The 72089-nt window shown below is 40.1% G+C and overlaps 1 protein-coding gene and 1 long non-coding RNA gene across 3 annotated transcripts; one reads left to right on the top strand and one right to left on the bottom strand.

The window, feature by feature from the left end:
- Positions 1 to 23097: 23097 nt before the first annotated feature.
- LOC138425320 (uncharacterized) lies at positions 23098 to 28044 on the bottom strand. The gene is made up of 2 exons (XR_011251171.1): positions 27959 to 28044; positions 23098 to 23714 (listed from the first exon to the last, which is right to left on the bottom strand). It is a non-coding gene; the product is annotated as an uncharacterized lncRNA (long non-coding RNA).
- A 6606-nt stretch (positions 28045 to 34650) lies between these two features.
- Positions 34651 to 70419, top strand: TMEM170B (transmembrane protein 170B). Of its 2 annotated transcripts, XM_069563065.1 has the most exons (3): positions 34651 to 35326; positions 53281 to 53451; positions 66804 to 70419. In XM_069563065.1, exons 1-3 carry the CDS (start codon positions 35230 to 35232, stop codon positions 66932 to 66934), a joined length of 399 nt encoding a protein of 132 aa, XP_069419166.1. In that variant the 5' UTR covers positions 34651 to 35229; the 3' UTR covers positions 66935 to 70419. The 2 variants fall into 2 exon arrangements, with proteins under 2 accessions (XP_069419166.1, XP_069419165.1); XM_069563064.1 differs by lacking the exon at positions 34651 to 35326 and having other exon boundaries at positions 53085 to 53451.
- Positions 70420 to 72089: the final 1670 nt, after the last annotated feature.

Here is a 72089-nt window from a genome sequence, read left to right as displayed (position 1 = left end):
CTGCATTGTCAGGAGGATTCTTGACCACTGCGCCACCTTGGTTGAGCACTGCAGGGGGACAAATCATCTCCTAATGCAGTAACTTAAAAACATCAATCGTTTATTATCTCGTACGGTTTCTGTGAGCCAGGAATTCCCGAGCAGCTCTCCTGGCTGGTTCTGGCTGAAGGACCCTCATGAGACAGCAGTCAGATGCTGACTGGGGCATCTCTCAGATTTGTTTGCTCACCTGTCAGGAGGCTGAGCTGTAAGACTGGAAGAGCTGGAGCTGGAACATGCAGCATCACTCCGTGTCTCTCCATGAGGTCATAAACAGCAACACAGCTTCCCCCTGGCTCTCTTCCTTGGGACCCAACCTGAAAGAAGTCTCCCCTCCAGGGAGTCAACGGAGGGTCTACAGAGAGACAGAGCTCTGTAAAGTTAACATCCACTCACAGAAGATCTATATATTGCAATTTATTCCTGCTCAGTAGAAAAAAAGAAATCCTACAGACTGACTTTACAGGGCACTGATCAGTTTCAATCTAATGCGTAATCTCATTTCAGCATTCCTTTCACCTGCTGACTAGATATACTAGATCTTCCTCTCCTTCTTTATACTATCATTATCATCATGCCAGTTCCTACTTTACTGTGTTAAATAAATCTCTGCCAGTTGTGTGTGCACACACACAGATACGCACATCAGCACCTTGGTAGAAAGCACAGACGGAGTTCTTTCCAAAGGGCAGGTGTGGTCATCAAGGAGAGGTGCTACTTGGGTCTTCCTTCAAGAAAGAGCAGATGAGCAGCGAGAGAACAGCTGGCTGACAGCCTTGACTGAAGTGCCTCTGCTGGGATCCATCACCGCGACTGAGCTGAGGTCATGCTTTTTCTAGGCAGTCTGGAGCCAGTGAATGAACCCAGCGGAGGCTATACTGAATGTAATTATTCGTATGGGTGGATTTAAAGCTACAATCTTGCTACTGTTTTGTATCTATTCTGTTCGGTCTGTCTTGCTTCTCATTCCCATGTTTCTTTCTGTTTTTGTGTTAATAGAGTATTTTTGAGATTTTGTGATTTCACTTTAAATCCTGTTTCTTATTTTTTATGTCTCTTCTATAATTTTCTTTGGTTTGTATAATATATATTATATATTGTTAATATATTATCAATTATATTATTATATATTTATATATGTGTATATAAATATATTTATAAATATATTTATATTATATTATATAGTAATATAAATACAATATGATTATATTATGTTATTGTATATTATTGATGTAATATATGTATTCATATATTATGTTATAAATATATACACATATTTATATATAATAGTATATTATATATTATATAGTACATATTATTAATATTGTATTATATTATATATCAGTTATATATAATCATAAACCATAAAAATATAAAATTATATAAATATATAATTATAAATATAGAATTATTATATATTATTAATATTATATATTATATATATGTATCTTTAGGCTTCCCTGGTAGCTCAGTGGTAGAGAATCCATCTGCAATGCACAAACCTCAGGAGACAGGGCTTCAGTCCATGGGTCATAAAGATCCCCCGGAGGAAGGGACAGCAGCCCACTCTTGTATTCTTGCCTGGAGAATCCCATGGACGGAGGAGCCTGGCGGGCTACAGTTCATAGAGTTGCAAAGAGTGGGATGCCACTGAAGCGACTCAGTAAGCACTCATGCACGCATATGTATATATCTTTAATTATTCACGGCCTACCTCAAATAATAGAGCACTCCGCATGTAGTTTAAGGATCTCACAACCTACATCTACATACTCCCAAGTTCTCCTTCCCACCTTTTGTACTATAGTTTTCATAAATTTTAATTTATATAGTCTATAAACATGTACTAAAAGATTACTATTTTTATAGCAATTATTGAATAAATAATGTCTTTTATATTTACTTTCTATATTTCCTCTAGGGAAACAGAACTGTTAAAACATCTACATTTATTTATCTCCATAGAAAACAGAACCATTAGATATCTATATCTATACATCTCCATATCTGTATCTATCTGTGTCTATAAAGAAAGCTGAACGCCGAAGAATTGATGCTTTTGAACTGTAGTGTTGGAGAAGACTCTTGAGAGTCCCTTGGACTGCAAGGGGATCCAACCAGGCCATCCTAAAGGAGATCAGTCCTGAATATTCTTTTGAAGGACTGATGCTGAAGGTGAAACTCCAGTACTTTGGCCACCTGATGTGAAGAACTGACTCATTGGAAAAGACCCTGATGCTGGGCAAGACTGAAGATAGGAAGAGAAGGGGATGACAGAGGATGAGATGGTTGGATGGCATCACCGACGCGATGGACATGAGTTTGAGTAAGCTCTGGGAGTTGGTGATGGACAGGGAAGCCTGGCATGCTGCAGTCCATGGGGTCACAAAGAGTTGGACATGACTGAGCAACTCAACTGACTGATGTCTCTATACCTAGAGAGAGAGATTCTGAGGATCTGTGTCACATGATTATAGAGGTTGAAAACTTGCACAGTCTGCTGTCTGCAAGCTGATTGTGGAAGGCACTAGTGCAATTCCAGTTTGAGTCTGAAGGCCAGAGAACTGGGGGAGTCGGTGGTATGAATCCCAGATCAAGGGCAGAAGACTGACGCGCCAGCTCAAGCATGCAGGCAGAAAGCAAAAGGGGCAAACTCTCTTCCTCAGATTTTTATTTCAGGCCCTCAGTGATTTAATGATGATCAGACACACCAAGAAGGGCAATGTCAGGGATCACTGAGTTCACCCACTCAAATGCTACTGTCACCCAGAAGCACCCTCACAGGCAGACCAGAAACAATCTAACACCACTTGGCTCAGTCTAGTTACACAAACAATTAACCACCACACCCTACTCTTTAGCGTTTCTATGATTTTCATTTCTTGTGTACAGGTAAGTTTCTAGTATTGTAGTCCTTCCACTAAAGTACTTTAAATTTTCTTTTTAGCTGTTGGGTAATGAATTCTCTCAGCTTTTGTTTGTACAAATCAACATTTGACCTAATTTCTGAAAGGTGTGGAATCCTGAGCTGGTAGGTTTTTCTTTTTTCTCTCAGTTATTTTAAAGATGGCACTCCATTATCTTCTGGGATGAGAAATCTGCTGTCATTTTATTTGGACTGTCTATAAGATTTTCTCTTTGTCTTTGGTTTCCAGCAGTTTAACTGTCATTTGTCTAGGTGGATGGATGTCTTTTTCCTCACATTTCCTGTGCTTCCTGGATATGCATTTTGAAGCCTTTCCTTATGTTAGTTTTGTTAGCTCTTCAAATATTATCAGTCCCATTCTTTCTCTTTTATTTCACTTATATGGCATCTAACTTCTCTCACTCTCGTGCTTTGACCCATGTGTGACAGTGCCTACATCCTCAGCAGGGCCTGTCTTCTTTAAATTTCAGACTTCTTGGCCATCTTGAAAACTTAGTCCTCTGATGGGTTCAAAGAGAGCTATACTTTTACAGTTTATCTTGTATTTTCTTGTTTTCATGGTGGAAGTGATGTTTTCTTTATAAAATGTAGTTTTTTATATCCTTAAGAGAAACCATAATTTTTAATTTTTCTATAACTTAACATTTAAACAAATGTTATAAGAATAGTGAGAGAAATTCCTGCTGCTGCTGCTGATAAGTCAGTTCAGTCATGTCCGACTCTGTGTGACCCCAGAGATGGCAGCCCACCAGGCTCCCCCACCCCTGGGATTCTCCAGGCAAGAACACTGGAGTGGGTTGCCATTTCCTTCTCCAATGCATGAAAGTGAAAAGTGAAAGTGAAGTCACTCAGTCATGCCCGACTCCTAGCAATCCCATGGACTGCAGCCCACCAGTCTCCTCCATCCATGGGATTTTCCAGGGAAGAGTACTGGAGTGGGTTGCCATTGCCTTCTCCAAAAAGAAATTCCTAAATAAACTTCATTCAGATTCATCAATTATTTTTATGTGCCTCATTTGCTTTACCATTCTCTCTGCCTTTCTCTTTATATATATTTCTCTATCTATATATGTATATTCATATTTTATGAATTATTTGAGAACTGGTTGGAGTTATTATACCTTTTATCCTAACTAATGGATTATCTTTATGAGAAAATTTTCTTATAAACAAGAGTATATTTATCACAATCAATATGCTTAACAATAAACACATATTTCATATTTATTTCATATATATAAATAAAGCCTATAATACACAGATGGACTTTTCAGAATTGCCAACCCATATCCCTGCAAAAAGCACTCCTATTAACTGGAGCTGAATAACTTGCTAGTTTTTTCAGATAAAATTTACATACATTTAAATGCAAAAATCATAAGGGTTCAATTTACTGAGCTATAACATTTTGCATACTCCTAATATCACACTGAAATGTCATCTCTTCCTTTGAAGACTGCCTGGGTTGCCTCCCCTTGCAGCTCGAACATTTCTCTATTATAAAACTTACTACAATTATTTCTCTGATGTCCACTAGACTATAAACGCATGAAAAAAAAAAAGGGACAATGCTTCTTGGGGCCCCCAGTTCCAAACAGTATCTGGTATATAACAAGGTATCAGTGAAAGTTTGCTAAAGAAGCAAAATGACATTGGAACAGATAGCCTGCAGCTTTAAATAAGGGAGCTGTATAATTTTAAAGTTAAGATCTGCTCACTGTGTCTACTAAATCACCAGTAAGGAATGTATGATAAGAATTGTCAAGACACAAAAGGGAGAAAAGGCAGCAGTTGGAACACAAATAAACCATTAGGTTCCTAACACTCCTCACAAAGACGTGAAACTCTTTTTAATCATTCATGGAGCCTCTAAAACTGGTGGGTGGTACAAATTGCCACCACAAGATTTATATAGTAAAACCTTCAGCTTTTATAACATGTTTAAAAGCAAATGAATGTTACCTGTCCAAAACCTAATGGAGAACATTTTTGTAGTTCCTGTTTGATATGCTGACACCTGAGATTTTCTATTTTCAACCGTCTAAAAGCAGTGCATAATCAAATGTGTAGACACACAGATATTTCTTCGGTATCACTTACTATTTTGACCAAGGGATAGGTTACATGAATTGAAATCTGATTACGTGGTTGCTTCTGAGTCATATCAGGAGTTGCTCTTCTTTTTCTTAATTAAAAAACTCAAAAGAAAATATATACTCTTTTGAATATAACTAAGTAAATGTTTTTTAATTCCTGTGAGGAATTACTACAGAGGAGTTCTATGATATATTCAACTCACAATGGGTTTATTGGGACATAACCTCATTGTAAGTGGAGAAAGGTAAATAAATCCAAAGTATATAGAATGAAGGAAATAGTAAAGAAAAGGAACCAATGAAACAGAAAACATAAATGACAGAGAAAATTAACACAAAACATTTTTTTTCCTTTTGAAAGAATAACAAATTTGAAAACCCCCACATGGGTTTCCCTGATGGTTCGGATGGTAAAGAATCTGCCTGCAGTTCAGGAAAGCCAGGTTTGATTCCTGGGTCAGGAAGATCCCCTGGAGAAGAAAAGGGCAACCAGCTCCAGTATTCTTGCCTGGGAAATCCCATGGAAAGGGGCGCCTGGAGGCTACAGTTCATGCGGTCACAAAGAGACAAGATTGAACAACTGATACTTAAGCCCTACATAGGCTAATCAAGAAAAAAATAAGAAAAACCACTAACACCAGGAATAAATGTGTGAATATACTACAGATGCTACATATATTATTAACAATTTGATGTTAATAAATTCAACAGCTAGATGAAATTCCTAAACAATGCAACTTACCAAAACAGACACAACAAGAAATAGGAAATATTGCTGAAAATGCATTTATTAAGTAAACTGAATTTGTGATTGAACTCTTTCCTTAAATACATCAGGGTCAGATGGTATCACTGGTGAACTCTTTTAAACATTAAGGTAAGAAAAGGTATCAAACTTACATAAATGTTTTCCAAAACAGAAGATGAGGAAACGCTTTGCAATGTGTTCTATGAGGTCAGCTAGACCCTGGTACTAAATCTGACACAGTCATTTAAAAAAAAAAAGAAAGAAAATAAAAACACCGGTCGTTTCCAACTGGCCACCTAGTCTGGTTTCCTTTTCCCTCCCCCAACAGGCACACACACTGCGGGGAGGGAAGGGAAGAACAGGTTAGCTGGTGGGCGACATCATCAGACTGTCCCCAACTGAACAAGGAAGTTGATGCAGCCCCATGTGACTTTCTTCAGGTTCCTGCAAGATCTAGACAGAAGCCAGAATTCGGCAAAGAAATGTAAGATACACGACTTAGAAGATAAACCACTTGATCTGCTAAGCAAACATTATTGCCAAATGCCTTAAGTAACTGATGGCTTGTAAAACGAGTACTTATGAGAGAGTTCTTTGAGATTATGCTATGCCAGCAGTCATTGATGTCACCAGTCATACGAACAACCCACATGGGGACACTGAAGATGAATAAAATAATGGAGTGATCATGAAATCAGAAATACAAACAGAAAAAGGAAATGGTAAAATTCTGAACTGGAACAAACACAAAGGAAGGAAACCTATAGCAATCCTCGGAACGCTGATGCAGAAGAAGAAGGCAAAGAATAAGATTTTTTTATCCTTAAATTATGCAGAGAATAAGGTCGAAGAGTGCCTAAAATCTTTATCGGAAGTTCCATTTTTATAAAGCACATGTCTGGGTTAATGAAGCTGACAAATATCTCAAAAGGTCTCTTTTCTCCTTCTGGCGTGCAGAGGATTTTCTGGCCAGGCAGTTCTGAGAAAATGCTTTGAGACAACGGCAACTGACACATTCATCTTTTTGAAAACACAGCAAAAATAGGTGCTGGAGATGGCGAGAGTGTCACCGGAAAGAAATAGGAAAGTGAGAGACTCACCTCTTCCATTATCACTGATAATAAGATGGGCATAGCGGGGGAAGAGCAATCACCAGTATTGCTGAGGTTCATCAGGGAATCAAGGTCACAGTGAGGAATACGGACTCTCTTCCTTCAGAAGCTGATGCAGACATTTTAGCTGTGAAATTTCACTCCGTGCTAATGGAAGAGCAGGGGACAAACATGCACTGATGCGGTATGGCTTAGATTATGTCTAGTGGACTTTCCCCCGAATGCAAGTCATGCTGACTAGACTTTTAGGGAATAACCCCATGGTATGTACACAGTCTATTTTTCCTCTGCCTTAAATATGCGGTTGTCAGAAGCAGTGTCTGTTGTGGGAATTATCTGTTGCTTTGTGAACAATTAAAGATGTTTGTTCTTTTTTCTGTTGATCACAACTGCTTTAGAGCTCAACAATGTAATATCTGTTCTCTTTTAGAACAGTGAGGGATAAAAGGCAAATGAACCAAAGCAAATTTGCCATTCTCCATGAATATCGGGTATAATGCTTTTGGAATTTTTGTAGAACTCCTGCAAATCCTTGCTTTATGTTTAGATGGCATAAATAATGATACAAATGTTAGCTAGAATAACTTTATAGCTGGTTGAGCTTTTGTTCTCCGTAGTGCACTGACAGATTTTTCATTTTAATTATCATTGTTGTTCATCAAAATGTCCTATTTTTTTAAAATAGCCTTTGGGAAAATTCCCAGGGCCACACTTCCGATATTTCTTTGCTGCCAGCACCTTTACTGCTGAATTGCATTATATGAAGGGATGGAAAATATCTATATTTATTGTAAATTTTGATTTGAAAAAACCGTGATGCAGCACCAGACTTGATTTTAAGTCGAATTTCCTAGAACTTCCTTGGGGCTCAGCAAGATAATCTCCACTAACCCTTGAGAATTACTGTAAACAAATACTTGCTGTCCCAACAATGAGGCACATTACTCAGGACCTTACAGATATTTTCTTAGAATAGCACCTCACCATTCTTAAATGCTTATCTCTTACAGCCTCAGTCACAGAACAGCTCACAGTCAACACCATGCCAACATGTAGCAAAGTGACTAATCCACTCTCAACACACTCTCTGCCAACCTTTGCTGTTGGTGCTGCGTGCTAAGTTGCTTCAGTCATGTCTGACTCTTTGCAACCCTATGGATTGTAGCCCACCAGGCTCCTCTGTCCATGGGATTCTCTAGGCAAGAATATTGGAGTGGGCTGCCATGCCCTCCTCCAGGGGCTCTTCCCTGGATCGAACCCAAGGATCGAATTCAGGCCTCTTAGGTCTCCTGCATTGGCAGTTGGGTTCTTTACCACTAGCGCCACCTGGGAAGCAGGATCAAACAAAACACGGAGGGAAAGACATAGAGCATCCATTAACCATGTACAAAGCCCCCTACCTGTCTCACTTCAATTTTTTTCTTATTATTTATATATGGCTGAAGGATTTCTCTGCAGCTCAAATTGTAAAGAATCTGCCTGCAATGCAAGAGATCAGAGTTCAATTCCTGGGTCAGGAAGATCCTCTGGAGAAAGGAATGGCAACCCACGCCAGTATTCTTGCCTGGAGAATTCCACGGACAGAGAAGCCTGGCGGGCTACAGTTCACGGGGTCACAAAGAGTCGGACATAACTGAGCAACTAATACATACACACATGCATGGCTGAAGATCCCATATATTCTTCCTTGATGAAGTCTGAGAATGAGAGCAGTGAAATTAGATGACAGCATCTTAAGCATAATTAAGAAATATTTCAACAGACCAGAGGTCAAATAACTTTAACATAATCCCTGATATAAAATATAATCTTAATTTAATGGTAGAAACACATATCAAACAATACAGTTAAGCCAGAGTTTCCTCCAAGCATTTTTCAAAAACCACTGAAAATATCTAGAAGTTTTAAAAATTGGTTTTATCCTTACAGTTGATATTTGGAAGAAAAGCTCTAAGGTGCATATAGGCCATTTAATCACTGAATATTTGCTTCTGGACCTTCCACTGAATGCATTAAATGTTGATAAACTACCTGATAAGAGGCCACTTTTTGAACTTTTAGTCTCCAAAGACCTCTCATTTCAGAAGACAGCACTGAAAGACCGTTTCATTTCTCTGTGACTTCTCTTGGTGATACTCTGGGGACATTTTAGTTGAGTCATTTAAAATAGACCATTACTACTGCCACAAATCAAATGTTGAGGTATTAGTTTCCAATTCTTTGAGGAAGTAAATGTTGGCGAGGCATGGGGAGAAGGAATATATTTCATAAAATACTGCAATAAAGCTCAGGACTGACCACTGACTAGTAGGTGTTTCAGTATGTGATTAAAAAATCTGTAATGGGCAGTTAAGAAAATTACCAATAAGAAGAAACTCTGAGCTCACCAAACAGGACAGACTGCAGTGTAGATTTTGTCTCCATTAAGTGAGCGTAAAGAAAAAAAAAAACAACTGAAGATCAAATAGAAAACAATCTACTGTGGTTCTACTTCTGGATATTATTTATTAATACTATCATTCATTGAATTTATTCTTTAACTGAGGCATAGTCTTTCTAGCAAGTGTACATTGAACACTTTTATTTCATGGTCAAGATAGAGTCTGTAGCCTAAGTTACTGACCATCTATTAGTTTTCTTTCCATGACCATACCTACTACATTGTCTTGGTTTATAAAAGTTACCTGGGAAAAATAGAGGTCTTTTTTCTTTTAGAGGAATAATACAGAAATTGTTGCTGCTATTTTGATGAGAAAAATTTTGTACAATGTGTTTTAATCTTTCTAAATGTAAATTTTATTTTCTTAAAGCAAATTACACAAAAAACCCCTCTATAACCATAGATGCAAACCCCTTAATGAGATATTCACAAGTAGAATCCAGCAATATATTAAAAGAATGATATACCATGACAAAGCAGAGTTTATCCCAGGGATGCAAGGTTGGTTTCATTCATATTCAAAAGTCAATCAGTATTACTCATCATAGTGACAGACTAGAGGAACAAAACCATAGGGTCTTCTCAATAGATGTGTAAAAAGCACTCGACAGATTTTAAAAACTCTCATAGCATTAAAATGAATTCTAAGTAAACCAGAAATAGAAGGGAACTTCCTCCACCTGATGAAGGATATCTATGAAAATCTTACAGTTAATATAATGCTCACTAGTGAGAGAATAAGTGGTTTTCCTCTCAGACTGGACATAGGGTAAAGATATATCCTTTTAATGTTGTAATGGAGGCCCCAGCCAGTGGTCTAGGGCAAGAAAATGAAATAAAGAGCATAATGTGTTTGCATGAGAATTCTAGGGAACTTAAAAGCAACTTAACTTGGCTTGAAACTCAACATTCAGAAAACTAAGATCATGGCATCTGGTCCCATCACTTCATGGCAAATAGATGGGAAAACAATGCAAACAGTGAGAGACTATTTTGGGGGGCTCCAAAATCATTGCAGATGGTGACTGCAGCCATGAAATTAAAAGATGCCTGCACCTTGGAAGAAAAACTATGACTAACCTAGACAGCATATTAAAAAGCAGAGACATTACTTTGCCAAGAAAGGTCCATCTAGTCAAAGCTATGTTTTTTCCAGTAGTCATGTATGGATGTGAGAGTTGGACTATAAAGAAAGCTGAGTGCCAAAGAATCGATGCTTTTGAACTGTGGTGTTGGAGAAGACTCTTGAGAGTCCCTTGGACTGCAAGGAGATCCAACCAGTCCATCCTAAAGGACATCAGTCCTGAATATTCATTGGAAGGACTAGTGCTGAAGCTGAAATTCCAATACTTTGGCCACCTGATGCAAAGAACTTATTTGAAAAAACCCTGATGCTGGGAAAGATTAAAGGAGTGAGGAGAAGGGGACGACAGAAGATGAGACGGTTGGATGGCATCACCGACTCGATGGACATGAGTTTGAGTAATCCCTGGGAGTTGGTGATGGACAGGGAAGACTGGCGTGCTTCAGTCCATGGAGTCACAAAGAGTTGGACACGACTGAGCGACTGAACTGAACTATAAGCAATTACTAGAACTAATTAGCAAATTTTTAAATGCTGCAGGGTACACTGTCAATATTCTAAAATCAATTGTTCTTTTATATTTTACTGATTTGATAGTTTTAAAATTTTTCATTTACAAAAGCAACATACAATATTTAGAAATAAACTAAAACATGCAAGATCTCTCTGCTAAAATATGCAAAACATTCAGTTCAGTTCAGTTCAGTCGCTCAGTCGTGTCTGACTCTTTGCGACTCCATGAATCGCAGCACGCCAGGCGTCCCTGTCCATCACCAACTCCCGGAGTTCACTCAAACTCATGTCCATCGAGTCAGTAATGCCATCCAGCCATCTCATTCTCTGTCGTCCCCTTCTCCTCCTACCCCCAATCCTTCCCAGCATCAGTCTTTTCCAGTGAGTCAACTCTTCGCATGAGGTGGCCAAAGTATTGGAGTTTCAGCTTTAGCATCAGTCCATTACTGAGGGAAATTAAGGAAAGTCTAAATAAATGGCTATGTGTATCAACACCATGTTCATGGATTAGAAGACTTAAATGAACCTCAAAAAGAAGAACAAGTTGGAGGATTTACACTGTTTCAACAAGATCCTCTGGAGAAGGGAATGGCAACCTACTCTAGTATTCTTGTCTGGAGAATCCTATGAACAGAGAAGCCTGGCGGGCTATATAGTACATGAGGTAGCTAAGAGCTGAACTTGGCTGAGTGACTAACACACACAAGGCTACATAAAATCAAGACAGTGTGATACTGGCATAAGCACTGAGAAATATAAACGGAACAGGACAGTGAGCCCAGAAATGGACTCACACTGAATCAATTAGTTTTCAACAAAGGTACCAGAGTAATACATTGGGGCAAGCAAAATCTTCTCAATGAATGCTCAGTCTTGTCCAACTCTTTGCGAACCCGTGAACCATATCCCACCAGGCTCCTCTGTCCATGGGATTATCCCGGTAGGAATAATAGAGTGAAAAGTACTGGAATAAACAGATATTCAACCGGGAAGTGCTTATTCAAAAGGCACCTGGATGTTCTTCAGCTTTGCCCTTGTTCAATACACTAATCTGATGTTTTCCTTTTCTATTTACACATCAGTAATGTAGCATCAGGCTTCCCTGTGGCTCAGCTGCTAAAGAAGCAAAGCACCATTTCCACTATTAAAATAATGTTTCCACTGACAATTTTTCCATTTAGAAAATAACTTTTTTAAGTTACAAAGGCTAGTTTTTCATTTATGACAACTCATATGTTAAAGCATAAAGTCAACAAAAATTACTCATGATTACACAACCCAGAAATCATCCAAATTGACCTTTGGGGTTGGTCTTTTTGTATCTAGTGTTATAAAAATTGTATGATGTATTTTTAACCTAATATTATTTTGCATGTAATTTTATTTTTTCAAGACTCTGAGATTTTATTATTATTATTGTTTGCCTATAATATGACAATATTAGCTTTCAACATATTTTTATGACACTTGTAATCGCATTTCCTAAAGACATAAATTTTCATTGTAAGCTACATTCAGATTGCACTTCCAACAGACATCTATTTCTGGCGTATCTGCCAACCTCCCCTAAAATGTAACTGTACTACTGAACAAGCATGACTCAGAGAAGCAATCATGGAACATTTTATTTTAAACTCTTACTTTAAACTTATTTTGTGTGTTTAGTTGTTCTCTTACCCCTGATGAAATTCACGGCAGGTCACAAAACTGAGCATTTCAAAATTATTTTAAAATATCCTGTTACAAGGAAAACCACAGAAGCCATCTCTGGGCAGCCAAATTTATAGTAGAAAATCTGTTCCAAGGCCATGAGTGATTGTCCAAGTTCTGACAATCTGAACAAAATGGGCCGATAACGCTGTCACTCAGGAATTTCAAAATTAAGTTTGGGGGAAAGTTTGCCTACAACTAGAGACTGAAGACTGGAGAAATGGAGTCTTCAAAGAGAAAGAAGAAGGAAGTAAATGCAGAAAAAGGAGAAGCAGATATGAACCAAGAGCTTTTCCTGGATTCTGCCAGCTGCTAATTGCTGATTTTACTTCCTTTCACAACTCCAGGTGCATTCCTGCCTCTGGGTTCTGTGAAACCCCTCAATCATTGTCATAGCCAACTTCTCACTCTTTTCTTGTCAAATCAAGTTTTTGTTAAAAGAAGCCCAAATAACACAGAAACGAAATGGACTCTGGGAAGTTTTATCCCATAAACAACCAACCTTGTTCATAAACCCTGTTCCTGTTCCGAGTATTCTTTGGCTTCGCCCATGGACGGAAGTCCTTCTCTCATCTATTCCCTCCCTCTGAGGGTCTATGTTAGCTGTCAACTTGCAGTGTCCCCGCTCACTCACTAGGGTGCTGACTGTATTGTTACCTAGATCATTTCTGCTCTTTTGAAATATCAGTGTCAAACTTTTATGTGTACTTTCTTGATCTGAGAGAGCACATTGTCAGAAAATGCATAGGATTTGATATTCAGTGACTCCTTCAGGTGAGTTTTTAACTCTAATCCCTTTGTGTTGTTCTTAGAAAGGAAATCAAGTTTTATTTGTCTTACTAAGGAACGATGCTAAAGCTGAAACTCCAGTACTTTGGCCACCTCACGTGAAGAGCTGACTCATTGGAAAAGACTCTGATGCTGGGAGGGATTGGACGCAGGAGGAAAAGGGGACGACAGAGGATGAGATGGCTGGATGGCATCACCGACTCGATGGACGTGAGTTTGAGTGAACTCCGGGAGATGGTGATGGACAGGGAGGCTTGGTGAGCTGTGATTCATGGGGTCGCAAAGAGTCAGACACGACTGAGCGACTGATCTGATCTGATCATTCCCAAGGTAGTCACTAATTTTAATACTGTGAGAATAATGCACTTCAGTTTTTGGGACTCTGAATGTCGATGAGTTCTGTTTTCAAAAATTTGCCTTGAGTGAGTCATAAATTTACACAACATATTTTTAGTGACTAAAGGCAAAATTCACTCACATTGCTAAATTAAACAATTCCGGCATTACCAATGTAATTTGTATTGGTTAGTGTAGTTCAAAGGATATGTCTAGAAAACCAAAGACAGAGAAGTAACACAACCCTAAAATGTCCTAATATTATTTTTTTATCACATGACTTAGAAACTATCTTTACTATTCATATTGCAGACTCTGTTCTACCTTGGGTGAAATATTTTTAGTTTATAAAACCAATTTGTAGAACATACTAGGTTTAGAAACTTGGCTTCTTCACATTCTCAAACTATGGTGAAACTTTATTAAATTAGGTGAATCAAACAAAACATATTCAATAAATAGTCGACATTGGCTAGGTGATGTAGATGTGATAAAAACAAAAGATGCCCTCCTTTACCTGGTAAAGTAGTTAGGAAGAGACACAGAACAACGGTAATAACTCCAGACACTGTGCAAGGATGTTCACGCTGATTTTTAGAAGTCCTGAGATGCAGCGGTAAGAAATGGAAAAAAAAAAAAAAAAAGCAAACAAAGAAGCCAAGACCAGAGGAAACAAAGAAAGAGCATGCGTCTTGCATTTCTGACAACTTTTTCGTCATTCCCTTCTTGGGGCTCCATTGAAATGAACTGAAATTGAAACAGGCAGAGAGAACTTCCTAGAGAGTTGGATTAGATTTGGGACTTGAAGGAAGAGACAGGATTTGAAAGGATAAATGTTCAAGTAGACAACATAAGCCAAAGTATGGAGATGAGATTACATTTAGTTTTGAAGAGGCGCAGTGAACCTTACTAGCGTTGGAAGTCATAGGAAAGAGAACTGGGAGAACGTGATGGAAAAAAAGAGAAGAATTTTAAACATGAAGAACATAGGGAAATGCTGAGAAGAGGGCTAACAGGATAAAAATTGCTTTGGGGGGATTAGCTGAGCATGGAGAAGGCAATGGCAACCCACTCCAGTACTCTTGCCTGGACAATCCTATGGACGGAGGAGCCTGGTAGGCTGCAGTCCATGGGGTCGCTAAGAGTCGGACACAACTGAGAATCTTCACTTTTTCACTTTTCAATTTCACGCATTGGAGAAGGAAATGGCAACTCACTCTAGTGTTCCTGCCTGGAGAACCCCAGGGACGGGGGAGCCTGGTGGGCTGCCGTCTATGGGGTCGCATAGAGTCAGTGCGACCGAAGCGACTGAAGTGACGTAGCAGCAGCAGCAGCAGCAGCTGAGCAAGGTCATGAAAGATGCTTGGGAAGGGTGAAGACTGGAGTCTGTCATGGTAACTAGGGCGTTGCCATAGTGATCCTTCCACGAGGCGATGATGGCAGTGTTAAGGAGGACCAATGAGCGCTTTCCAAGAAAGAAAACTATCTGGTCTTGAGCAACCTGAGTCAGAGGTGATAGTAGAAATTCTTGGTGAAAGGAGTTGAGAGATATGAGGCTGGAGCTTAGGGAAGCAGACAGCTTGGAGAAGACTGACACAGATTTAGTAGTCAGTGACACAGAGGCGACAGCTGAAGTCAAGAGAACGAGGGAGGCTTCATCAAAGAAGGGATGTGAAGGAGAGAGCAGAGAAACGCAAGTTGGCAGGCACCCACACGGAGGGCACAGGACAAGTAAAATAAGCCAATGAAGAGGAAACACGTGATCTGAGATGGAGGTGAGACTAAAAAATGGTATTATCAGAGAACTGAAGCAGCAGGGTGCTTAAGGAGGAGGACTCTGTCACTGGTGCTGCCAGGGGGGTGAAGGAGCGAGAAGATGAGGACCTTAGGAGAAGAGTTAATAACCAATAGCCATCTGGGACTGGAGACCAGATCACGTAGACAAGGGAGGGAAGGAGCTGAGACAGTGAGCCAGAGGACACGGGCGGAATTATAAAGCAGCTGGGAGGACAGGCTCTGGGAGCAACTCCACCTGAATCCTGGCTCCACCCAGACCAGGCAACTTAACACACAGACGCTGCCCTAAGTCTCCATGCATGGGATAGAACGGCGTCCCGCCAAATTCACATCCCTCCCAGAACCTCCGAATGTGACCTTATTTAGAGACAAGGTTCTCACAGATATAAACTAGTAAAGATGAGGTTATTCTACAGCAGGTGGGCCCTTAATCCAATATGACTGCTGGCCTCATAAGAAGAGGAAAGGACAGACAGAGATGCACACACAGGGAAGACAACCACTTGAGGATGAAGGCAGAGACTGGAGTTAACCTGTAGCTGCAAGCCAAGGGAAGCTGAGGACGGCGGGCAACCCTGGAAGTTAGGAGAACGGCCCAGGACAGATTCTCTCCCAGGAACCTGAGAGGACACAGTCCTGCTGACTCCTTGATTTTGAACTTCTAGCCTCCTGAACTGTGAGAAAATACATTTCTGTTGCTTTAAGCCACCCGTTTTGTGGTATTTTGTTATGGCAGCTCCAGTAAACCAATATTCTTGGTAACCGGAAGGTTGGAAATATAATATTAAAAATGCTTAGCTCAGTGTCTGTCCCCTTCCAACAGCTCAGTTACATGTTGTCATATATTTTTCTTTGAACAATTTGGTGTGGAAGAAAGGAAAAAGTGGTCCTAGATAAGTCATACATGTGGTAAAGTAAATGTTGTTATTGTTTCTTTTTAAACAGCACTTAGGCTTGCATATTGAAACAGAAAATAAAGAAAGTCTCCAGAGAGAGGGATAGACTAAAGAATCTGGAGATAATATAATCTTTGTCAAAGACCAAATCCAGCGCAAATGAGAGATTTCAAGAGATGAGACTATAAAGTAATAGACAACATACTTTAACGACTTACTACCACTTACAGTCCCAGGACGATATTATCCTTCAGAGACGATGTTCTGGAGGGTAGACTGCTCTTCTGATGGCATTGCCATTACCACAAATACCTTTTAACTTTCTTCCAAACCACATAGTTTCAAACCAAACAGACAAAGTTTTCACCAATTATGACACACCTCATTCTTTATCAAAATACATATCTTCCCAGGCTGTTTATTCAACTGACGTGACACCAAGCAACTTCTATTTCCAAGTGCCAAGTCCACCCTGGAATTATAAACATTAGCACCATTGAGGGTTGAGGGCATTTTAAAAAAGTGTACCAAATATTTATCAAAGTAGTCTTAAATACCAAAATTTGGAAGAAAACATTATGATTTCAAATAGAATATCAAACTTGTTGGCATCAAACGCTGATGACTTCAAACTAGACACGTGTTTTGACAAAAGTTTTTTAAAACAAATATATATCAATTTTCCTCCAGATATGTTAACACTTAAGGCCTAACTGGCTACTCATGGAAGCAATGATGGAATTTTTACTGGTGAATTTCCAACTGAAATCCACTCAGCTATTTCTAAGTAAGCCATTTAAGTACATGGCTTTATTTTTTTCCTCCTTATATCTCATACCTCAGGCTACACAAGAAAGAAACGGCTTTGTTTTCCAAAGGCTTACAAAGAACAGGAAGGAATAAACAATGATTTTAAAATGCTTACTAAACTATTCACATCATGTTCAGATTTTCAGAGAGGAAGGACAAGCAAAGGGGGAAAGGGTCATCTTTAATTTGTTCCCATTTTAACTTTCCTGGAGTTTCCATCCAAACAAAAAAAAATAGACCATTAACAAAAAAGTCACTTTGCTTAAAATGAGATCTTTTAAAATGGGCTTTTTACTACATAAGAATCATGAATTTTTTTGCTGTTTAACCTTCACCATGGAGTAAATCAAATTCTTTATCCATCCTTCTATTGCATTCTGTACACCATATTTCACAGTGAAACACTAACCTGCACTTTATTTGAGCTTGGAAATCCAGGATAAATAGAAGGAGGTTGCAATAAAAGAGGAGGCTCCCCCAGAGCCCAGATTCTGAGAAGCAAAAAATGTGCCCTGCCTGGCTGCAGAACGGAAGTTGCATTTGGTTGTGCAACTCATTGGTTACACAGAACTCTTGGCCTGATTCTGAGAGATGACATCTGTTCAACCATTGCCCAACTCACTCCTTTCTCAATCAGGATGTGTTAGCTTGATTTGAAGACACAGTCTCCCATTCCTTTGATCATCAGGAGAGATGGGGGAACTGAGAGAGGAAGTGGAGTGCCCTACATAATACGACCTTCTCTCAAACTTGCAACTGGGTCACATGGCTGTGATTCATCCTGTCCTATTCTTATAAAACCATCAGCATTTATGGAATATATATATGTATGGCGTGTATATATATATATATGTCTGTAACTGAGTACACACTTGCATTGTATGCATATATAAAAGGGCATAATATATGTAATATATTTCCTAAGTACACTAAAATATGCAACATATAAAATATATATAATATACTATTCTTATAATACATAAGACATATATTATATACATGTTACACAGAATACATACTAAAATTGTACATTATATACATTGTACATTATATACATGTATAACAGATAGTGTGTATTATATTATGTATCATATTATATACGCTTACATAATACACTCACATATATCCGTTCAGTTCACTCATTCAGTCACGTCTGACTATTTGTGACCCCGTGGACTGCAGCACGCCAGGCGTCCCTGTCCATCACCAACCCCCAGAGCTTACTCAAACTCACGTCCATTGCATCAGTGATGCCACCAAACCATCTCATCCTCTGTCATCCCCTTCTCCTCCTGCCTTCAATCTTTCCCAGCATCAGGGTCTTTTCCAGTGAGTCAGTTCTTCACATCAGGTGGCCAAAGTACTGGAGTTTCAGCTTCAGCACCAGTCCTTCCAATGAACACCCAGGACTGATCTTTGGGATGGACTGGTTGGATCTCCTTGCAGTCCAAGGGACTCTCAAGAGTCTTCTTCAACACCACAGTTCAAAAGCATCAATTCTTCGGTGCTCAGCTTTCTTTGTAGTTCAACTCTCACATCCATACATGACCACTGGAAAAACCATAGCCTTGACTAGATGGACCTTTGTTGGCAAAGTAATGTCTCTGCTTTTTAATATGCTGTCTAGGTTGGTCATAGCTTTTCTTCCAAGGAGAAAGTATCTTTTAATTTCATGGCTACAGTCACCGTCTACAGTGATTTTGGAGCCCACCCCCCCAAAATAAAGTCTCTTACTGTTTCCATTGTTTCCCCATTGATTTGCCATGAAATGATGGGACCGGATGCCATGATCTTAGTTTTCTGAATGTTGCCTTTAAGCCAACTTTTTCACTCTCCTCTTTCACTTTCATCAAGAGGCTCTTTAGTTCTTCTTCGCTTTCTGCCATAAGGGTGGTGTCATCTGCATATCTGAGGTGATTGATATTTCTCCTGGCAATCTTGATTTCAGTTTGTGTTTCATCCAGCCTGGCATTTTGCAAGATGTACTCTGCATATAAGTTAAATAAGCAGGGTGACAATATACAGCCTTGACGTACTCCTTTCCTGATTTGAAACCAGCCTGCTGTCCGTGTCCGGTTCTAACTGCTGCTGCCTGACCTGCATTCGGGTTTCTCACGTCTGTGTACATAACTATGTAATGCTCGTGTATACTCAGTCACGGGTTGTTACCTGTCTTCTTACTGTTTCTAATGTGTGTTTTATTCTCTTAAACCAGTGCTAAAGTCTTCAATGGTAGGGACACTATTGAGATATCATGGAAGATCTATACTGCGGGTTGGCATTGGGTAGATTTCTTTAAGAGCAGTTTAGTGAGGAGCAAGCTGTGCAGACCTCTGGGGTGGGGTGTTTCAGGCAGAGAAGTCAGTGACTACAAGGACCTTGAGATGGAGTGTGTTCGAGAGTGGAAGGAAGAGCAAGGAAGGTCAGGGTTGCTAAAATGCAGCAGACAAAGAGCGGAAGGCAAAGAGTTCAGAGAGAAAGAAAAAGGGTGACTAGCTGACATATGGTCTTCCAGGCCTTAGTAATGCTGAAGTGGACTCTAAAAAGCTGATGAAACATAGAGCTTGAAGTTGAGAATTAAGAGATTGGAGAATATCTGTCAATACAACAGAACGAGAGGACATAAGAACTGGCAGACCTTGGAAAGAAGAGAAATCCAGAGTGAGGGTACAACAGAAGTGGCCTGAAACATAACAGACCCTTCTGCAGACACAGTGAAGGGCAGAATAATGTCCTTTAATTAATTAGTGAGCACAATGAGAGTGAAATGAACAGTCCAAAAGGACCAAAAAAGAAATGACAGCTAAGGAAGACAGACAAATAAGATCTCTTCTAAGAAGAGACCAAAACAAATGGAAGAAGAGAAATATTCAAAAAAGATCATTTGAAACTGCACTTCAGAGGAATAAGCAAAGACTTAAACCTATAATATGTCTTAGGAAAACACTGATTCAAAATGATTAACTCTGAGATTGCTGTTGTTCAGTCACTAAGTGGTGTCTGACTCTGTGACCCTACAAACTGCAGCACTCCAGGCTTCCCTCACTCATATCCATGAGTCAGTGATGCCATTCAACCATCTCATCCTCTGTCACCCCCTTCTCCTCCTGCCTTCAATCTTTCCCAGCATCAGAGTCTTTTCCAATGAGTCAGCTTAGCATCAAGTGGCCAATGTATTGGAACTTCAGTTTCAACATCAGCCCTTCCAATGAATATTTAGGGTTGATTTCCTTTAGGATTGACTGGTTTGATCGCCTCACTGTCCAAGGGACTCTCAAGAGTCTTCTCCAGTACCACAATTCAAAAGAATCAGTTCTTCAGTGTTCAGCCTTCTTTATGGTCCAACTCTCACATTTGTACATGACTTCTGGAAAACTGTAGCTTTGACTGTACAGGCCTTTGTCAGCAAAGTGATGTCTCTGCTTTTGAATACACTGTTTGTCATAGCTTTTCTTCCAAGGAGCAAGCATCTTAATGTCATGGTTGAAGTCACTATTCAAAGTGATTTTGGAGCCCCCCAAAATAAAATGTGTCACTGTTTCCACTTTTCCCCCATCTATTTGCCATGAAGTGATGGGGCTGGATGCTATGATCTTAGTTTTTTGAATGTTGAGTTTTAAGCCAGCCTTTTCACTCTCCTCTTTCACTCTCATCAAGAGACTCTTTAGTTGCCCTTCACTTTCTGCCATTAAAGTGTTACCATCTGTGTCTCTGAGGTTGTTGACATTTCTCCTGGCAATCTTAATTCTAGCTTGTGAGTTATCCAGCCCAGCGTTTTGCATGATGCGCTCTGTATATGTTAAATAAGCAGGGTGACAGTATATGTACTCCTTTGACAACTGACGTACTCCTTTCCCAATTTTGAACCAGCCTGTTGTTCCAAGCCTGGTTCTAACTGTTGCTTCTTGTCTTAGACGTCTGGGATGCTTCCTGGTAAAATTACTGGACTTCCCAGATAAGAAAATAATTCTGTGGGCACTCAAGCAAAAATATCAGGTACCTATGAAAACAACAAAGTTAGCTTCTCTTAGCCACAGTCCATTCCAGGACAATAGATAAAAAACTGAAACTCCTCAGTGAAGAAAATGTGGCTCACTGATTTTGTAAAAAAATTGTATTTTAAGATGCACTCAAATTGAACTTTTTGATACATTTTATGCATTTTAATGCATTTTATGCATTAATTCATGTGAGCACCACCACAATGAAAATACAGAATAATTCTATCACCTCCCCAAATTCCCTGTGTTATCCCCTTTTAGTCAAAGCCATCCTTCACCCCAATTGCTGAGAATAAATCAGTTTTCCGTCACTATAGTTTGGTCTTCAGTTTCCTGGGGCTCCCCTTTTTGGGCTTCTGACCAAAACATGGAGCTCTGGAACCAGACAATATGCAATCTTTTGAGACTGGCTTTTTCCCCCCACTCACATAATGCCTTTAAGCTTCATTCAAGTTGTGTGAGTGTACCAGTAGTTTTGTTATTACTTTGTATTACTGAGTAGTATTTGATTGTATAGTTTGCACATATTTTGTGGTACAACTCACTCATCCATTCACCTATTGAAGGACATTTGTATGAGGTTGTTGATATTTCTCCTGGCGATCTTGTGTGCTTATGGATAGATATGCTGTAAACTTTCTGCTATTGAACCCATCCAATAAGTTCTTAATTTTGGTTATTATATTTTTTGGATAGGTATTTTTGGAACTTTTATTTTGTATTGGAGTATAGCCTATTAATAAATAATGTTGTGATAGTTTCCAGTGAACAGCAAAGGGACTCAGCTACACATACACATGTATTCATTCTCCCTCAAATACCCCCCCCCTTCCAATCTGCCACATAACACTGAACAGAATTCTATGTGCTATACTCTAGGTCTCTGTTGGTTATCCATTTTAAATATAGCAGTGTATACATGTCCATCCCAAGCTCCCTAACTATCTTTTCTCCCCATCCTTCCCCTGGCCACAATATGTTCAGTTCTCTAAGTATGTGGGTCTCTTTCTGTTTTGTAAGTTCATTTGTATCATTTCTTTTTAGATTCCACATATAAGGGACGTCATATGATATTTCTCCTTCTCTGACTTCGCTCAGTATGACGATAGGTCCATCCACGTTGCTCCAAATGGAATTATTTCATTCTTTTTAAAGAATGGCTGAGTAACGTTGCATCATATATATATATATATATATATATATACGCACCATATCTTCTTTATCCATTCCTCTGTCGACGGACATTTAGGTTGCGTCTATGCTTTGGCTACCATAAGCAGTGCTGCCGTGAACACTGGGGTGTATGTATCCTTTCAGATCATGTTTTTCTCTGAGGATATGTATTTTCAATAGATTTTATCTTTTTGGAGCAGTTTTAAGTTCATGGCAAAATTAAGCACTGAGTATGGAGTTCCTATATGTTTCTTTCCCCCCAACACCATAGATTTCCCCACTATCAACATCTCATACCAGAATGGAATCTTTGTTGCAACCAATGAATGTTATTGTGTTTTTCAGTTTAGAAATTTCCACTTAACTCTTTTTTATAGTTTCCATTTCTTTGTTGAGATTGTCTTTAATTCCTTACTTAAGCATTTTTGTAAGAGTTGCTTTAAAACCTTTGTCAGATAATTACAACATATGTGTCATTTTGGAGTTGACAGCTGTTGGTTGTCTTTTTTCCCATGAAAACTGAAATTTTCCTGGCTTTTCATATGTCCAGGAATATCAGATTATTTCCTGGGCATTTAAAATATTGTAAAACTGCATTTTGTTTAAAATTTTATGGATAATAATGACTTTTTTTTAATTTTTACTTTTACTTTATTTTACTTTACAATACTGTATTAGTTTTGCCATACATTGACATGAATCCACCATGGGTGTACATGAGTTCCCAAACATGAACCCCCTTCCCACCTTCCACCCCATATCATCTCTCTGGATCATCCCCGTGCACCAGCCCCAAGCATCCTGTATCCTGCATCAAACACAGACTGGTGATTAGTTTCTTACATGATAGTATACATGTTTCAATGCCATTCTCCCAAATCATCCCACCCTCTCCCTCTCCCTCAGAGTCCAAAGTCTGCGTGAGCAATCCCTGTGGTCTAGTTCAGGGCACAAAGTTCAGACCATTCTTCTGAGGGTTGTAGTTCAAGTCCTTCATAGTGGTTCTTGGAGCTTTCCAACACGCACACCACCTAGGTGTCACTCTGGCATCTGGATGGCAGTCAACTTTAGTTAGCAAGGGCTGCTATGATAAGTGTCATAGATTGGGTAACTTAAACAACAATGTTTCTTGGTGTTTTGGAGACTATGAAGTCCAAGTTCAAGGTGGCAGCAAGATTCCATGTTTGCTGAAGGGCTTCTTCATGGTTTGTAGATGGCCACCTTCCAGTCATATCCTCACACACCTGAAGGAAATCATTTGCCTTGTGCCTCTTCTTATAAGGGCACTAATTCCATTCATGCAGTCTCCACCCTCACAACCTAATTACCTCCCAAAGGCCCAATCTCTAGATACCATCCCATTGGGGTTTAGAGGATAAAGAGTAGAAAACATATCATAACCTGATAGAGAAGAAGAGGAAGAATTTGATGGAAAAGAGGAGATGGGAGAAAGTCAAGGTGTATAATATTAGGGTTGCTTCGAGTGGGTCAATAGATATATTGTAAACAGATGAAGTGTTTAGCAATGTTGGTGATAGAGATTACCATGAAAAATAAAAACAGAACCAACTGTTTCAAATTATATGGGACACATAAAAAAAGCAAAGGAAACAAACCATGCCAATTACTATTTTAAAAGAAGCAACAAAAATATAAATAATAATACAACTTTGATACAACTGCTACCATATACCTATTAAATCAACAAACAGAAATTGTCTAAATTCTCCTATTAAAATAAGAATCTCAAATTGGATCAAATAGTTAAATTCAGCAAGAGAATCCCTAAAACAAAATGATTCATAAAGGTTGAAAAGAAAGAACCAAGATATACTTAAAGGGGCTTCCCAGGTGACACAGTGGTAAAGAATCCACCTGCCAAGACAGAAGACACAGGAGACTTGGGTTTGATCCCTGGGTCGGGAAGATTCCCTGGAGGAGGAAATGGCAGCCCACTCTAGTATTCTTGCCTGGAAAATCCCATGGACAGAGGAGCCTGGTGGGCTATATAGCCCACGGGGTCACAAAGTAGGACACGACTCAGCATGCACGCAAGATATACTTGGCAAATACAAACAACAAAGAAGTTAACATTTCTACTAAAGTCATGACCTTTACATTCAGCTCAGTTCAGTTCAGTCACTCAGCTGTGTCCGACTCTTTGCAATCCCATGGACTGCAGCATGCCAGGCTTCCCTGTCCATCACTTAATAATACATATTAAGACATTTTAAATTAAAAAGTAGAATCATAATTAAAATCCAACACACTTCAAGATCTATTCATCAAAAATATAGAATCAAAGTTCATAAAGCCCAAACTGAAAAAAAAAGGAGAGAAATAGGCACAAATATATCGCTAGTAGGAGACAGATCTCACTCCACCTGTGCTAAACTGTGTTATGTGTTCAAATCATCTGTTGCCTCCACCCACCTCTCCTTTGTCATTCTTTTCTTTCGGCAGAATACCTCTTATCCTGTTCACTTTCATTTTGACCACACAACCCCCTCTGTCCAAAAGAGTGTGAGTATATGTGATATGGGCTTCCCTTGTCGCTTAGACAGTAAAGAATCTGCCTGCAATGCGGTAGACCCAGGTTTGATCCCTGGGTTGGGAAGACCCCCTGGAGAATGGCAACCCACTCCAGTATTCTTGCCTGGAGAATGCCATGGACAGAGGAGCCTGGCAAGCTACAGTCTATGGGGTTGCAAAGAGTCAGACACAACTGAGCGACTAACACACACACACACACACACACACACACACACACCTGTGACAGGGACCATCTGAGCATAAACTTTAAGTGCACTTGCACGGTTTGACCCTGCAACTCTTGTTCTACCAGGACCAGGGGGAGAGTGGGGTGAAGCACGATCATGCAAGTGCAGAGTCATATTCTGTTTTTATTAAAAAATTTTTATATTTGTTCATCATGGATTTTTGTATTAATTTTAATTTTTTAAAACATTGCATTAGAAAATTCATTTATCCTGATTACTGAGGGTTTTTTTTTTTTTAAGTCCTCTTAAATTTTGCACACAAGGCAAGTTTCCCGCTGGTGGCCCTGCTTCCTGCCCTGAACCATGATGACAGTATGAACCCAGAGAGTAGTTACTCGTTCAGCCCTGTATCTGGAGTGAGAAGACTGTGGAGCTGGGCCGGGCTGAACCAGGCAGATCCCAGGGGAACCACAGTAGGGATGCAGTGCTCATGCAGTACCAGCAAGGAAGAAGATTCGTTTTTTAAACCAACGAGATTTGAAGTTTCTTTGTTATGCAGCATGGTCTAGTGAACCCTAATGTATAGCCAATGGCTGATCTAGTTCCACAGGACTGGAAAAAGTCAGCTTTCATTCCAATCCCAAAGAAAGGCAATGCCAAAGAATGCTCAAACTACCACAGAATTGCATTCATCTCACACATTAGCAAAGTTATGCTCAAAATTCTCCATGGCAGGCTTCAACAATATGTGAACCATGAACTTCCAGATGTTCAAGCTGGATTTAGAAAAGGCAGAGGAACCAAAGATCAAATTGCCAACATCCACTGGATCATCGAAAAAGCAAGCTGCTGCTGCTGCTAAGTTGCTTCAGTTGTGTCCAACTCTGTGCGACCTCAGAGATGGCAGCCCATCAGGCTCCCCTGTCCCTGGGATTCTCCAGGCAAGAATACTGGAGTGGGTTGTCATTTCCTTCTCCAATGTTCCAGAAAAACATCTACATTTGTTTTATTGACTATGTCAAAGCTTTTGACTGTGTGGATCACAACATACTGTGAAAAATTCTTCAAGAGATGGGACTACAAGACCACCTGACCTGTCTCCTGAGAAATCTGTATGCAGGTCAGGAAGCAACAGTTAAAACTGGACATGGAAAAACAGACTAGTTCCAAATTGGAAAAGGAGTACGTAAAGGCTTTGTATTGTTACCCTGCTTATTTAACTTATATGCAGAGTACATCATGCGAAATGCCAGGCTGGATGAAGCACAAGCTGGGATCAAGATTGCTGGGAGAAACATCAATAATCTCAGATATGCAGATGACACCAGTCTTATGGCAGAAAGTGAAGAAGAACTAAAGAGCCTCTTAACGAAAATGAAAGAGGAGAGTAAAAAACTGGGCTTAAAACTCAATATTCAGAAATCTAAGATCATGGCATCTGGTCCTATCACTTTATGGCAAATCGATGGGGAAAGAATGAAACAGTGAGAGACTTTACTTTTGGGGGGCTCCAAAAATCACTGCAGATGGTGACCGCAGCCATGAAATTAAAAGACACTTGCTCCTTGGAACGAAAACTATGACCAACATAGACAGCATGCTAGAAAACAGAGACATTACTTTGCCAACAAAGGTCTATCTAGTCAAAGCTATGGTTTTTCCAGTGGTCACGTATGGATGTGAGAGTTGGACTATAAAGAAAGCTGAGTGCTGAAGAATTGATGCTTTTGAACTGTGGCATTGGAGAAAACTCTTGAGAGTCCCTTGGACTGCAAGGAGATACAACCAGTCTATCCTAAAGGAGATCTGTCCTGAATATTCATTGGAAGGACTCATGCTGAAGCTGAAACTCCAATACTTTGGCTACTTGGTGTGAAGAACTGACTCGTTTGAAAAGACCCTGATTCTGGGAAAGAGTGAAGGCAGGAGGAGAAGGGGACGACAGAGGATGAGATGGTTGGATGGCATCACCGACTCGATGGACATGGGTTTGTGTAAGCTTCAGGAGTTGGTGATGCACAGGGAAGCCTAGCATGCTGCAGTCCATGGGGTCACAAATAGACATGACTGAGTGACTGGACTGAACTGAACTGATCTAGTGGACAAAAATGTCAGATTATAGATGACCTTTAGTAATGTAATAAATATGTTAGATCTTACTCATGCAGACCACACTATTCCCTAAAAACAGAGAAAAGTGAAAAAAGTAAAAGTGTTAGTCCTTCAGTTGTGTCGGACTCTTTGTGATTCCATGGACTGCAACCTGCCAGGCTCCTCTGTCCACGGAATTCTTAAGGTAAGAATACTGGAGTGGATAGCTAATCCCTTCTTCAGGGGATCTTCCCTATCCAGGGATCAAATCCAGTTCTTCTGCATTGCAGACTCTTTACTGCCTGAGCCACCAGGGAAGCCCCAAAACAGAGAATACATCTTCTTGTACTGCGTACTAACTTACCAAAATTAACCATACACTAGGCTACAAAGAAAACATCAGTATATCTTTCAAAGTGGAAATGGTATAGATAACAGTCTTTGACTACACTGTAATTAAACTATGAAATGTTAACAAATATAGAACTGCTTCCCTTTGAAAGTTGAAAGTTATAAAAAGAATCTCTCTTTTACATGACTTCAAAATAGAAATCAAAGGTAAACTGGCAGAATTTCTAGAAGATAACAATAGAAAATGTTAATAGAACATTATGCATCAAAAGCTACAGGGTACAACCTAAGCAGTGCTCACGGCAAATTCAGAGTTACATACTTACATTAAGAAACAAGAAGAGGGTTTCCTAGGTGCCTCAGTGGTAAAGAAGCCGCCTGTCAATGCAGAAGAAGCAAGAAGAAATACAAGTGAATGAACCAAGGAGCTAGCATAAAATTTACAGAAAATAACAAAACAACTCAAGGAAAGGCAGAATAACGGATAATGATAAAAGAAAAAAGTGAATTAATATAAAGAAACACAGAGGACGGATAAATACATCGAATAGCTTGTTAATTGGGAAAAATAAAGAATGATTAGCAAATACAATTAAGATAAGACAAGTGAATTCACAAAATAAGCAATGTGTTAGAGAAGTGAAAAGATTTACAAAAGAGGTATTGATTAACACTGCAAATTATTTTTTAAGATTGTATCAGATGAAAACAAGCCAAGTAAAAGAATTACAGAAAGAAATCAGGGAGAGAAAAAAATGTCTAAATGGACCAATTGCCATTGAAAAAAACACACTGCATAGAAGAAAATGGACAAAGAGCTGCTTTCCTAAAGCACTGACAGCAGCTTTACAGTTGAATTTCACCAAAAAGCTGAAGGAAAAGAAAAATCCAAATAAGACAGCTCCTAAATATTTTTATAAAGCCAACACAACATTAATTAGCAAAAAAAATAAATAAATAAAACCCACAAAACTAAGTTAAGCACAGCTCTAAAGGGAAAAGCACAGATCAATTTCACTCACAATATTGATGACATAATTCTAGTAAAAGATTAAGACATGTAATTAAGTAGCATATTAAAAAAATGAGAGATCATAACTAAGTGCCATTAACTCCAGAAAGTCAAAGAAAATGTTAGGAAATATTTGAATATAATCCTCATGTATTCAGAATCAAAGGAATCACATGCATATCCATAGATGCTAAAAAAGACATATTACACATCTTTTCAAAATCAAATTTCTTAGTAAAAGAAAACATTAAGATCTCTCAATATCCCCTAAATTTGTTTATAAATGTAACATTATTTAAATAAAACCAGAACCAGTAATACTTTTAGAACTAGGAAGCTGATTTTAAAGTTCTTCTGGAATAACACACATTCAGGATTAATCAGGAAAAAAAACTGAAAATGAGTAAATAACAAAGACCTATCTTAGCAGAACCTGAAGCATACTGTAGAGTTAAGGAAAATAAAAATAGTGTGGTGCTGACACATGAACAGATAGATGGAACAAAAATGAAAGTCTAGAAATAAATCCAAGTATATATAGAAATTTTGTACATGATAAAGCTAGTATTTTAGGTCAGTGGGAAAAGGATGGATTTTTCAATAAATGTTTTGGGACAACTCAGTTGCCATCTGGAAAAACAAAATTAGATCTGTACTAACACAATTCCAAGTGAGCCAAAGGTGTAAACAAAGACACCCATAAAGTTTTTAGAAAAGATATGAGACTTAAAAAATAAAATAAAATCTGAGACAGGGAAAGGACATTTTAAAGCAGAAAACTCAGATACCATAAAAGAAAAAGCTGACAACATAGTATATCAGAAATTTCTACAAGACCAAAGAGTTAAAGCTAAAAGGTTACTTACAAATGGAAACAGATTCATACAATACATATCACATATCCTACTCAAGGTGTAGCAAGATGAGATTAGGTTGCCTCTGTAATGTGACTCTATGATGTGGTACCTTACAATAGGAAAGAAAGATAATAAAGGGGAGAAAAAGATGTCCTCAGTAGTTAATGTTTTTCTCAAAGGATCAATATAATTTTATATTCTAATTGATTTTAAAAGCTTTCTTCTGGGCCCTCTCCAGACAATTAATAACATGCTAAGACTTATGGGTGTTCCCTTACTGGTGGGTAAGAAACAAACCAGGAACTCTTTGTGAATTGCTATCTATTTCACATTCAAGGCCACAGGGCTAAAGGAGACCTCCAGGATTTACTTGGGGGTGTTCCCTGATTTCTGGCAGGAATGTAACTGAGCCATTCCTTGACTGGTACATTAATTCAATATCAAAAATCTGCAAGAAATCATACAACTTCCACCTGCATTAATTCAGTTTGGGTTTCATAACCCTAGCCATTGGAAAATTGTCAATTCACTTAAAAATACAGGCTTTCAATATAGTGAGTACCATTAGCTTTATCAAGGCAAACACAAGTTAAATGCAAGGTATTAACCTAGAGAACTGTGACCTTATGATCTTCAAAACTTACAGATAACTCTTAGCATAGAATGTTATTTCAGATAAGAGATGCCAAAGAAATGCTGATTGAATTGAACTGAAAAGCAGGGGAAAAGTTGTCTGGCTATCAAAGTACATTAACGCCTTGGGCCTTCCTTGCTGTGTCTTACTTTCTCATTTCCAGAAATCAACACTTAGGTTCCATTTTTAAAAACTACAAGAAACAAGAAAAATGCTAACTTTTCTATGAAGCTTATCCAGTTGTTCATTCAACAAATATTTGATGAATACTTTTTGTTAGACACTGTCCCAGGTTCTGAATATTTTAAATGCATGCTACCATGTTTTAAACAATAGTGTGTAATGATAAGAACCTCAGTGATTCCATGAAAGCTAAACATTCCTGATGTGAGTTTGAAGAGCTGCTGTTTAGAAAGTTTACCATTAACCTGACATTGAAGGTAGTCACATTCTCCAATATCACTAATTATATAATGTCAACTCTCTTATTGGTAACCATTAGGTAACTTGCATCTTCTCACCCAGAACCTTAACAGAATGCAGTCGACAGTGAGTTAAGGAATTCAAAAACTGGACTGCAAAGTGGTGTCACCTCGGTCAAGTCAACTCTGCAAAATAAGCTTCCCCTATCTGCAAAATAAAGTGAATTTTAAAAAATGGTAAAGCCTCTTTCATCTGATATTTTAAAATCTTAAACTAAGATCTAATTAATTCTAAGTCCTCAGAAGAAAATCACTCCACATTATGAGTTTTGGCTCAGTTCCTATTCAGTTCAGTCGCTCAGTAGTGTCCGACTCTTTGCGACCCCATGAATCCCAGTACGCCAGGCCTCCCTGTCCATCACCAACTCCCAGAGTTCACTCAGACTCACGTCCATCGTGTCGGTGATGCCATCCAGCCATCTCATCCTCGGTCGTCCCCTTCTCCTCCTGCCCCAAATCCCTCCCAGCATCAGAGTCTTTTCCAATGAGTCAACTCTTCACATGAGGTGGCCAAAGTACTGGAGTTTCAGCTTTAACATCATTCCTTCCAAAGAACACCCAGGGCTGATCTCCTTTGGAATGGACTGGTTGGATCTCCTTGCAGTCCAAGGAACTCTCAAGAGTCTTCTCCAACACCACAGTTCAAAAGCATCAATTCTTCGGTGCTCAGCCTGCTTCACAGTCCAACTCTCACATCCATGCATGACCACTGGAAAAACCATAGCCTTGACAAGACGGACCTTTGTTGGCAAAGTAATGTCGCTGCTTTTGAATATGCTATCTAGGTTGGCCATAACTTTTCTTCCAAGAGGTAAGCGTCTTTGAATTTCATGGCTGCAATCACCATCTGCAGTGATTTTGGAGTCCAAAAAATAAAGTCTGACACTGTTTCCACTATTTCCCCATCCATTTCCCATGAAGTGATGGGACCAGATGCCATGATCTTCATTTTCTGAATGTTGAGCTTTAGGCCAACTTTTTCACTCTCCACTTTCACTTTCACCAAGAGGCTTTTTAGTTCCTCTTCACTTTCTGCCATAAGGGTGGTGTCATCTGCATATCTGAGGTTATTGATATTTCTCCTGGCAATCTTGATTCCAGCTTGTGCTTCTTCCAGCCCAGCATTCTCATGATGTACTCTGCATATAAGTTAAATGAGCAGGGTGACAATACACAGCCTTGACGCACTCCTTTTCCTATTTGGAACCAGTCTGTTGTTCCATGTCCAGTCCTTTTTTTTTTTTTAAGGTGGTTTTTTTTTTTGTTGTTGTTTTTTTTTTGTTTTTTGTTTTTTTTTGATGTGGACCATTTTTAAAAGTCTTTATTGAATCTGTTACAAGATTGCTTCTGTTTTGTGTTTTAGTTTTTTGGCCCTGAGGCATGTAGGGTCTTAACTCCCTGCCAGGGGTCGAACCCTCACCCCCTGCCTTGGAAGGTAAAGTCTTAACCACTGGACTGCCAGAGAAGTCCCCCATGTCCAGTTCTAACTGTTGCTTCCTGACCTGCATATAGGTTTCTCAAGAGGCAGGTCAGGTGGTCTGGTATTCCCATCTCTTTCAGAATTTTCCATAGTTTATTGTGATCCACACAGTCAAAGCCTTTGGCATAGTCAATAAAGCAGATGTTTCTCTGGAACTCTCGCTTTTTCCATGATCCAGCAGATGTTGGCAATTGGATCTCTGGTTCCTCTGCCTTTTCTAAAACCAGCTTGAACATCTGGAAGTTCATGGTTCACGTATTGCTGAAGCCTGCTTTGGAGAATTTTGAGCATTATTTTACGAGCATGTGAGATGAGTGTAACTGTGCAGTAGTTTGAGCATTCTTTGGCATTGCCTTTCTTTGGGATTGAAATGAAAACTGATCTTTTCCAGTCCTGTGGCCACTGCTGAGTTTTCCAAATTTGCTGGCATATTGAGTGAAGCACTTTCACAGCATCATCTTTCAGGATTTGAAACAGCTCCACTGGAATTCCATCACCTCCACTAGCTTTGTTCGTAGTGATGCTTTCTAAGGCCGACTTGATTTCACATTCCAGGATGTCTGGCTCTAGGTGAGTGATCACACCATGGTGATTATCTGGGTCGTGAAGATCCTTTTTGTACAGTTCTTCTGTGTATTCTTGCCACCTCTTCTTAATATCTTCTGCTTCTGTTAGGTCCATACCATTTCTGTCCTTTTTTGTGCCCATCTTTGCATGAAATGTTCCCTTGGTATCTCTAATTTTCTTGAAGAGATCTCTAGTCTTTCCCATTCTGTTGTTTTCCTCTATTTCTTTGCATTGATTGCTGAGGAAGGCTTTCTTATCTGTCCTTGCTATTCTTTGGAACTCTGCATTCAGATGCTTATATCTTTCCTTTTGTCCTTTGCTTTTCACTCCTCTTCTTTTCACAGCTATTTGTAAAGCCTCCCCAGACAGCCATTTTGCTTTTTTGGATTTCTTTTCCATGGGGATGGTTTTGATCCCTGTCTCCTGTACAATGGATGCCTGAAAGGAGATAAGGGAAGAGATCAGGAATGAAGCACTCTAATCTCCAGGAAAAACTAGCAGAACAGGTCTTCAGATAGTTAGAGCCTTTCAGAAGACTTTATGAGCCCAGTTTCTTGCACATCTTCACCTATCTAGAAAAGCACTAAAGTCGTTAATGGAGATATCTGCTCCTTGTGACTAGCAGCAACTGTCTGCCAAAATGTGTGCTTAAGTGCAAGCATCCTCTTTGTGGAAGTCACATACAGTGACCTTCCCCCACCTCTTCAGAGCAGTTCCTCACAGTTATCTGAGAGGCTGTCTCCCGGGCTATAGTCTTCATTCTGCCCCAGATGAAACTTAACTCACCATTCTTGGGCTGTACATTTTTTTTTTCACATAAACACAAATACATAACTATACATACATACATACATATATATATATATATATATATATATATATATATATATATATATATTAAAGCAGTCACCAAAGAACACTCTTTTACAGGTGATTCACCCTTTCTGCGTTTTGCTCAGCAAAGAGCTTTGGTGTCCTTGGCAGATTTTCTTTTGCAAAAGGATGTGGAGGGGTGGCTGCCTAGTGCATATGTTTTTATTACCCAAACTTAATAGTTTTCAAAATAAATGGTTTCAAACTTGAAGGAGTTTAGTTTGTTGTAGCTGAACTTTAGACAGTTCCTCCGCCTCCCATGGACATGAAGATAGGCAGCTAACCATAGGAAGTGGGATCTAGTTTAAGTCCTGGATGGGGAAGGGGGTGGAAATAATAGAGACGTTTATAATTTACATACAAAGAATACTGTCACGGAAAAAACAGCGCTAGCCCGCTTCTTGACGTGTGGGAAACCTGCCCAGCCCCGGGCACCAGGTGATTTCAGATGGGGGGAACCACGCGAGGCCCAGGGTCTTCCCGTAGGAAGAATCCACTGGATGAATCGTTAAGTGGGTCTGTTTCAATGGCCTTCAAATATATTCTGCAGGTCATCTGATGCTCTCAAAAAAACAAAAAAACAAAACTCGCAAACTGACATATTTCAAATCTTTTGAGGTATTTACAGTTAAAAAAAAAAGTTGTACTCAAACCTTTTTATTCAAAGCATTTCATTCGAAACCAAAGACGTGAACTGTTACTGAATCCACCTGTGGGCGCTGGACACTGAGCTTCCCGCAGCGTTGGGTCCCTTCCACAGCCCCAGGCCTAGCGCTCCGGGTACCACGGGGCGGGGAAGTCTCCCAGGGCGCGCGCCCGCGGCCGGAGGGCGGGGCGGAAGGCGGAGGGAGGGAGGGAGGGCGTGGAGGCGGTTCCCTCGGAGCGTCCAATCAGCAGCGAGGGCCGGTGGTGGCGCTAGTGACGTAGGCCGCGCTTCCCCCCGTCCCACTGCGGGGCCGACTCGGCCCCGCTAGCCACGCGAGCTCGCGCGCGCGAGACGTTGCAGGGGGCGGGGTGGGGAGGAGGAGGAGGAGGGCTTCGGGGCGGGCCGGCTGTCGGAGAGCGGCGGGTCGCGGGAGTGAGCATGCGCGGTGGCTGCGGCGAGGGCGGGGCGGGCGGGCGGCGAGGGGGGCCCGTGTGCGCGCGCACGAGCGGCCCGCCGGCGGCCGCGGGTGGAGGGGGCGGGTCCTCGAGTGTCGGCGGCAGGAGGGTGGGCAGGCGGGCGGCAGGAGGGGCCGCGGCCGCCGCCGCCGCCGGCTCGTCTGCGTCGCGGTTCTCGTCGTCCTCGCGCGGTGATGCCTGGGCCCCGTCGGGGGCTGCACCTGCCGGCTGCCCGTCACCCCGGCCCTCGCGGCGTGACCTCGGCCTCCTCACGCGCGCCGCGCGGCCCCTGACAGGCCGCGGCCTCCACAGCGCCCCGAGTCCTCCTCGCTCGCAGGCCGCGCGGGGAGAGCGCCCGGCCCCCGCCCCTTGCCGGCCGGCCGTCCTCAATGTCTCCCCGGCGGGGAGGGGGCTGCCTGGGAGACGCGCTGATCGGCCCCCCGGCGGAGGCCCGGCGGCGGCAGCAGCGACCAGCCCAGCGCCCCGAAGCCTCCCCCGGCGGCGGCGGCGTTGGCGGCGGCCTGGAGGAGCCGCGCACCCGCCGCCGCCCCCGGAGCCCGAGGAGAGGGCGGCGGGCGACCCCCGGGGAAGATGAAGGCGGAGGGGGGCGACGCCTCCATGATCAACCTGTCGGTGCAGCAGGTCCTGAGCCTCTGGGCCCACGGGACGGTGCTGAGGAACCTCACGGGTAATTGATGCGCCCGGTGGGGAGCGGGACGCGGCGCCGCCCCTCGCCTTCGGGATCCCCGCGCCGCCCTGGCTCCGGAGCTCGCGGCCCCCGGTCCCGGCGTGGAGGATGGGAATGGGACCCGGTCTGTGCCCGTTCTGGGGGCGCCGACTCCGGCCCCACTAGCGCCCCCCGCCCCGGGGCTCCAGAGTGGCTGCAGACAGTCCACGACCCCCGCCTCGCTCCCTCCCGCCCTGCCTCCGTAGTACGCGCGGCACTGCTTTAGCGCGGAGTCTTAGTACACTTAGCCTTTATTTATGCCCCCCCTCACCTGCATACAGACACGCGCGCGCGCACACACACACACTTCCCCACCTGCATACACACACGCACACACACGCGCTTCTTGCTGTTGCGATCTTTTTCTGATTTAGCTCTTTCTAGCAAATCTCAAGTCGAATGCAGGACTTAAATTACCAGCTCGCATTGATCAGTTTGGTTCAGTTGTTAATTTTTTTTGGCGATATAAATGACTCCTTAAGTAGATTATATTAGGTCACGGGCTGGACCAAGGTCTAGCGCGTTCTGAGCACTTTTTGCTTTTACCGTATATCTTATTCTATCTCCTTTTGTCTCTTTCCCTCTGCCCATACTGCCCCTGTGACATTTGATAATTTTGTGTATTTCCCTTCACAAGTCAAGGCTATCAGGAGGGAATTGGACGTAAAATGTTATAATAATTAACATCAATTTCTGGTTGTAAAAGTGAGCCATAATACTCAGACTTTAAAAATCGAATTTGTAGGTCTGCTTTGTGAAGAAACTTCTGGCTTGGTTACTATAGAAATGCTTGTCTTATACCCTGAATTTAAAACATACCCTCTAAAGACGTGTTGACAGGAAAGTGATTTCAGTTGTGGTTTGATGACCCCTCAGTGCCTGCTTCTCAGTGAAAAATCTTACAGACATACTCAGGATTGAATTCTTGTATAAGACAGCTAATTTTGATAGAGCATTAGTATTTCAAAATGCATTATGTTAAACTGGTTAAGAGGATGACTTTTATAAATATAACCTGTCTTGATAGGATACATGATATTATAAAATCTGGAATATATGGAATTCAGATATTCATAGAGAAAAATTGAGGGCTGACTTTAAAGGCATTGCGTGTCGCAGGTCAGGAACATGTTTTTAGTCCTGGAAAACCTAAATTGACATAAAACCATTTTATAATTCAGTTGAATTTTGAGATAGACCACTTTATCTTACTTAGGGCTTTCCTTGTATTTATCCACTGTTAATATTTCAAATGTTGTAAAATGAAAAACAAGGATTTGAGTATATGTATTTATATCTGTTAATGACTGTCTTAGCTCATCAGGGGATATTTAGAGAAAAGTAACTTTGGGAACCATAGAGTAAATGCAACTTAACCTCCTGGCCAGAGTTAACAATATTTTGAAATACTTACTTTTAAGATTCTGAATCATTATAGTGGCTTACAGTTCCCATAGGTCAACCAGTAGGTTAACAATGGTAGTCTCAACCCATGGTTAGCTCTAATTATCTCCTTATGTAATCTTAGTAATCATCAGTTTCTCATTGGACTTTGCCATTTTATAAAGGATATGGGATATGCTGAATATCCAAAACCAGGACTCAGGAGGGACTGAGGAGCATGGGAACCTCTTCTAGGAAATAAATACAATCTCGAGTGTGCAAAATTCTGTGAAAATGGAGAAAACAGATTAGAAATAGGCTTCACCACCAGGTGAATGTACCACATGCTAGGAACGGCATCACTGCTAAAAAACGGACTCTGCAGGTGGTGACATTCTGATGTGGCTCCTTGTGGCCTTCTCCATGCTGGTGACCTTCCTGACCCCATATGCAGCTTGATCTTTAGTGAAGAGATGTTACCTGCAGTGCCATTTAGAACTCAGTCTATTGAAAAGAAGTAGTCAAACCCGACTTCTGAAACAAGATAACTCCTGTTTCTTCAATGCGTGCTATGTATCAGGCACTTTACAAATAATTACTTCTAATCATCAGAATACAGTAGATTTACAAAGAAGCTCAGGGTGGTAAATTAAGTTGACCCACATCATATAGCTCTAAATGGTTAAGCGGGTCTGAAGCCCTGGTCTCTGCCTGCAGAACCACTCCTCCCTTTCCAAGCTGCTTTAGCTACTTCTCTGTCCTCCTCAAACAAGGTGAATTACTCGCTTGATCCTTACTTCTGCTCCCTATACATGCTTTTGTCGTTATGGTTTTCAGTTACATTTTCTGTTTTATTCGTGTCTTCGAGACTGTGAGCTTTCTGAAGGTTGGGTCCTTGCCATAATTACGGAATTCTGGAATCCTAGCATGTTATATCTGGCACGTAGTATATGCTTAATACATGTGTTTTGAGCTTTTAAAACAATACTTCACAGATGCATGATTAAAACATTCTGGTTGCCTTATTTTTCAGCTACATCTGTTGGAGTGAATGTGCTTTTAAGGAGGACATAAGGTGTTTAAGCAATTTATAGAGATAATTGTCATACCTTTAATACATACAAATGCTATTTTTGCTGCTAGTTGCCATTCTTTCATGTGTTTTATTTCATCTTTTCAGCCATTTTGAGAGAGGTTAGTGTTTGTCCTTTTATAGATTCAGACATTGAAGCGTAGAGTGCCTTGCTTGGATCAGGTAGCTCATAAGTGAAAACTGCTACTTTTTCAGATTGTGATGACTCATATTAAGTCAGAAGGCATTTTTGTCATCATCATAAACTTGGAAATGAAACTAGAAAGGAGCATAGTGTAGAACCAGGCTGATATAGATTTTAGATCTAAAGACCAGCTTTTAGAAACTAGTCTTGTGAATGTATTGCTTTGATAGAAATACATGTTTAAAAAGTGATAGGAACTAGAAATTAGAACTAGATTAGCATTTTAGAGATAGAAGTTATAAAGTTTGGTTACTTCATTTTAGAATTACTGAAATACACACTGCTAGGACCAAACAGTCATTTAATGACCAGGGACAGGACTAGAACTGATGTTCACTGACTCTCAGTTCTGTACCTTTTGCTTTTATTCCACATCAGTTCTTAACTCAGGCAGGTCTGACAGATGATAAATCTTAAGGCACGTAAAAGTCGCTGTGTAAGTATTCACCCCAAATGAGCCCAAGAATGGGTGAATGGAACTAATTTTTTCCAGAAATGAAAGACACTGGACATTGTAAGATATTGACTAGTGATAATAATAGTAATCTTTCTAAAATGTTAAGTTGCCATAGTCTCTGTAAAAGTTAGTGACCCATATATATTATATATCTAGTTTCAGAAATTATACCAGTTTCTGTCTGTGTTTTTCTCCTTGAAGGAAGACAGTAGTATGGGGATTCCGTATAGAGATTAACCCCTAGAGACCCCATCTTTGTCACTTAGCAACTGTTGCCAGGGTTCTCTTCTGTGTTTGCCACTTCCCAGTGTGTGTGATTCTCAGGATTCCCAAATTGTTTGTTAACTGTATGTAGGTTATATGCTTATTCAGCTCACTCAAGTAGAGAGATACGTGGTTTCCTTCCTTCTCAAGAATTTTTTTCTTTCTCTGAATACGTCCTGAAGCCCTCCTCCTTGCCACAACTTAAAATTAAAGTCAGTATGTATATACTCTTTCAGTTTCGTGGTTAACCTGACTTAAAAAATGATCTACAGTGAAATGTATCCTTTTGCTTTATGTTTATTTTCTTCCCAACCTTGTGTTCCCACCCAAGTTTGGTTGCTAAGAGTTTAGAGAATTTTTTTACTTAAAAAGAGGCAGGATCCTTAGACCCCTGGATAAACACAGCCCAGTTGGTGTTGGAAAAGGAATAATTGGTCCCCAGGAAAAAAAGCGAAGGTAGGCTGCACCCCTCTCAGTGTCAGCAGCAAACGTGAGAGCTGGTGCTCTCTCCTCTATTGATACAAACACCAAGAGACTGGGAATTAAAACTGGAATGAAGGTCAGAGGTCTGTATGTGTGTTTATAAAATATACGTGTGCTTATGTTCACTGTATACATACACACTATTATAGTCCCCCTTTAGACTTTGTAGTTGCTAAGCCACTTTAGTGTTAATCGGATTATCAGAAAAAAAGAGGGAAAACAACTTGGTATGTGCTGTGCATATTTGTAATTGTTCACATCTCATACTGGGCTTCCCAGGTGGCTTAGTGGCAATCTGCCTGCCAAGCAGGAGACTGGGGCTTCGATCCCTGAGTCAAGAAGATCCCCTGGGGCAGGAAAAGGGCAACCCACCCCAGTATTGTTGCCAAGGAGATCCAATGAACAGAGGAGCCTGGTGGGCGCTACAGTTTGAGGTGGTCACAAAGAATTGGACAGGACTCGATGACTCAACAGCAGCAGCACCTTGGGCTTGTGCAGCCGGCACCTTTCTTTGGCGGTGCTCCCAAACAGGTTTGCGTCCCTCGGTGTTACCCTGTATTGTAATGTCCCATTCCTAAATGATCTATGACAGCCGGTGAGTTGATGTAGGTAAAATGATCTCAGATGTCCACTTACAGATATGTTTTGAAACTGTAGTGTTTTTAAAAATTATTTATTTTAATTGGAGGGTAACTGCTTTACAGTATTGTAGTGGTTTTTGCCATACATGAATGGGCTGAATCAGCCACAGGTGTACATGTGTCCCCGATCCTGAACCCCCTCCCCACCTCCCTCCCAATCCCATCCCTCAGGGTTGTCCAGTGCACCAGCCTTGAGTGTCCTGTCTCACGCATTGAACTTGCACTGGTGATCTGTTTCATGTATGGTGATACACATGTTTCAGTGTAAATGTAGTCTTAAAGACAGTGTGCTACTTTTCAGTATTTGTGCCCAATCCCCAAATTCACTTTTTCTGAAAACGTGAACAATCCCTTATTCTTTTGTGGTGCTGAGCCAATTAATAAGTGACTTTTTTACTCTATAGGATTTTGTCATTTGGAAGACCTAGCTGTATATCTTGATCAAGAATGAAGCCACTATCATTTTTCAAAACTTAGAATTGTCATCTTCAGGTTTTTACTTTCTTAATTCCCACCTCATTATCTTTGAATGATGCATCTGTATCTTCTGGCAATACCATGTCCGAGGTCCAGATATTTCTTAAACCTAAAGCAATTTCCAGATAAGTCTTGAGACTATGTAGGCTATGAGTTTGATTCTTAAATAGTTAACTATCAGGATATAAATGCATTTCTCTTTTCTTGCATAGTGATTGGAAGGAATGACCAGAAAAGTAAGATAATTCACAAAGAGGACTTGGAATAGCTGGAGACATTTTTCCTGTAGAAAGGAATCCTGAACAGAAGAGGAGGGATGAGGCAGAGATGGGGAAGAGGAATTGGAGTCAGGGTAGGAGACTGGTATTCAGAATGGTCAGAGGTCAGAGGAGAGCCCAGAGAATTCAGAACCACTGAACTTACCTTAGAATCAGATGAATAATTCTAATGAGGCCCTGTTTACTGAACACCTACTGCATGTCAGGTCCTGTGCAAAACATTTCGCATGCATTTCACTTCCTACAATCAAAGTGGCCCTATAATGTATTGTTTCATTAAATGTATGTAGAGGATTTATACTAAAAAGCAGCATCTAGCATTTTCAAGGGTCAGTCTTGTTGGGTATTTCTTGATCTTGAGTGATTTGCCAGTCTCTGTGGTAAACACTGACAAACAAAAATGAAAATGTCAGTCATCCATAAGTTGTTCATAGTGTAGAAATGCTAACTAACCTTCAGGTTAATAGCACTCTGGTGGTTTGTAGAGTTCAGAGAGAACCAAATAATGGGACTTGGAAGTCAACAGAAGAGGTAGAGAGTAGAGAAAGAACGTGTTTAAGGAATGATGGAGATGGAGGAGAGGATGTTACCTGCTTTTAGGATGGTTCAGGATACTACCAGGTTTTGATTAAATTTAAAAGTATAATATTACTCTTGGGTATTATGTATAGTGAGTCAGTTTTCACTTTAAAATTCTCTCCCTGTCCCTCCCCTTCCATGAATGACTGTAATCCAGCATGGCTTCTAAATCTTGCTACATGTCATAGTTACTTTGGGCTGGTTAAGGGTACAGTCCATAGCCCCAGTCCACTGCTATGATTCGAATTAGGACCCTTGAGAACATAGTCTAGGAAGGTACATTTTTAACTAGCTCTTGAGGTGATTTTTTGGGGGGCTTCCATGGTGGTTCAGATGGTAAAGCGCCTGTCTGCAATGAGGGAGACCCGGGTTCGATCCCTAGGTTGGGAACATCCCCTGGAGAAGGAAATGGCAGCCCACTCCAGTAGTCTTGCCTGGAGAATCCCATGGACGGAGGAGCCCGGTAGGCTACAGTCCATGGGGTCTCAAAGAGTTGGACACAATTGAGTGACTCCACTTTCTAAGGTGATTTTAGTATTGAGAGCTCAAGGATTGGGAATGCCAACTTTTTAAAAATTAAGCTTTTTTGTGATATTTTAACTGTCTTGTGATATATAATGCAATCTAAATTTGGAGTGTGTAGTATAGCTAAAGATTTATTAAAATTTCAGCATAAGTGACTCATTTCCAGGAGGATGCTATAACCCAGTTTTTAAAAAAGTGACTGCCTTTTAACATTAGAGGATAATATTGTGTGTTTAGTCACTCAGTTGTGTCCAACATTTTGTGACACCGTGGACTGTAGCCCGCCAGGCTCCTCTTTCCAAGGGGATTCTCCAGGCAAGAATATTGGAGTGGGTTGTCATGCCCTCCTTCAGGGGATCTTCCCAACCCAGAGGTTGAACTCAGGTCTCCCACATTGCAGGTGGATTCTTTACCATCTGAGGCACCAGGAAAACCCAGAGGGTAATATTAGAATTTATCTTAAAAAAATGTTTTATTTATATGAGCTATTAGCAACAGAGAAAAATTCTTATTAAATGGTATTTTAAAAGAAATCCTAAGCACTTTAGTTATATTTAATCTGAAGTTATATTTAATCTGAAGTTTATATATATGGGAGAACTAAACATTAACAATGTTTATGTAAATACTTACATGATGTGCAGGTATCAGAACTTGCCCCCTACTAGGATGAATTGGATCCTGCTGGACTTTTGTATGCAAATGAAGGGTCTAAAGAAGTGATAGGATCCTTGAGTTTATGAGTCAATAAACTGAGTTTTATCCTTGAATGCTATTAATTTGCTCTTATACTTGAAAAACCACATATTTAACCAGGCCTCTGTTTCCTCATTTATAAGACCATCCAATGACAACACTTTTCATGCTGATGTTAAAGGAAAAATGATCTAAAAATATTAATGAGTTAAGAAAAAAGTTGAGAGATTTTATTGTGAGTTAAGGAAAACATTTACCCATTTGCATATAAATTTGTTTTTTTAATCTTAAAATTAAGCTTTCTTTTTGAAGTGGGGCTTCAGACCTTTAGTATTGCTAATTTGTAGAGTGAGGTTTGTTTTTGTTTTAGTTGCTCCATGGACTGTAGCCCACCAGGCTCCTTTGTCCATTGGAGTTCTCAGGCAAGAATATTGGAGTGTGGGCTCTCATTTCCTTCTCCAGGGGATCTTCCCAACCCAGGGATCAGACCTACGTCTTCTTCATTGCAGGTGAGGATTAAGACCTAGAAAACTCTTGGTGCTCTAAACACCATTTAATAATTGGTTTTTAGAATTGGGCTTTCTTAAAACTTGATTTAGGAAACTCTGGATTCAGTATCTGAAGATCCTTTCCAGTTCTGAGATTATCGTCTTTGTTTGTTTTTTAACGTCAGTGGAGCATGACTGCTTCCTCAGCACTGCTATCATCCTGTCAAAGGTGTGACTCTTCTTACCAGGCCTGTGCATTATTTGTTTTCCCCATTGTGCTTTCATTAATATCTTCTGATCTGTCCTTCATTTGGACTCTTATTTAGATTTAACTTTAGAAATTTGTTACATTGAGAGTTTCAATAGAAGATATGCTCATTGATGTAAAGAGTTCCTATTGCAGTCTTCAGTGTAAATATCCCTTGGAAATACTGTATCATGAAGTTGTAAAACATTTTATCAATCCCTGAAAAGATGTTTTTTTTAGTTCAGTGACTAACTCAAACAAATACATTGTTACTGATCTTTTTTTGTAGGATGTATAATTTAAGATGCTTAAAGGTGTATAAATAATAACAATAGAAACTATTGTATATTGTTCTAATTTCATAATAGACTCAGATTTTGACATTTGATCCTATACATTTATAACTATGTAACTAATCAGTTATGAAAAGAGCAAATTGGCATTTTTTAGGAAGATAGTGCTATTTTGGAACTATTTTAAATAGCCTTAAACTGATTTTTTAAATAAAAAATGATTTTCTGTTTAAAAAACTTGTTTTTCTAAGAATATTCTTTTTTCTGTTCAATGATGAATACTGTAATTTACAGTTTAAAATTATATAATTAGTCGATAAAAAGGTAATTTAGTTTAAGTAGGTAATAAACAGTATTGTGATAAGCTTTGAGAGAGGCAGTATACTAAAGTAGCTCTTGAAGGTGTTACAATTAAAATTTCAAACTAATGTGTTTGCCCCTTTTTAAGAAGTAGGAGCAGACAGCTATTAAATATCTATCATAGCTTTAACTTCTGCGTTAACTGAGGCTTCAAGTGAACAAATGCAGCAGCTTATTTTTAAATGAAGTTAAAATATTAGAGTGATTAAAAATAAGAAACAATATATTTTAACTTTCTTTGTTGCTCATTGCTTTGTGGAGAGTTAGGTTCTCATTTCATGTTACCCTGCTGTCTGAAGAGCTTCCTTTAATATGCCATGTAGCACAAATCTGCTGGCAGTTAATTCTCCCAATTTTGTTTTGTTTTGTTTTCTGGAAGAAAACTTCATTTCACCTTCAGTTTTGAAAACTATTTCTCTTGAATATAGGTCCTGGCTTTGCAGTTTTTTTTCCCTTTTAGTCTTTTGAAGTGTTGCTCTAGTTTGTCTTCTGATTTGATGGTTTCTGATGAGAAGCTTGTGGTACTTCTTCATGTTTGTCCCTTGGTAATACGTCTTTTTCCTCTCTTTCTTTTTTCCCTATTTGTTCTTCAGTACTTCCCTTTATCTTTGGTTTTAGTCGTGTTACGGTGGTGTATCTAGGTATGATGCTTGTGTAGTTTATTTTTGCTTTATTGTTTTTTACTTCTTTTGGGTGGTCTTATCTTGCTTGGGGTTCTCTGGGAGTGTTAGACTTGTGGTTTGATATCTTTCATCATTTTTAGGCTTTTCAGCCAGTATCTATTTAAGTATTTTTCTTCTGCGTGATCTCTTCCTTCTCCATCTGGGTCTCCAGTTACACGTATGTTAAAACCATTTGAATTGTTGCATAGCTCTTGTATGGTTCCTCTTTTCCCTCCTCCTCCTTCCTTTTTCTCATTGTATTTCAATTTGAGTAATTTCTGTTGCTCAACCTTTATGTTCGCTGATAGTTTGTCTTTTACATTTTTTATTGAAATATAGTTGATGGACAGTGTTGTGTTAGTTTCAGGTTTACCGCAAAAGGATTCAGTTATACAGATACGTTGTTTTTTAGATTATTTTCCATCATAAGGTACTATAAGATACTGAGTACATCCCTGTGTTATATTGTAGGTCCTTGCTGGTTATCAGTTTTGTAAATAGTAGTGTGTATATTTTAATCCCAGACTCCTAATTTATCCTTCCCTCTCTTTCCTTTTGGTAACTGTAAGTTTGCTATGTCTATGAGTCTGTTTCTGTTTTGTAAATAAGCTCATTGGTATCATTTTTTGTTAGATTCCATATACAAGCAATATCATATGACATTTGTCCTTCTCTGTCTGGCTTAGTTTCCTTAATGTGATGATCTCTAACATTATTTCATTCACTTTATGGGTGAGTGATATTCCATCGTGTATATACACTTCATCTTTTGTATCCATTCATCTGTGAATTGAAACTTAGGTTGCTTCCATGTCTTGACTCTTGCAAATAGTGCTGCAGTGACGAGCTCAGCTATTCTTAGCTCAGCTGTGTCGAGTTTACTGGTGAGCCCACTGAAGGAAGTCTTCATCTTTGGTATCACGTGTTTTTGTTTGTTTTTTTTGTGTTGTTGAGGATTTTTTTTTTCTTGAGGATATTCATTTGACTTTTTCTTGGACTTTCTGTCTCTCTGCTGAACCACCCCCATCTGTTCATTTGAGTTGTTCACCTGTTCCATGACTGTCTTTGACATATTGGTTATAGTTAAAGTCCCTGTCTGCTCATCTGAGTCTCATCACTTAATTTTTTGATGATGAATTGTTTTTCTTATTTTTGAGAGTGTCTTACACTTTTTATTGAATTCAGGCCTTCACATGTATAGTAACTGAGGTGAATCACATTTGTGCCTGGAAATGGGCCTCCTCTGCTAGCTGGGTGGGGTTCAGGTTCATTTAACTGACTCAGGAGTGCTCCGAGTTTGAGCTTTCTTGTTAGTGGTTAGGCTTCCAGTTCTCTAGAAGGTGGTGGTGCGCATTGTGCGTGGGGCGCGGGCCAGTGCTGCGGGGTCGTTCCGGTGTTAGTGCTGTGTTGCCAGTGTTTAGCCATCTCTGCAGGCCCACAACCTGCCTGGGAGAGATTTTCCCACACGCGTTCCCCCAGTCACAGCCTTGCTGCTCATTGCTTGGTGTCAAGTTCTCATCAGTCTCCTGCCTGAGATCCTGAATTTCCAGGGAATGCTTGGTAGAGGCCAGTGGAAGAGAGCTTACAGGGACCCTGTGCTTTCCCGTGTCACTTACTCCAGGCTAACAGGTTAACCACACACCTGAACTTCAACTTTCAGTTAGAATTTCAGCTGATCTTCTTTCCCGCTCACATGGTACCCGTTTGTTGCTCCTGTGCTTTGCCACAGGAGACCCTTTCCTTGGAGGGTCCCTCTTTGGAATTCATGTTACTCTGTTATCTTGCAGGGTCACCTGACTGGTAGGCTTAAAAAAGCTGTAATTTTGTAGTTTATCTTCTTCTCATTGTTAGGGTAACAATGACATTCCTTATAGTAAGTTTGATTCAAATTTGTATCTAATAACAGAATTGTTTTAGTAATCATAGATTTAAAATTTGACAAGTCACACAGTTAGGAAGATTAGAGATACTAAAAATTTGAGATTTACTCTTTTTTAAAAACACGTCCCATAATATAAATGTATAGGTGATCTTCATATTTTTCTACTTGACATTTTCTTGCCTTTAGCTTCTTTACTGTTTGCTGCTCATCAATATTTGAATATATTGCAGATGTACCAAATATATTTCCCATGTTGCCATACCTGATGGCCTGTGCTCTATTCAACTGTGTCTGTAGCAGGAATCGGAGAAGCCAGACATCGCATCTCCTCTCCTCCATCATCCAGACTATCAGCCAGTCCAGATATTTCACATTCTTTTCAACTGTCTGGCCATTGCCTAAATCCAGGCCTCAGTTTCTCTTTGGATTCTTGAAACATTCTGATATTCTCTCATCTCCATCTAGTCCCCCTCTCCCATATCTGCCAGGATATTCAATTTGTTTTAAAAGATAAATGTGATTGTATCAATTCCTTGTTTAAAGTCTTTCATTGGCTCATTATTACCTTCAGCCTTTGTGATGAAGTCTATATCTTTAGGGTCTATAAGCAGCCTCCCCTCCGCAACAAAAGCCTCTCTGGTCCCAGCCCACGTTGTAATCCAGAGCATCTTCTCTTGGTATTTCTTGGCAGTAGCCAAACCAGAGGTTGTTGGGCCTGAGTACTAGCCAGGCCTGAGAACCATGAGCCATTCTCCACCCCCCACCCTCGTCCATCTCCAGTATGTTTTATCATTCAGTTCAGTGGTTCAGTCCTGTTTATTAACAATTCAGGTGGTAACAGATTCTCTTGGGATCTTTTCTTGATATTTCTTCCTCTGGTTCTTTGTCCCTGTGGTAATATGTGCCCCGTAGTCAGGTGGTTGTTGGGACTCGTGGATCATACTCGGCCAATCCCTACTCTAGGTGATTCTCAGATTATAAAGGCATCATCTCCCTGAAATTCAATGAGCCGCCAGTGTGGGACACATCCCCAAGACAGAGAGGTCTCATGTCAGAAACTAAGGGGGGTATTTGCCACACCTTAGATTTGCTGGAAGCTTGAGATAACTCAATTTGAACACAGTTAAATGTACAGTGAGGACCATTTCTGTTAAGAAGAGAGAAACTATGAGCAGCCCCCAAGTTTAGTCTTACTGGTGTATTATAGTCACCTCGAGACTTAGAGTATGTTGAGTACATGAAGTGTTCAGTATGATTTTGTTAGAAGGGTTAGATCCACTATAGAGGATTAAAGATTATATTTAGTGTTTGTCTAGAAAGATACGTTTTTGTTGTTTTTATGCCTTTGGGATTTTTTTTTATAGGTACCTCATGTGTAACCTTAGCCTAGAGCAGTGATTTCTATCTTTATCTCATGTCATGATTGATAAAGGCATTGAAAACAGAGTTGTTTAGGTCCCCCATCTAGAGATAGTTTCAGCTGCTCTGTGGGTAACTCTTGTGAGCAGCCTAGGTTGAGAAGCACTGGCCTCACAGAGCATCTTCTCCTTTGATGAATTCTAGAATGAAAAACTATTTTTAAAAGACAGTGTATCTGCAGTGAAACAAATAGAACTTCAGGCTGGTTGCTAAAACATAGCCAGTGAAGAGTAAAATAATATCGTGCATATCCTCTCTTATTTTTAGAAGATAGCCATTATTTTCTGTTTTTCTCTGTACCTATTATTTTTAACAAATATGGGGTCATACAATATGTACCATTCTTTGAATTGTTTTTACTTGGTTAAATATACTCTAGAGAAATTCATTTCCCAGAAATAATTTTGTCCAAGGATTAAAAACAAAAGCACAGAAGATAATTTCTAGTGACTTGGCAACCAGGGCTGATGAGAGATCCAGACTGGGAGCGAGGCTATTTCTAGTATTGCTTGAAGGCTGAAACAGATCACAGCTCCCCTGCTTCTGATCCTGCTGAAGGTAAACACACATACACATACACACACACACACACACACACACACACAAGAACAAACACACGACAAGAATGAACACACACACATGACAAGAACGAACACACTCATACACACTGGAACAGATCACAGCTCCTCTGCCTCTGATCCCACTGAAGGTAAACACATACAGACACACGCGGACACACACACACACGCGCACACGCACACACACACGTGCGCGCGCACGTGCCTGAACAGATCACAGCACACACACACACACACACACACACACACACACACACACTGGAACAGATCACAGCTCCCCTGCCTCTGATCCCACTGAAGGTAAACACATACAGACACTCGTGCACACACACACACATGCACGCACGCACCTGAACAGATCACAGCACACACACACGAACAGATCACAGCACGTGCACGCACACACACACACGAACAGATCATAGCTCCCCTGCCTCTGATCCCACTGAAGGTAACACAGACACACACACACACACACTGGAACAGATCACAGCTCCCCTGCCTCTGATCCCACTGAAGGTAAACATACACACACAGACACACACATACACACACACAGTTTTACTGCAGATACACTGTCTTTTAAAAATAGTTTTTCATTCTAGAATTCATCAAAGGAGAAGATGCTCTGTGAGGCCAGTGCTTCTCAACCCAGGCTGCTCACAAGAGTTACCTACAGAGCAGCTGAAACTATCTCTAGATGACGGGCCTAAACAACTCTGTTTTCATTCCCTTTATCGAGGCCGTGATTGAAGGGATGGCATGCTTCTGTCTTGTAGAGTGTTTTTTGATTTTTTTGTTTTGTATTTTGTTTAGCACCAGCAGAAGCCTCCCTCTGGCTTCCTCCTTTCCTTGTTGCTCAGTTGCTGGAAGTGCAGGTTAGGCGGGGCATGAGTGGCAAGAGAAGACTGGGCCTCGGGGTTGTTCATGTGAGCCGTGCAGTGCACACCGATTGAAAAAAGGTGGTCCCCCTCCTCTGCTGGTCTCGGCACCTCTTCCTTCTCTGGGGCTCTGGGGCGTCTGTCTTTGCCTGCAGTTAGTTCTCCAGGTGTCCTGCATTTGCAGAAGTCAGGCCTGAGACAGACTTGTTTATCCAGGTCTTCACAGGCCCTCCCTGTTCACTGATGGGGTGGTTGGTATTGATCTATCAGGTAATTTAAAATAGTAGTAACAACATGCAACCTAAATTAATTCTAGATATTCTGAGCAGCATTCAGGGTTTTTTTTTTCTGTAATAAATAGTGTGATTAAAAAAAAACATAAAAATAAATTTCAGTTTAGGTAGTTTGTGCTCTGGAGAAGGCAATGGCACCCCACTCCAGCCTGGAAAATCCCATGGACGGAGGAGCCTGGTGGGCTGCAGTCCATGGGGTCGCTAAGAGTCGGACATGACTGAGTGACTTCACTTTCACTTTTCACTTTCCTGCATTGGAGAAGGAAATGGCAGCCCGCTCCAGTGTTCTTGCCTGGAGAATCCCAGGGGCGGGGGAGCCTGGTGGGCTGCCGTCTGTGGGGTCGCACAGAGTTGACACCATTGAAGCGACTCAGCAGCAGCAGCAGCAGCAGCTTGTGCTCTGTCTGCTTGAGGGGTAATCCTGGCCTGATCCTTACAGGACTGTTTGAGATTCTGCCTTTTGGTTATATCATTCTTTGATATCTGGGGATTTTATAAGACATTAGACTTAAAAATTTACTTTTCCTAATTACTAGGCAAATTTATTGTTGAGGTCAATAGCTGTATAGTCAGTAGGCAGACAACATTACTTAATAATGTCAAATAATTCCTGTTCATAGTGTTACATACAGTCAAGAAATTTTTCACCCCACCTGCATGACAAGGACAACAAAGAAAAGTGCTTTGGGGGCTCAGTCTGGTAAGAAGCAGGCTTGGGGATCAAGGCAAATGCCTGATGCCCGCCTCCTCTTATTAAGAGCGGGTGCCTGCTGCAGATTCTTCCCTCATCTCAAAGCTCCCTTGATAAAAACCTCCCCATCCCCTATTTTTGTTCTCTTATATTCTCACTTTGTTAGATTCACTCTGAAAAGTTATATCTTTTAAAATACAAATATCATCTGGGCAAATTAAGCGCTTTTGTCTTTAATGCATTTATTATAAATTGAAACTATTTGTTTGGGAGTGACAGCATGAAAGCATTGTTTCCCTGAAAGCTGAGATAGAAGCCTCTGAAAGGCAAGCTTTGTCTGTTTTTCCTTAATCATCAGCGTCTCTCTCTTCTGCCATAGAGAAGCATGTGTAGTACTTTAACACAGAGATTTATCAGATTTCTCTTCCTTGAAATTATCAATCCATTCTAAGTGTCAATTCTTACGAATTTGGCAGGGTGAAACTAATTTTTCTTTTTTTTTTTAATAAAATCTGTTTGCTATATATCCTCCCTTTTAAAAATTCAACCTTTAATTTGGAGATAATTGTAGATTCCCATGCAGTTGTGAGAAATAATACAAAGAGAACCCAAGTGGCCTTTACCCCAGTTGAAAAGTGAAAGTGAAAGTTGCTCAGTTGAATCTTGACTGTTTGCGACCCCGTGGACTCTACAGTCCAGGGAATTCTCCAGGCCAGAATACTAGAGTGGGTAGCCATTCCCCTTCTCCAGGGGATCTTCCCATCCCAGGGCTCGAGCCCAGGTCTCCCTCATTGCAGGCAGATTCTTTACCCGTTGAGCCACAGGGGAGGCACAAGAACGCTGGAGTGCGTAGCTTGTCCCTTCTCCAGGGGATCTTCCTGACCTAGAAATTGAACTGGGGTCAAATGGCAATCCACTCCAGCACTCTTGCCTGGAAAATCCCATGGAGGGAGGAGCTTGATAGGCTACAGTCCATGGGGTCGAAAGAGTCGGACACAACTGAGTGACTTCACTCCTGCATTGCAGACGACTTCCTTACCAACTGAGCTATACCCCAGTTACCCAATGGGAACATCTTGGAAAAACCACTGTGTAATATCAAAACAAGGATGTTGACCTTGATAACATCCAGCAACCTTTTACAGATTTACACCTGTACTCGTGTGTGTGTTTATATTTAGTTCTTTACAGTTTTACCACTTGTTTATGTGTATACCACCACAATCAAAATACAGAACAGCTCCATTGCTGCCATGATCCCCTGTGTTTGTACCCACTTTAAGACGAGAAGTCCCCCATTTCCTCTGCCCCAAGTCCCTGGCACCCACCACCCTATTTTCTGTTTCTGTTTGCTTGACTACTTTAGATACCTCATAGAAGTGGAATTTACCAGTATTTGTCCTCTTGTGCCTGGTTTATTTTACTTAGCATAATGTCCAGAAGATTCATACATGCTGTAGCATGTGACAGAATTTTCTCCCAATGAATAATATTCCATTGTATATATAAACCTTATTGTTTATTACTTCATCCATCGATGAACACTTAAGTTGCTTCCACCTCTTGGCAGTGGCGAATAATATTCCTGTAAGCATAGTTGTGCAACCGTCTCTTCATGATCTTGCTTTAATTCTTTTGGATCTATACCCAGAAATGGAATTGCCGGTTCAAATGATCATTTGTTTTTAAATTTTGGAGGAACTACCACACTGTTCCCATAGCTGATGCCCTGTTTTACATTCCCACCAGCAGTGTATATCTGTACTCCAGTGATGTTTGAGTAAATACGTTTCAATTAATCCATTTTTGTTCTCTTTATTCATGACTTTTTTATTGCCCTTCTTTTTCACTTGAGAGAGAGTGAACAAATAGCGCAAATAGCAGATGAGATATTTTGCACTGCAGAATGTTTGCATACCAAGGCGGATCCTCAAGGTGACATCTAAATATTTTGGAGTCAGTTCTTTCAGCTATAAATAACAGAAACCTTACATGGGCCAATTAAAAAGGATTGCATTACAAGGTGATTTTATCACATTGAATCTAAGGGTATTAACATGGCAGGGCTGTATGTAGCACTGGAATAAGGGATTTGGTTGTCTCTTGCCTTTGATGCTTCTGTTTTTCTTTTATCCTGTTATCATGGGTTTGATCATGTGATGATGAGATGCCTGTTCACAAAGCCTGAGCCCTTCAGGTTCAGCCTAAAGGATAAAGACTGAGGTGCTCTGTTTGGTCCCAGCTCAGAGTTCCCAGAGGAAGGGGCTGATGGACCCAGTTTGGATCAGTGGCCTGTCCAGATGTTCCTCCCCGCAGGCACGGTCGGGGGGGGTGGAGTCAGCGTGAGGACAGGCCGTCTCCGCAGGAACTGTGTGCACGATGGAGGGACAGGTAGCCAGAAAGAAAGGGAGTGGGTGCTAGAGAGAGACCGAAGGGCATGCCCGTCGGGTGTCTGTAGCCGACTTCAGTTGAAAGCAGTTGAGGCCACATTGATGAGTTCTGGGTAAGGACCGCTATATGACCTGAGAGAAAGCACGTAAAAAATTCTGACGATTCTTTAGTATACAAAGTTGAGAGCCAAGAGGGAAAGGACCTGCACTTCTTAAAATCGTAAAAGACAAAAATCATTGACTCACATCTGGAATTATTTGAATTAAGGGGTAGTTTTTTTTTTTTAAGGTCTAGACACTTAGTGTAGAAAATTATATAGCAGGCAGCAATTAATTAACTTATATAATTTATTCCAGGAGATTTGCAAACAAGAGGGTGTATCAGAGAAAATAATAGAGCATAGCTGTGTCATGGGGACATTTAGAGGAAACTGGAGTGTGGCTTTGACCTGGTGAAGTCATGGAGGTTGATTTCCCCATCAAGCAGTAGTAATGATGATAATTGTTAAAATTTATTTAGTACTCCTATGTATCAAGTATTGTACTGGGCATGTTTGTATCTATGATCGCTTTTAACCTTCATCCAGACCATGGGTGCTCACGCTTTGTTACACTGGATTTTTCCAAGATATTTTCCAGCACAGTTTTCAACGCCTTGCCTTCCCTTTCAGAGATGTGGTACTGGGTCTTCCTCTGGGCCCTCTTCTCCTCTCTGTTCGTCCATGGTGCTGCCGGAGTGCTGATGTTTGTGATGCTGCAGAGGCATCGGCAAGGGAGAGTCATCTCCGTCATCGCCGTCAGCATCGGGTTTCTGGCTTCCGTGACTGGAGCGATGATCACTAGTAAGTGGATGCTGTTTTAAGAATGTCATTTTATATGCAGGTACAGTTGGGGGCTTTTTCATTATAGGTTATTCTGCGTGTGTGTGTGGGTGCACGCGTGCGTGCTTAGTCACTCAGTCATGTCCAACTCTTGGCGACCCTATGGGCTGTAGCTTGCCAGGCTCCTTTGTCCGTGGAATTTTTTTTTTATAGGTTGTTACAAGATATTAAATGTAGTTCCTAGTGCTACACAGTAGGTCCTTGTTACCTGTTTTTCCTAGAGTAGTTTGTTAATTCCAGGTTTATTGCTCCCCCTGCTTTCCGATTTGGTAAACATCACTTTGCTGTCTGTGTCTGTGAGTCTGTTTCTGTTTTGTAAATAAAGTTTATTTGTACCATATTTTAGATTCTGAATCCAAGTGATGATATATGATATTTGTCTTCCTCTGTCCGACTTCACTTAGTACATTGATCTCTAGTTCCATCCATGTTGCTGCAAATGGCATTATTTCATTCTTTTTAAATTGCTGAATAATATTCCACTGTGTATGTATACCATATCTTTATCCATTCGTCTATCAGTGGACATTTAGGTTGCTTCTATGTCCTGGCTATTTTAGATAGTGCTGCGATGAACACTGGGGTACATGCATCTTTTTTTAATTAGAGTTTTCTCTAGTTATATCACCAGGAGTAGAATTGCTGAATCATATGGGGCCTTCCTGGTGGCTCAGATGGTTAAGAATCTGTCTGCAGTGTGGGAGACCTGGGTTCGATTCCTGGGTCAGGAAGATCCCCTGGGGAAGGGAATGGCAATCCACTCCAGTATTCCATTATTCCTGAGAATCCAGAATTCTGGAGAATTCCATGGACAGAGGAACTTGGCAGGTTACAGTCCATGGGGTCGCAGAGTCAGACACTGCTGAGCAATTAACACACACACACAAGCTGTATTTTTAGTTTTTTAAAGAACTTCTATGCTGTTCTCCGTGGAGAGGGCAGTAGTGACCCACTCCAGTACTGTTGCCTGGCAAATCCCATGGATGGAGGAGCCTGGTGGGCTGCAGTCCATGGGGTCGCTAGGAGTCAGACATGACTGAGCGACTTCACTTTCACTTTCCACTTTCATTCATTGGAGAAGGAAATGGCAACCCACTCCAGTGTTCTTGCCTGGAGAATCCCAGGGACGGGGGAGCCTGGTGGGCTGCCATCTATGGGGTCGCACAGAGTCGGACCCGACTGACGAGACTTAGTAGCAGCAGCAGCAGCAGCATGCTGTTCTCCATAGTGGCTGTCCCAGTTTATATTCCCAACAGTTTAGTAGGTTTTCCTTTTCTCCACACTCTCTCAAGCATTTATTATTTATAGACTTTGTAATAATGACCATTCTAACTGTTGTGAAGTGATATCGTATTGTAGTTTTGATTTGCATTTCTCTAATAATTAGTGATGTTGAGCATCTTTTCATGTGCCTGTTGGCCATCTGTATGTCGTCTTTGGAAAAATATCCATTTAGGTCTTTTGTCCATTTAGTGATAGGGTCGTTGGTTTTTTTTAAATATTGAGCTTTATGAGCAGCTTGTATATTTTGGAAATCATTAGCAAATGTTGGTCCCATCATTAGCAAATATTTTCTCCTGGTCCATAGGTTGTGTTTTTCATTTTGTTTGTGTTTCCTTTGCTATGCAAAAAGCTTTTAAGTTTAATTAGGTGCCATTTATTTATTTTTGCTTTTGCTTCCATTTCTCTGGGAGATGGATCGAAAAAAAAAGATTGCTGCAATTTATTTCAAAGAATGTCCTGCCTATGTTTTCCTCTAGGCATTTTATAGTATCCAGTGTTACATTTAGGTCTTCAGTCCATTTTTAGTTAATTTTTGTTTGTGATATTAGAGAAGGTTCTAATTTCATTCTTTTATATGTAGCTTCTCAATTTTCCCAGAACCACTTATTGAAGAGACTGTCTCTTCTCCATTTTATATTCTTGCCTCCTGTGTCAGAGATTAACTGACTCTAATCGTGCACTTCCTTCTTCAACACGAGTTGTTACGACATGAATCTCCCTTGGCCTGCTAGGAACTGTTAGCCACTTTATGGTGTCCTCCAGTTGTCTGGAGGTTTTTTACTTCCCTGCCTCATGTGTGTGTCCTGCAGGCCCCAGGTTCATGCCCTCTGACCTTCACCTCTTACCACAGCATTGAGGCCCCAGCTCTAGCCTTAGGTTCTGCTGTGCTAGTTAAGCCAGGACTTTGATGTGTCCTGTTGAGCCTGGAGGGGCCTCAGCCGCTTCCTTCGCATGGTTCTGCTCGACACTGGGTGCTGCCGTCTGCTGCCGTGGTCTCATCACCACCAGCAAACAGTAGTGCTTCTGTTGCTGGTCACTTGCCCTGTTTCCGTGAGGTCAGGGCAGCTGCCTGCCACCACTGGATGTGTGCAAGACCCTCCTTAGCTCAGAGATGAGAGGAAATCTGCTCCTACCGTAGCTCTGTGGCCTCCCTCCTCGTGTGCTTTCCATGGAGTGATCAGTGTGCCTTGCCTGAGAACAAAGCCCTGTGCCCGGGGCTCTGGGTCTGCCCTAGGCACAGCTGTGGGAAGCAGTGAGCAGTCTATTTTCTCTTCCTTTCTTCATTTACTATTCTTGTGTGTCATCTTGTGTTAGGTTTTCTGGTTGTTGTTGCTGTATTCACCTGTAACTCTCTTGTATGCTACTTCATTCCCTTTGCCATAGGGTTTAAAACAAGCAATCAGGTTTAGCTGAAGCACCAAGTGTACAGAGTGGAGTAGTGGGAAATTCAGCTGTGACAAGCCAGATCCTCAAAGATCCTGGAAGGTCAGCCAGAGTTTGGGCTTTATTCTGCAGGCCACAGAAAGCAAGTTGATATTTTAGAAAGGGATTGGCAAGGGGCAGAGCAGTTCACTAGGAAAATTTGTTTTGTGGCTGAATGTAGAATAAGTATATGTGAAGAAAGAACCAAAAGGAAACTCTGAGAGAGCAGGGGCCTTGCCTGTCTTCATCACTGCTGAATCTCCAGCAATAAGACAGCACCCGGAATGTAACAGATACTCAGGAAATACTGGTTGGTTGGATAGATGGACATAGTGAGGGAGGAAGCATAGAGGCAGGAAGAAGAAAGTGGAGGAGGGAAGAGGGGGCGGGGGGAGAGGGAGAAAAAAAGAGTGGAGGCTTTAATTTTTGGTCTGAATTTGAGGCTGGATCTGGAATAGGCTGTGGCAGTGAGATGGAAGAGTTGCTGTAAGAACTGTCACAAAGGGGAGAGTCCAGATGAGTCGTTGCTCGCTGTGGAGACGTACGAGGAGACCTGAAACGGGACGGCTCCTGTTTTTGATGTGGCCGCTGCTGTAGCTGTGGAACCATGAGCAGAGGCGGAAGGACGAGGGAACAGCTTGTTCAGAAGCCGAAAATAGTGTGTGTATTACATGTGTGTTTATTGATATAAGTCACTGTGAACGTTTAAAGAGAACATTATTCTACTTCCGTGTATCTCTAATGATGGGTGTGTGCATTACTTTCAACTCAGTCAAGAATAAAACATACTAATGATTTTAGAAACTGATGATTTTAGAATTCCTTACAGATATGTCTGGCCTCCCTTGGTGGTTCAAACTGTAAAAATTTGCCTGCAATGCAGGAGACCGGTGTTTGATCCCTGGGTTGGGAAGAGCCCCTGGAGAAGGGAATGGCAGCCCACTCCAGTATTTGCCTGGAGAATTCCATGGATAGAAGAGCCTGCAGGCTACACAGTCCATGGGGTCACAAAGAGTCGGACATGACTGAGTGACTATCACAAATATGTCTGACACAATTTCAAGTAAAAACTTGTATCCAGGTTAACGATAAAACATACAAATTTCTTCTGGCTAATTTTCTGACCTGCAAACACTTGAATGAAGAAAACTATCCAATGTGAATATTTACCTGCATTTATTTTCTTAAATGCATTTTGTGAGCGATAGCACAGTCACAGCTATATATTCCATTCAGCAAAATGATGACCGACTGAATATAGATACATAACTATTAAATTTTACTACCTCTTAGATTTTTATTTCCAGGATAGGGTGACTTTTCATTTTAATTAGTACTGATAGTTAATACCAGAATTAGGAGGAAATGGGTTTCTATATAATGCCATTGCTTGGCATTGTGTTGCTGTCTAATTTTAGCAAGTCTGAGGGCTAAATTAGTGACATCTCTTTGTTGGTTTGATTTGCATTTCTCTGATTACTAATGTATTTGAACATCTCTTTCTGTTCTTATTAGATATTTAAGCTTTTTTTCCTGCAAATTGCTATGTTTAATTCTGTGCTTTTCTTTTGGGGTCCTTGTTCCTTATTAAATGATAGATGTTTCTTAGATATATTGGTGTCTTATTGGTTTTGTACTTCTCAAATAACTTCTTTGTCTTTTAGCAGTACCTTTATTCATGATATGGTTCATTGAGCAGAAATTCTTATTCTCTGTAACCAGCTTAAAGAGTTTTTTGCCTGTGGTTTATAATTTATAATTTTATTTATGCTCTCTCCCACACTAAGGTCAAAAGATATTCTTATATATTCTGTTTTGTCAATTTTATAGTTTTACCTTTGTAGTAAAGTCTTTATCTAGAGCAGGACTGAGCAAAAATTTTCTTGAGAGGCCAGATAATAACTGTTTTAAATGTTGCAGGCTAGATGGTCTCTGTCACAACTCTCCAGCTCTGCCATTAGGACTTAAAAACAGCCATCAGTTCAGTTCAGTTCAGTCGCTCAGTCGTGTCCGACTCTTTGTGACCCCATGAATCGCAGCACGCCAGGCCTCCCTGTCCATCACCAACTCCCAGAGTTCACTCAAACTCACGTCCGTCAAGTCGGTGATGCCATCCAGCCATCTCATCCTCTGTCATCCCCTTTTCCTCCTGCCCCCAATCCCTCCCAGCATCAGAGTCTTTTCCAATGAGTCAACTCTTCACATGAGGTGGCCAAAGTATTGGAGTTTCAGCTTTAGCATCATTCCTTCCAAAGAACACCCAAGACTGATCTCCTTCAGAATGGACTGGTTGGATCTCCTTGCAGTCCAAGGGACTCTCAAGAGTCTTCTCCAACACCATAGTTCAAAAGCATCCATTCTTCGGTGCTCAGCTTTCTTCACGGTCCAACTCTCACATCCATACATGACCACAGGAAAAACCATAGCCTTAAGTAGACGGACTTTTGTTGGCAATGTCTCTGCTTTTCAATATGCTATCTAGGTTGGCCTTCCAAGGAGTAAGCGTCTTTTAATTTCATGGCTGCAGTCACCATCTGCAGTGATTTTGGAGCCCAAAAAGATAAAGTCTGACACTGTTTCCACTGTTTCCCCATCTATTTGCCATGAAGTGATGGGACCAGATGCCATGATCTTCGTTTTCTGAATGTTGAGCTTTAAGCCAACTTTTTCACTCTCCTCTTTCACTTTCATCAAGAGGTTTTTTAGTTCCTCTTCACTTTCTGCCATAAGGGTGGTGTCATCTGCATATCTGAGGTGATTGATATTTCTCCCAGCAATCTTGATTCCAGCTTGTGCTTCTTCCAGCCCAGTGTTTCTCATGATGTACTCTGCATAGAAGTTAAATAAGCAGGGTGACAGTATACAGCCTTGCCATACTCCTTTTCCTATTTAGAACCAGTCTGTTGTTCCATGTCCAGTTCTAACTGTTGCTTCTTCACCTGCATATAGGTTTCTCAAGAGGCAGGTCAGGTGGTCTGGTATTCCCATCTCTTTCAGAATTTTCCACAGTTTATTGTGATCCACACAGTCAAAGGCTTTGGCATAGTCATTAAAGCAGAAATAGATGTTTTTCTGGAACTCTCTTGCTTTTTCCATGATCCAGTGGATGTTGGCAATTTGATCTCTGGTTCCTCTGCCTTTTCTAAAACCAGCTTGAACATTAGGAAGTTCACGGTTCATGTATTGCTGAAGCCTGGCTTGGAAAATTTTGAGCATTACTTTGCTAGCGTGTGAGATGAGTGCAGTTGTCATAGATACAGGTAAATGAATGGGCATGGTTTCTTCCAATAAAACTTTATTTACAAAGGCAGATGTTGAACATTCAGGTCATAATCTGCCTTCTGGTGTAGAGTCTGTCTTCATTTTTGGAATTAGGTAGGATTTCAGGGGTTGTTTTTTTTTTCCTTCCACAGAGTAAGTCAATTTTTACCACATCCTAAAAAAAATCCATCCATTGATCCATCTTTGGTTGTATACTATGTCCTCAAGGTACATGGATCTGTCTCTGAACTCTGTTCTGATTTTTTTAGTCTTTTTAGCTGTTGTTTCAGCAAGGCCTCATTTTTTATCTCTCCTGTTTTGTACTCTTTCTTAATATCTGGTAGAGCTGGTCCCTTATTTTCTTCTTTATCGAAGTTCACATAACTATTCGTGGACCTTTATTCTTTTATATAAATTCTAGAATATGTCTACTGAATTCCTCAAAAAGTATAGCTGTGATTTTTGTGGGGATTTAATACAAGGTAAGAGGTTAATTTGGGAAGAATTGACATATTAAATTATTCTGTGCAAGAACATGTAATGTATCGCCATTTGTTCAGTTCATTTTTTGGTTCTTTTGTTAGAGTTTAAAAGTTTTTTTTTCTCCCAATAGGAGAGTTATACATTTTGATTAAGTTAATTCCTAAACCCTTATTACGTTATGGTTGTTGTACATGGTATGTTGTTTAGTTTTATTAGTATAAAGAATTGCTGTTTTTTAAGTAAAGTTTATGAAAGATTAATAACAAAGCAAAAAACTAATTTTCTAGAGAGATAATAAGGCGAATATATTGCTGCCTTAGCTCTAAAATAGTTAAGACAGAGAAATAAAATGTGGGATAAAATAGAAGAAATAACTACAGGCTTGACAGTAAAGGTAGAATAAAAAATTATAAAAATAGCAGTTTTATACACAGCTATATATTCCTCAGTATAAATTGTCAAAATTGGCATGAGAAGAAATAGAAAATATGAGTAATACAATAAATATTGTTAAACAGTTGAAATATTGAAGATCCCTCTTCCCTGAAAGAAGTCCAACCTCAAATGAGGTTTACAGAAGAGTTCTACCAGATTTTCCGGGAACAGTTCCTATTTATCCAGATTATTGCAGAAAATGGAAAGGTTAGAAGCTGTGCACAGCATGTTTGCTGAATCAGTATAATCTTCTTGCTAAACAAGATGCAGACTACAGAAAAATGGAAAAGTATAGGTTCATTTGCTTCGGGAGTATTATCCTACCAAGCAGGGCTTCCTGTACAGCATACGATCTCTACTCAGTGTTATGTGGCAGCCTGGATGGGAGGGGAGTTTGGGGAAGAATGGATGCACGCGTATGTATTGTTCACTGTTCACCTGAAACGACCACAACATTGCTAATCCCCTCCACTCCAACACAAAACAAGACGTTTAAAGTTTGAAAAAAAAATGTTATCCTGGAAATGCAAAGGTAGTTCAGTATCAGAAATGACTGTGGCTATATGCCAATGCAACTTTGTTTATGGACATTAAAAGTTGAATTTCATATAATTTTCATGTATCATGAAATAATACTCTTCCTTTGATTTTTTTAAACCATTTAAAACATTCAGCAGAATTGTTTTCCCCGCTTCATCTTTGCTATGCCAGTCTTCTCTAGCTCCCTAATGCTTTGGGGAATCTTTACTTATTTCTAGCTGATACCTTCTGCCATCATTCACAGTGGCCATTCCAAACATGTTTCATTTATTTCATGCAGCCTATTACACTTCTACCCTCTTCATTCTTGCATATATTTCACCAAGAAAATAAGGATCACAATATTTGTACTTTTTCAGCTGGCTATTGTTCAGCAAAATATACCTTAACAAGAGTGAAAACTAAAGCACAAGTTGAGGTAAGACATTTGTTAGCTTATATAAATGTCAATAGATTAACATCCAAACTATGTTTTTTAAAACCCTATGAATCAAAGAAGAAAGTGACAGTCTGGTAGAAAAATGCACAAAAGATTTGTCAAGGCATTTCGTAAAAGTAGAAACCCTAATGGTCAGATTTTAATATGTGAGGAAAAGCTCTGTGACATTAAATATCAGGGGAACACAAATTAATTGCAGAGATAACATCTCTTACCCAGATTGACCAAAAAAAAAAGTGTTTTTAAAGATATCAGCTGCTCCTGAGGATATGGAGTAACTGGAATATAAATTGGTTCAAATACTTAGGAAACAAATTGGCATTACCTAGTAAAGTTGAAAGTGCCGTAACAGGCATACCCACATGTTGTAGGGAAACTCGGTTTAGTATGTGTGCTGGGGGTCATATTACAAGGATGTTCACAGAAGCAGGGTTTGTCATTGTTAAGAATTAGAAACAGTGTCATCCACATTAGAAAGGACAAATAGGTTGTGGTATATCCATACTAAGAATTCTGCACAACAGTGGAAATGTATGAATTACAGCTCTATATTATACAACAGCCTGGATAATTTCCTGACATATGTGCTGTGCTTAGTCATTCAGTCGTGTCCACCTCTTTGTGACCCTATGGACTGTAGCCCACCAGGCTACAGGCTCTGTCCATGGGATTCTCCAGGCAAGAATACTGGCGTGAGTTGCCATGCCCTCCTCCAGGGGATCTTGCCAACCCAGGGACTGAACCTAGGTCTCCCACATGGCAGGTGGATTCATTATCATCTGAGCCACAAACAGCCAAAAATTCCAAAATACTTACAGTATCAAATTATATAAAATTTGCTTATTTAAAAACTTAATATCTGAGGATATAGGCGGGTGGTAATGCTGAAGAAAAGCAAAGGAATGATGAAAACCAAACTTGGGAGGAAATGGGGTGTGACAAGGGAGTCCATGGGAACCTCACATAAAATAGTAATGTTCCTGTGAACATTTGGAAGATGGTACTTGGGCATCTGTTGGTTTTAATTTTATAATCTACATATATTTTGTAAATACTGCTTCCTGTCTGCTCAGTATTTAATAGCAGTGTTTCCAAAATCATTTAATAGGCACACTAAACTATCTTCTTTCTGATCTTTTTGCTGAAGAGTTCCACTGGAACAGTCTTCTCTAGCTAGTGCCTCCGGGTTGTGCAATGATATGACGCAGTGGGGACTACTGTGCAGTGCTTCTTTTAGAGGGAAGCTATGACTTACACATTGGTTCCTGATTATCCACAGGGAGGAAGATGGCAGTTCATTTTATTTTCTGTATAACACTACAGTGTCTCCCTTGATTTTGGAAACTGGAGTTTTACACTGGGTTTTCTACCCTTGACGTCATGGGCTTGAAGATCTTACCCTCTGTTTCTTGAAAGAATATAAAGAAAAGTGGATTATTTATGGTTGTGTAAGTACAACCTTCCAAGGAAAATTCATTTCATTTGTTTGTTTTTAGCATTTAGTTTTTTAATCCATCTGAAATTTACTTTGGGGAGTGGTGTGAAATAGGGACCTAAATTTATTTCTTCCAAATGGCTATCAATTGTTCCATACAACATTCATCTTACATGCTAGCAAAGATATGCTCAAAATTCTCCAAGCCAGACTTCAATAGTACATGAGCCATGAACTTCCAGATGTTCAAGCTGGATTTAGAAATGGCAGAGGAACCAGAGATCAAATTGCCAGCATCTGCTGGATCATCAAAAAAGCAAGAGAGTTCCAGAAAAACATCTACTTTTGCTTTATTGACTATGCCAAAGCCTTTGACTGTGGATCACAACAAACTGTGGAAAATTCTTAAAGAGATGGGAATGTCAGACCACCTGACCTGCCTCTTGAGAAATCTGGATGCAGGTCAGGAAGCAATGGTTAGAATTGGACGTGGAACAACAGACTGGTTCCAAATAGGGAAAGGAGTACATCAAGGCTGTATATTGTCACCCTGCTTATTTAACTGATATGCAGAATATATCATGTGAAATGCCAAGCTGGATGAAGCACAAGCTGGGATCAAGGTTGCTGGAAGAAAAATCAATAACCTCAGATATGCAGATGACACCACCCTTATGGCAGAAAGCAAAAAAGAACTAAAGAGCCTCTTGATGAAAATGAAAGAGGAGGGTGAAAATGTTGGCTTAAAACTCAACATTGAGAAAACTAAGATCATGGCATCTGGTCCCATCACTTCATGGCAAATAGATGGGGAAACAGTGAGAAACTGTATTTTGGGGCTCCAAAATCACTGCAGATGGTGACTGCAGCCATGAAATTAAATGATGCTTGCTCCTTGGAAGAAAAGCTATGACCAAATCTAGACAGCATATTAAAATGGAGAGATATTACTTTAACAACAGAGGTCCATCTAGTCAAAGCTATGGTTTTTCCAGTGGTCATGTAGGGATGTGAGAGTTGGACTATGAAGAAAGCTGAGCGCTGAAGAATTGATGCTTTTGAATTGTGGCATTGGAGAAGACTCTTGAGAGTCCCTTGGACTGCAAGGAGATCCAAGCAATCCATCCTAAAGGAAATCAGTCCTGAATATTCATTGGAAGGACTAATGCTGAAGCTGAAACTCCAATCCTTTGGCTACCTGATGTGAAGAACTGACTCATTGGAAAAGCCCCTGATGCTGGGAAGGATTGAAGGCGGGAGGAGAAGGGGATGACAGAGGATGAGATGGTTATATGGCATCACTGATTCGATGGACATGAGTTTGGGTAAGCTCCAGGAGTTGATGATGGACATGGAGGTCTGGCATGCTGCGATTCATGGGGTCACAAAGAGTCTTGGACAGGACTGAGTAACTGAACTGAACTTGAATGATGAATCACTGATTGGAAACTCATTTATCATGTACTACTGAGACAACTACTAATCAAAAGTTGGAGTACGTAGTAGGACCAGACACTGTTCTAAATACTTTCCAAATATCTCTTACTCTTCAAACCCACACATTTTACATTTGAGGGAATAAGGCACAGAGAGGTTAGGTGCTTGCTCATTGTCACACAGCTACTAATAAGTGAGCTCGGATTTTAACCCACAAGTCTAACTCCAAAATCCATATTCCTAACCTTATATAAGCATGAGTTGTTGGAATTAACATATTTGGTACTTCCCAGGCAGCCTCAGCTTATGTTTTTCACCTCTTAGATAATTTTTGAAATTTTTTTTCTTTTTAGTTGCTCAGTCTCTTTGTGACCCCATAGACTGTAGCCCGCCAAGCTCCTCTGTCTGTGGGGCTTCTCCAGGCAAGAATACTGGAATGGGTTACCATTCCCTCCTCCAGGGGATCTTCCCAACCCAAGGATCGAACCTAGGTCTCCTGCATTACAGGCGGATTCTTTACCATCTCAGCCACCAGGGGAATTTAGTGCTGGAGAAATGGAGGCCAAATTGTGGTTTTTAAAATTGAAGATAGTCATGGAAATCTAGGGAAAATCCAAAGTAAAACCAGTATTTCTCAGGTTTATTTTAACATATTTTCTGATAACAGAGAAGCCTAAGATATTTAAAATTTTTTCAGGTTGTTATCCAGTTCTAAAATTTGAGGATAGGGCTTCCCTGGTGGTCCAGTGGTTAAGACTCCCACTTCCGTTGCAGGGGGTTTGAGTTTGATCCCTGGTTGGGGAACTGTATTCCTGTGTGCTGCATTGTGTAGCCAAAAAAAAAAAAATTAAAATTCAAGGATATGACCAATTATACTAGCGAAGTTTTCTACTTGACTGAATAAATGTTGGTGCTCCTAGGAATTTTATTTAATATTGATGTAATTATCAGTTACTGAATTTCTTATTCTATTTTTTCAGTTGGTATAAATGTAAAATGATAGAATGATTTGGAGATTTATAGCCAGACTAATCTGGATTGAAATTCCAGCTCTGTGCTTAACTGTATTTTCTTGGACTAGTAACTGAAAATCTCTGAACCTCTCTTTTTTTCATCTTTAAATTAAGTAATAATACTCAGGAATGGTATGATATTTAAGATAATATTTGTAAATTTTCTGACAAGTTACATACTATAAATATACATTTTAATTTCTTTCTTTAAAATATGTATATGAAAGCCCTTGGCTTAAATTAATAATTTGCTTTTCCTATTTGTATCTTCTATAGAGGAGAATAATGATTTTTATTTGGAAAATTTAGATGAACTATGGAATTAATTCTTAGCTAATTTTTGTGAGTAGATTTCTATCTCAAATGACTGTAATTCAAGTGTCTTCGAATAACATTATTGTTCTTCTTTCCTTTTGTTTGACCATTCTAGGAATATATAGACAGTTTTTTCTAGACAAAAGTTTTAAGGCCTTTTCAACCTGTTAAATGCTGTAACCGTAGTTTAAATGTTTCCTCCTTTTATGATTTGAGTGTACTTTTAAAGTCAGACTCTTAGATCCCACTATATATATATATATAGCAATAAGATAAAAGTGTTGAACCAGAGCCTCAGGGCGCTAAGGTGCCTGAGATTCTCTCATTCTCAGAAGTGCCTGATACCTAAAAAATTTTCTTGGAACAGATGTCAGGTTCATCTTCCACTTTTATTAGATGTCAAAATACTAGTCTCCAGATAACTTTACAGTTTTATTCAAATACTTAAACCAGTAGATTGTAAAGTACATTATTCAAAATTCTGATATTATTTATGACATGTAAGAATTCATTTTACTGAAAGAAATAAAAGTTTATTTAATATTAACTTTTTCTTGAATAATTTAGAAATTATATTAAATTGTGTAGTTTTTCTATATTATTATTTCTGATTATCAATATATTGTGTCATATGTTTTTAAAAATACTGATGGGATCTGGCCGAGTCAACACCCAACTGAGAGATTACAGTAATGAATGATTCATTTTTTATGAACATACCTTGTGTCAGTTAAGCAGTGTATACCATAAATACGTATTTTGCAGTCGAATTGAAAAGCCTGTTATTCGGTTTTGTGGGTGAGTGTGGTATGGTAGGGTGTAGCTGGTAACCAGTCACATGGAAACTCTTTCCTGCTGCTGCTGCTGAGTCGCTCAGTCGTGTCAGACTCTGCCACCCCATAGACGGCCTCCCACCAGGCTCCCCCGTCCCTGGGATTCTCCAGGCAAGAACTCTGGAGTGGGGTGCCATTGCCTTCTCCAATGCATGCAAGTGAAAAGTGAAAGTGAAGTCACTCAGTCGTGTCAGGCTCTTCGCAACCCCATGGACTGCAGCCCACCAGGCTCCTCCGTCCATGGGATTTTCCAGGCAAGAGTACTGGAGTGGGGTGCCATTGCCTTCTCCGAACTCTTTCCTAGAAAACTGTAAAATGAGAATGCCTGGTGACTTGCTGTTTGGCTCACGGGGAAAGCGAGCCCAGCTGTGCAGCGTGCCTCGGGAGTGAACGTGTTGTCTCTCCTCTCTCGCCAGGTGCAGCCGTGGCCGGCATTTACCGAGTGGCCGGGAAGAACATGGCCCCCTTGGAAGCCCTGGTGTGGGGCGTTGGACAGACAGTACTGACGCTCATCATCTCCTTCTCAAGGATCCTCGCCACACTCTGAGGTTTCTGTGAGAATGTCTTTACTTCACATAAGGAAACAGACGTACAGATTCTCTGAAAACGGCGTCATTAGCGAGTGGGCGTGAGATCGTACAAGGACGTACGTGGAAGGAGCAGGTCGAAACCCAAGGCCTTGGGCCGTGTGGGAAGATCGCCCTCTGGTGTTCAATGATTGCACTACCGCACCGCACCTTACGTGCCTCCGTCCCGGGCAAGGCGCACCGCTGCGTGAAGCTACAAGAAAAAGCACCTTGTTTAGCTGCCAATCAGGTTAACACTGGTGTTGAATCATCATTCTTAACAGTGTTGTGTTAAGTTACAGGGACGTTTTGAAGAACTGATACATGTGCCAAACTCTTTTTTTTTTTTTTAACATTGATCATGTGAAATTTGCAAGTGTAGCTGTAGATGAGTGCTGTGAACATATTTGACATGAATTCAGGTGATGTAGTGAGAAATTTTGTTTTGTAATGCTAAATCCTGTATGAGTGCTGAATATCATCATTTATGAGACAAATTACCTGATTTTTAATGTTGAACGTTTCTGGGATTTAGGGCTTTCATATAAACTAGGTATTTATTGTTATTTACTTTACATGGAAAACGATACTGAATGGAAAACTGCTAGACTCTTTTAAGGATTCAAAGTAGATCTGTAGGGTGCATCCTTTTCACTCACTCAAATAACACTCTTTAATAGTTTCCCTCATACGTAAACATTCTGTTGCTATGAATTTTAAAACTTTTGGGGTCACACATATTGATTGTAGTTTGTGTGTCATGAAAATTTAATTTGAAAATTTTCTTATAAATTGTGTAAGAAAAGTCTGAAATGCACATCCTATTCTTGATCCTTCTGAAGAAAGTTTCTGCCATGTATCTCATGGATAAAACATCTTTACAACTAGTGTCTCAGTGGGATTATATTACTTATTGCATATATCTTATTTTTGACTAAACGTAAGCAGTCTCTCATCCTGGAGTATCAAATATATATAAAGAGTGGCCTAAATTAGGCTGTGAAAACAAGAAGCCTCACTTGTAAGGAACAAGTTAAGAAACAAGTCATATAGGAAGAATAATAAATGATCTTATTTTGAGTATGGTAGCATCATAATTTCTCTAAGTAAAAATTGGGGAATATAGTAAATAATTTTAAAATTTGGCAGTTATTCTCAGCATATCAGTATAGTGTTGAACATATATTTAAGTGATTCAGTTTTTCAACTCTTGTTTTATTTTGTTATTTAAATTTACTAGCATCTACAATGACATTTATTAGAATGAAAAAGTTATTAGTATAAAACATTTTAAGAGGTTTTGGCAATATGTAATTGTATTTGAGAGTATAAGTAAGGGAAGCATAGAAACTGGTTGAATTCATCTCCTACTGAGACTTTTTGAGTACTAGATACAATTATACATTGTTGTTTAGTTGCTATTCATGTCTGACTCTTTGCAACCCCATAGACTGCAGCCCCTCTCAGGCTCCTCTGTCCATGGGATCCTCCAGGCAAGAATACTAGAGTGGGTGGCCACTTCCTCCTCCAGGGGATCTTCCTGACCCAGGGATTGAACCCGCATCGCCTACATTGGCAGGCAGATTCTTGACCACTGCACCACCTGAGAAGCCCATGATTATATATATGTTAATTCAAAAGAAGAGCCAGTTGCAGAAAATAGGAAGTTATGGACAATCCAAAAGATAATCTCCACACTCTAGCCTCGCTCTTTTATAATCTAACTTGGTAACAAGGAAGTTTCTACTAGGTCCCAAACAGATTTAAGACCTTTGTTACCCACACCACCTTTTCTCTACCAAAAAGCAGAATATATCAGCAACTCGATGATGTGTTGGGGGTATTTTTCCAGTATGAAACCAGTTTGGGGCAGGGTAGTTTTAATAACACTGTGGTTTGGAAATCTGTTTTAAAAGAAGCCAAGAAGCAACTATGCATTCTTAGAGATCTTTAAAGAAAATCTTAAAGTGGATTATTTTCATTATGTTCAGCCTGAAATTAGTTTCACATGTTCTTTATATTCCTGATGTTTTCTTAAATTTAGGTCTAAATCTCTCAAGTCAACTTGACTTTTCCTTTTCTGTTAGATTTGAATCACTTTCTTCCTTTACTTTGGTTATTCTGCCAGTAATTTAAAGTGTTCATATTCCTGGGGAGAAATTATCAATAATGTATTGAAATTTAGATTCTACAGAAATGAATATTTATTTTAACACATGATTAGTTTATGTTTTCAGAAAGTTATCATGGTAAGGTAACTGGGGCACGTGGTTCAGAATCTGAAATTAGCCAGAAAATAACTCGGACATGTTAAATGTATGGCTGCATGGACCAAAGAGATTTAAACTCCTGTTTTGCTCTCGGGTAGAAGTGTAAGAAGGTGGATCAGTTTGTAGAGTGCCCTGCAATTATCTCATTACCAAGTTGCTTTATATTACGAGCTGTGTGTGTGTGTATGCCTGCACCTGTGCTTCTAACTTTGGGGGAATTTTTGGTTTCTTCCATTGTTTTTAGTTACTTTCATTGGGATTTTGTGCAACTGTTACTCTTCTGATGTTGTGAAATGCAGCTGATAGTGTGAATGGATGAAATGTTTTAATAGCTGTTTCTGAGATTTTTTTTAAAAGGTCAATGGTTTTCTTATAGAGGCAAAGAAAACATTGAATGATATATATCTACACATATATATGTTATTAACACACACATACACATATATATGTAAAGCTGCTGTAAATGAATAGAGTCTAACTGGAAAGCTTTTGTTCAGTGAACACTTTGATGTAATGGAGAATTTAATGTATTTGCTCAGCTGAATGATCTTTTAAACAGATTTGAGGAAGTTTGAGATTTTTGAATTGGGGGAAATTTTTCTTGCTTTCTTAGTGCTGGATATCCTTGTTTGTGATATAACAATAGTCCATATTGATATATTTGGGTTATTCTTAAAATTTGTGTGTGATTTAGCAGTAAACTTTTTTTTGTGTGTGGTAAATGCAAGAGGGAAGGGGGCTGAGAGCCTCAGCAGTTTATACATCTTTATCTTAAGAAATGCTAATAAAATATGGCTGACAGTGAAATCAGTTCCTCGAGAAAGAGACTCCTGTCTGCCCAAACTAATCATTAATTACTTAACACACTGGTTAGAAATGTCCATAGATCAGAGTTAGGGGCCTCATCTGAGCTACAAGTGATGCTTAAAACCTTTAATTGAAGAAGGTGCCAGCAGTCCCCCCTGGACAATTCCACTGGTTGTCTGGAATAACGTGAGTCCTAAGTTTTGTCCATATTCTGTGTTCACACAAGTCAGTTACTCTTCCTTTAGATCTTCGTGTTTACCCAACAGCTTTACAGTTTGTAGCCCAGTGTGCTTTCTTGGTATTTGCAGCGTGTGTTTCCACCATCCTCCCAAAATGTGAAGATTTTGTTTGTACTTTGAGTGAGAAATAAAGATATAAGCTACCCTGTATATCCTATTTGTGGTATAAGGAACAAGAACAAGTTTAAAAAAATGTTCTTGGAAAACGTCTTTAGAGAACCTGTAATAAAGATCGGGAGAATGGAGCTGCCAAGTCAATGTGCCCAGGCTGACACTTACATACCAACTAATTCAATTTTGTAAGCATTTTTGGTGGATCTAATATATACAAAGTGCTGAGCCTAGTATTTCCTGTAGTAAGCACAAGGATGCCCCCAAATGGGATCTCCCTGCGCTTGAGTCCACCGAGAGCTACTGAGATGATTTAAATCCTAAAACAGTTGGGAGAACATCCTGCTTCTAGTTGAGAGTTTAAGTCCTTTTCCCTCAGCCCGCCGCCTCCCCCAGTTCTGACTTTTCTCATTCACTAAATGGAATTTTAGAAACTGAGATCCCACTGCTGTGGCACAGCAACGAGAACACTGGAATGCACACCAGTGACACAGATTTGAATCCAGGACCTCTCACTTGTTGACCTTTTGTTTATGGTGGAAATGTATAGTTTGCCCTCCATTATCTGTGGTTCTACATTCAGGGATTCAGCCAACCTTGGATGGAAATATTTGGAAAGAAAATCCAGAAAGCTCCAAAAAGCAAAATGCCCCACACAGGCAACAGTTCACAGAACATTTTCATAGTGTTTACACCATTTACACAGCATTTACATTGTGTAAGGTAGTATAAGTAATCAAGAGATGACTTAAAGTATATGGGAGGGTCTGTGTGGGTTAAATGCAAGTACGGCACCATTTTCCATAAGGACCTTGAACATCCTCAAAGTTGGTACCCATGGGGGTCCTGGAATCAGTCCCCTGTAGATACTAAGAAAATTCTCAGTATTTAATAGGAAATGATCAATAGGTAGTCATTTTAATTTTTTAAATTAAACTGCAATACCAAGTAAATACATTGTTTTGTAAGATTCATCTATTGTCTTTCATTTCCACATTTTCCCTACATGTATTTTAAGAAGGAAACTTAAAAAAAAAATTATCTTTTGTTGCTTTCTTTACCTACTTTCAACCTCTTTTTTTTTTTTTTAAATCAGCAGATATTTTTCCAAGAGCGCTTCTGGGGGCTGGTGGTGATAGAAATGGACAGGGCAAGCAGAAATCAGTATCAGGCTGTGCGTATTACTAGTTACAGCAGGAAAAGTGAGAAGTGGCCAGGACTTACCCCTTATTTTCTCCAGCCTGCATAATACCCATTAAATCTCCACTGCATGCAGCTTACTCTGCCCATTTTAGGGGTTGGGAAGTTACCCCCCTGCCCCCACATCCACCTCTCTCCTGCCACCCCAGCCTGTGGGAGAACAGAACTGGAGCAAAGGTGCTTAAGCCCTACTTGTTGTTTGTTTGTTTTTAACTTAAAAGGTAATACTTTTATTTTAAATTTGTGTCCATTTTATAATTCAAGAAATAAGATGTTGAGGACTTTCTGAAATATACTTAAGCCACTTGACTCTTGTAACAAACGTTCCTCTCCGAAAGTCTTAGAATTCTTCAAAGAGTCGCTATTTGTTTTTAAGATGTGAAGAATGTAGAAAGTTACTGAAAAAATTCTAGTGACCTAGATTGCAGAGAAGTTTGGCAACACTTGGGTAACTGGGTAAATGGTTTCAAGGCTGAGAATCTCAGTGGTTGAAATTGACTAGCAATTTC

Source organism: Ovis canadensis, chromosome 20 (assembly GCF_042477335.2).
Source record: "Ovis canadensis isolate MfBH-ARS-UI-01 breed Bighorn chromosome 20, ARS-UI_OviCan_v2, whole genome shotgun sequence".
NCBI lineage: Eukaryota > Metazoa > Chordata > Mammalia > Artiodactyla > Bovidae > Ovis > Ovis canadensis.
This window is presented reverse-complemented; position numbering and strand designations above follow the sequence as displayed.

Coding starts and splice junctions, on each gene's coding strand:
- TMEM170B (XM_069563064.1), top strand. CDS start 53,160: ATGTTTGTATCTATGATCGCTTTTAACCTTCATCCAGACCATGGGTGC. Junction 53,452..66,803: donor GACTGGAGCGATGATCACTA/GTAAGTGGATGC, acceptor CTCTCTCGCCAG/GTGCAGCCGTGGCCGGCATT.